Genomic DNA, 72089 nt, shown 5'->3' with positions numbered 1-72089 from the left:
TGGAGGGGAGGTTGAACAGTAGCCGGTGGAGTAGCGCGCGGTGGAGGCTGGATGAACAGGAGCCCATGGAGGCTGGAGGAGGTCGATGGTAGCCTGTGGAGGCTGGAGGAGGTCGACGGTGGAGATGAAAAGTATCCCGTGGAGACCCGTTTTGCGGTACGCCACACCCCTCCCGATGAACAGGACCCCCGTTTCGACCGTAGCGCTCCAACACAAGTATGTTTCGTCCGTTTTGCGGTACGCCACACCCCTCCCGATCAACAGGACCCCCGTTTCGAATGTAGGAGGTCCATTTCCTCCGTTTTGCGGTACGCCACACCCCTCCCGATTAACAGGACCCCCGTTTCGACCGTAGGAGGTCCGTTTCCTCCGTTTTGTGGTACGCCAGACCCGTCCCGATGAAGAGGATCCCGTTTCGAACGTGGCCAGTCGAACACAAGGCTGTTTCCTCCGTTGTACGGTACGCCAGGCCTCGTTTCCATCGCCTGTTCCGTCCAAGCCCTCCCGATGAACACGACCACGCATTCCGTTCCGACCCAGCCGGTTGGCTCCCATGCGTTCCGTTGCCTCCTGATGAACACGACGCATTCCGTTGCCTCCCCATGAACACGACGCATTCCGTTGCCTCCCCACGAACACGACGACGACGCTATTTCTCCATTCCGACCCAGCCATGTACATGAGCTCTGGCCGTACGTATGCACGAGTAGGTGTCCGAGACCCCACCCGTATGTACACATACGTGGCCGTATTTTCTTTCTTGCACCCTGGCCGTTGTACGTACATGTACATGCTACGTGCGCGCCTCTACTATGACACGTACGCACCTCTACTACGACACGTGCGCGCCTCTACATACACCAGTATATATGTACGTACACGTTCGCGACCAGAATGACAACGCTACGTACGCTTCAACCAGGTGGGTCCCGACTGTCAGGCACTTCCTTGCGTGCGAAGATGTAGCTGGTGGGTCCCAGCAGTTAGGGGGGCGAATCGTTTTTTTTTTGCCCAGACGCACTTCCTTGCGTGCGGAGATGTAGCTGGTGGGTCCCAGCAGTCAGGGGGGCGAATCGGTTTTTTGCCCGGATGCACTTCCTTGCGTGCGAAGATGTAGCTCGTAGGTCCCAGCAATCAGGGGCAAACGTTTTTTTCACGAAATACAGCGGCCCGTCCAGTGGGTCCCAGCTGTCAGGTGGAGGAATCATTATTTTCCGCGTAATAAGGAGGCACTTCCTTGCTGTGGCCGTGGACCCAGCTGTCAGCCTCTCCACGTACAGTCCACGTCCAATGGAAGTCGTTCCTTGACCACGTTGACCATGCCGCGCCGAGAGCACCAGGGCGGTGGACGACGGCGAGGCCTAGGAAGGGGACGACGGGGAGCCGGGGAAGACACGGCAGTGGAAGCCCGCACGGAGAGGAGTGCGAGGGTTCACTGGTTCGGCTGCGGTGTGAAGCTGCCGTCACCGCAGGGCCTGGCTAGCGGTGGGAATAGTAGGGGGCGGTGAGGCCTCCGCGGCAGCACAGCCAGCCACGGGAGGTAGGAGCATGCGGCATGATCGGCGCTGCTTTGGGCGGCTGGAGCAAGAAGACCAGAGGTTGAAGAAGCACTACGGCCGTTGGATGGACATCGTACGGTCACTGGAGCTAGAATCATTCATATTGACTAAAGTTGACAAAGGCCCCCATCCCAGTCAACTTAGTAGGCCCACAAGTTGGCCTCCCACCATGGTGCGTCCCAGCTAGCAGGGGGAGTATTCATTTTTTTTGTGCGTAATAAGGAGGCACTTCCGGTGGGTCCGAGCTGACAGTGGGGGGAACATTTTTTCGCGAAATACGCTAGCCCGTCCGTGGGTCCCAGCTGTCAGGGGGGAAATGATTTTGTCGTGAAATAAGGTGGCCCGTCCGGTGGGTCCCTGCTGTCAGGTGGAGGAATAATTATTTTGGGTGTAATAAGGAGGCACTTCCTTGCGGCCGCCTGGACCCAGCTGTCAGCCTCTCCACATACAGTACTCTTCTGATGGAAGTCGTTCGTTGACCACGCCGAGCCGAGAGCACCAGGGCGGCGGTCTGGACGACGGCGAGGCCTAGGAAGGGGACGATGCGGAGCCGGGGAAGACGCAGAAGTGGAAGCCCGCGCGGAGAGGAGTACGAGAGTTCACTGGTTCGGCTGCGGTGTGAGGCTGCCGTCGGCGCAGAATAACAGGGGGTGTGGGTGAGTAGAGGGATGGCCTGGCCAGCGGTGGGAGTAGTACGGGGCGATGAGGCCTCCACGGCATCACAGCCGGCCACGGGAGGCAGGAGCACATGACACGACCGGCGCTGCTTTGGGCGGCTGGAGCAAGAAGACCAGAGGTTGAAGAAGCACTACGGCCGTTGGATGGACATCGTACGATCACTGCATCTAGAATCGTTTATATTGACTAAGTTGACAAAGCCCTTGGTACGCGCCAACTTAGTAGGCCCATAGCTCGGATTTGGCAGAGAACATATAGCCCATTTGCGATTTGTAAGAATGTGCAACCCATTTTTTAATTCTAATGGAATTTACTACAGCCCATTTACAGTTTGTTAAAAGTACAGCCCAACTTCTAGCTAGGACAATGATTAATAATTTCAAACAACCGCTCAAAACAGAATTCAAAAAAAAATTCCCACATTTTGATGGGATCTGAAATATTTTTATCCGAAATTTCTAGACAGGTTAAATATAATTTCAAAATAAAGTTGTATTACGTTAAAATCCAAAGAAATATTGCGCGTAGCAAGTAATGAAATTAAAATTTTCAAATTCCAAAAATAATATATTTTTCAAACTAATTACGTGTTTGGTGCATAGTAACTGTCCAGTTATTATAATTACCTCCCATTTATTATTTCTTAAAGTCCATTTTCTTGTTAAGCCTAATGCATACCTCCTAGGAAAGTTTGCAGCCCAGCGGGGCGGAGAATAACAAGTTGACCCAGATATTGTGTACAACTGTCGGCCCAGTTGCATTGCTGATGTTGAAAAAAAAAGGCCTTTGTAGTACAGTACAACCTAACATGGTTACTCAGCCCACATTCAGCGACGCCGGAAAGGCCCAAACAAGACTTCTGTACAACTTTTTGAAGTCATTGAGCTCAATTAATAACTTAAGAAAAAGTTAGATTACAGTGGAACCTAATTAAAAGCTGTCACGAGCAAATAAATAATTCAACGGGTCCCACTTGTGCGTGTGCGCGTGTGTGTGCGTGTGTGTGAGAGAGAGAGAGAGAGACCCATCGCTCGATGCTCGTAAATACATCTTTCAGCCATATGCATTGCTGATGCTTAGTAAAAACTTATATAGTTGACACAATCATATAGAACATCATAGCACACTGAACTTGCATACAAAAATTTCACGCAGGCGGCACAATCAGGATGGAAGCAGTGGATCGCTACAGGAAGGGCTATGTTGAAACCAACGAAGTCGTACATAACGGTTCATCGTCTTTATCAATGATGGGGAAATATCTTGAATGTTGTGCAAAGAAAATAGACAGACAACACAATAAGTTCTGCTAGCACATTAAGTTGACGTACAGCCCTTTCTAAAAAAAGTTCAGGTACAAAATTAGAATAGGTCACAATCAAATGTACTGGCATATCAGTGCTTCACACCCATAGCTCGGATTTAACTAGTATCTGACAAGATTCAGTTGTTACCTCAAATTAGAGCACATCCAGGCAGCCAGCCCTGCCTCTTCTCCGAAAGATGTAGTGGCCTCTGCCGCGCGATGGAATAGGCCCTGTGCCATCCATCGTTCTGAGCAACACGGGGAAAGTCTGACGTTGACTCCTGTAATGGACGTCGTCGACGGACCCTGGCACCAGCGGCGGCGGCAGGACTTCGATTGATGGATTGACCACTTCTTTGACATGCACGAACACTCGATACAGGTACATCCCTAACGTGGTTCGCGGCGGCCTTGGTGGTGACGAGTAGTACAACCCCGGTTCCTACACCGGTATCTCAACACCAATCACCTTCGGTATGGTGGACGGCTTCTTCATCCATGCCATAACCGTCAGAGCCCAGCTGTCTGGAGGAACAAACATACTTACGAGCTCACCTGCAAGGTCGTTGATAAGCTCGTTCATGGACTCGCTATTCCAAGCACGTTGAGGCATGCCGTGGAAGGTAAGATTTGTTAAAAACTCAAACTCAGAGGGCACCGAGCCCCATCCTGGGTGCCACCGATCAAAGCTCACCAGCGCGCTCGCAGAACAAACGCCGGGAAGATTCGAACACACGACTGCAGTCGAAAGTTGTCCGGAACCTGACGAAGAAATCAGCCAGTGGCGGGCAGACTTCGACGAGCAAGTCACTTATTTGGATGCCGTGCGCAGTGCCAAGAGCTTTGACAAGGTCGTCCGGCGAGATGGGAGGCCGGTCGCCGTTGATGGTTACCATGAGCACTTTGCCGGCAAACTGGTCGTCAAGCGCCGCCATGCCACTGTTGAGCGACATCACGCAGCGACCGAAGGCAGGACGGACCTCAGGATCTCCGGCTCAGAGATCCGCGTTGACCGGCGACATGATAGTGCGCTTGAGTATAGGGAGTATAGGAGGGGGATTTGGGGCAACTGGAGTAGGAATCAAGATTCCAGAGGTGGGGAGGGGCGGGAGATTGGGGATGAAAAGGTAGCATGAATTTCGAGCACGCGCCAATATGCTCTCAGCGCGCAAGCGCACGAAAACACCGGTGATGCCCACATGTCGGCCTAAGAGTCCTTATTCTTTCTTTTTGGAGAGCCCGGCCTTTTTTCAGGATCTTTTGAGAGCCCGGCCTGAGAGTCATAATTGACCTGTTTGGCATTGCGTTACTACTTGGCCCATATTCAATGACACCTCACTGGTGCAAACAAGTGTACATCGTCGAAAAGACGCTGAGCTCAAATTATATAGCTTGAAAAAAGGAGATATACTCTGAACACTGGAGAATGGTGATGCCCTCATTTAGCCCACCAGTAGTTCGAGACAATAAACAGTTCGAAACAACGATATATACAACATTCAAACACTGACTAGTGACTACTACTGACATAAACAGCAAGACATGATAGTTCATAAGAAGTCTTTCTACACCACCAAAAACACACCCATCTGCAGCGCTCAGACTCTCGTGATCTAGACGAGAAGGACATTCTAAACAGAAGCAACTATTACATAGTAAGAGTGACATAGACGAGGATGACCAAATGACAAGGAATATGCATAACAAAAGAAAGAACTACCCATCCAGAACCAGCAGCAAAGACAACAAAGTCATTCGAAGAGATGATCCAACACCATCATAATTTGCAGCCCCGCTTCAGCGACCAGTGATCCGGAGACACCAGTACTCCACCCGTTCGATGCAACAGCCCAATTACCTATCAACCTGAAGGCTTGAACCACATCACTGCCTGTCGTAATTGAGACATCCAAGGATCAAAGTTAATCCGGATGCCTTTGTCATTCTCACCTTATTTTGGCTGCAGGCTATATCGTTGACAATCAGGGGAGTTTGCTCCCGAACTCCTAGGGCTCGCCATGTAGACATAGTTTTCCATAGCAAGCAGAGCCTCTCTGCCATCAAGGTCCTTGCCAACGGTGATCTCCTGGTTAATCGGATAATTGAGTCCGAGAAACAGAGAGTGTGAACCAAGGTTGTTTACCCGCCTCCAACTAAAAAATCCTAAAGGCCCCAACAAGCTGGTATCCTGCTCATAGACGTAACAACCACTGTCCGGATACTCACGTATTACACGGTGCTTGTATACAGTGGGGTTTTTGCAATATAACTTTTCCGGCTCATGTGTCCGAATGATCATCAGTCTTTTGTCGTCGTCTGATCGAGCGAGGAACCAGTTGTGCTTCCTTGATTTTGGCAAAGGTGGTGTGATTACAACGGGCAGTAACTATAGGGACACTGCATCATATCAAAAAGGATAGGCATTGTTAATGTAAGATCAACATTGTTCAGAGTATGAGTAGGATAATGCAAGAAATAGCATTGATATGTCCCTGTTGGAACTAGGAGGAAAATACAGGGAAATGTATACTGGGTTCGAAAATATAGAAGTGCCATGCATGGTTATACTCATGTTATCTCGCAATTGATTCTTCACAGGAAACTACCATGTCATGCATGTTATGTAATCATGTTCTGTCCTCACGAACAAATTCTTCAAGGTAACTAACAGACCATGCATTTGAAGGAAATATGCCCTAGAGGCAATAATAAAGTTATTATTTATTTCTTTATATCATGATAAATGTTTATTATTCATGCTAGAATTGTATTAACCGGAAACATAATACATGTGTGAATACATAGACAAACAGATTGTCACTAGTATGCCTCTACTTGACTAGCTCGTTGATCAAAGATGGTTATGTTTCCTAACCATAAACATGAGTTGTCATTTTATTAACGGGGTCACATCATTAGGAGAATGATGTGATTGACATGACCCATTCCGTTACCTTAGCACATGATCGTTTAGTATTCTGCTATTGCTTTCTTCATGACTTATACATGTTCCTATGACTATGAGATTATGCAACTCCCGTTTACCAGAGGAACACTTTGTGTGCTACCAAACATCACAACATAACTGGGCGATAATAAAGGTGCTCTACAGGTGTCTCCAAAGGTACTTGTTGGGTTGGCGTATTTCGAGATTAGGATTTGTCACTCCGGTTGTCAGAGAGGTATCTCTGGGCCCTCTCGGTAATGCACATCACTTAATCCTTGCAAGCATTGCAACTAATGAGTTAGTTGCGGGATGATGTATTACTGAACGAGTAAAGAGACTTGTCGGTAACGAGATTGAACTAGGTATTGAGATATCGACGATCGAATCTTGGGCAAGTAACATACCGATGACAAAGGGAACAACGTATGTTGTTATGCAGTTGGACCGATAAAGATCTTCGTAGAATATGTGGGACCCAATATGAGCATCCAGGTTCCGCTATTGGTTATTGACCGAAGACTTGTCTCGGTCATGTCTACATAGTTCTCGAACCCATAGGGTCCGCACGCTTAACGTTACGATGACGGTTATATTATGAGTTTATGTGTTTTGATGTACCGAAGGTTGTTCGGAGTCCCAGATGTGATCAAGGACATGATGAGGAGCCTCGAAATGGTTGAGACATGAAGATTGATATATTGGAAGCCTATGTTTGGATGTCAGAAGTGTTCCGGGTGAAATCAGGATTTACCGGAGTACCAGGAGGTTACCGGAACCCCCCGGGAGCTTAATGGGCCTATATGGGCCTTAGTGGAAATATAGGGAAGCAAGGAGAGTGTGGGGTGCCCCCCCCCAAGGCCCAAACCGAATTGGTTTAGGGCAAGGGGGGCCGGCCCCCTCTTTCCTTCTTCTCCCCTCTCTTTCCTTCTCCCGAATCCTATTCCAACTAGGAAAGGGGGGGAGTCCTACTCCCGGTGGGAGTAGGACTCCTCCAGCCGCGCCCTCTCCCTGGCCGGCCGCACCCCCCCTTGCTCCTTTATATACGGGGGCAGGGGGTGATACGTCTCCAACGTATCTATAATTTTTGATTGCTCCGTGCTATATTATCTACTGTTTTGGACTATATTGGGCTTTATTTTCCACTTTTATATTATTTTTGGGACTAACCTATTAACCGGAGGCCCAGCCCAGAATTGCTGTATTTTGCCTATTTCAGTGTTTCGGAGAAACAGAATATCAAACAGGGTCCAAACAGAATAAAATCTTTGGGAACGTGATTTTCTCACCGAACGTGATCCAGGAGACTTGGACCCTACTGCAAGGGATCAAAGAGGAGGTCGCCAGGGTGGGGGCGCCCCCCCTAGGGCGCGCACCCTGCCTCGTGGGCCCCTCGGTGCTCCACCGACATACTCCTTCCTCCTATATATACCTACGTACCCCCAAACGATCAGAAGAGGAGCCAAAAACCTAATTCCATCGTCGCAACTTTCTGTATCCACGAGATCCCATCTTTGGGCCTGTTCCGGAGCTCCTCTGGAAGAGGGCCGTCATGACGGAGGGCTTCTACATCATCATAGCCCCTCCGATGAAGTGTGAGTAGTTTACCTCAGACCTTCGGGTCCATAGTTAGTAGCTAGATGGCTTCTTCTCTCTATTTGAATTTCAATACAAAGTTCTCCCCCTCTCTTGTGGAGATCTATTCGATGTAATCTTCTTTTTGTGGTGTGTTTGTTGAGATTGATGAATTGTGGGTTTATGATCAGGTCTATCTATGAATAATATTTTAATCTTCTCTGAATTCTTTTATGCATGATTGGTTATCTTTGCAAGTCTCTTCGAATTATCCGTTTGATTTAGCCAACTAGATTGGTAGTTCTTGCCATGGGAGAAGTGCTTAGCTTTGGGTTCGATCTTGCGGTGTCCTTTCCCAGTGACAGAAGGGGTAGCAAGGCACGTATTGCATCATTGCCACGGAGGATAACAATATGGGTTTTATTTCATATTGCATGAATTTATCTCTCTACATCATGTCATCTTGCTTAAGGCGTTACTCTGTTTTTAACTTAATACTCTAGATGCATGCTGGATAGCGGTCGATGAGTGGAGTAATAGTAGTAGATGCAGAATCGTTTCGGTCTACTTGTCACGGACATGATGCCTATATACATGATCATGCCTAGATATTCTCATAACTATGCTCAATTCTGTCAATTGCTCAATAGTAATTTGTTCACCCACCTTAGAATACTTATGCTCTTGAGAGAAGCCATTAGTGAAACCTATGCCCCCCTGGTCTATTCTCATCATATCAATCTCCATCACTTTAATCTTGCTTTGCTTTTTTACTTTGCCTTTACTTTTTACTTTGCATCTTTATACCAAAAATATTATATCTATCAGATCTCACTCTCGTAAGTGATCGTGAAGGCATTGACAACCCCTAATCGCGTTGGTTGCGAGTAGCTATCGTTTTGTGCAGGTACGAGGGACTTGAGTGTGGCCTCCTACTGGATTGATACCTTGGTTCTCAAAAACTGAGGGAAATACTGATGCTACTCCGCTGCATCATCCCTTCCTCTTCGGAAAAAACCAACGCAAGCTCAAGACGTAGCAAGAAGGATTTCTGGCGCCGTTGCCGGGAAGTCTACGCAAAAAAGTCAATATACCAAGTACCCATCGCAATCCCTATCTCTCGCATTACAGTATTTGCCATTTGCCTCTTCTTTTCCTCTCCCCCACTTCACCCTTGCTGTTTTATTCGCCCTCTCTCTCTCTATCCTCCCTCTCTATTTGCCTCTTTTGCCCGTTCTTGTTTGCTCGTATGGTTGGAATAGTTCTTTATTTATTACTAAACAGAGAACCAAAGACCTATGGATCCTCATCCACTTGCTAATCTTTTTAAGAGATCCAATTATGATGAACCAATTGCTAGTGAGTTTTGTGCACTAGATTATCTTTATGAGGTTTTGCCTGAAATTCGTGAATCTAAAAAGTGTGATGAATTACTTTATGATGCAATTCACGATAGATCTTTGAATAAAAAGCATGATTGCAATGATTTTATTATAAATTCTATTTATGCAAATTGTGCTAATAATATGCAAAACCCTAAGCTTGGGGATGCTAGTTTTGCTATGTCCTCTACTTGTTGCAATGATCATGATTGGGGTGATTCTTCTTTTGATCTTGAAAATTTATTTACTCCCCATGATGATTATGAGATTGATAATAGTGTTTGCAATAATACTGAAAGTGGGTTTGGAAGAGTGTCAACTTTAGATCCCACATATTTGGATAATGTTCAATCTTATGAAGTTTTTGATAAAAGTGGGTTTGAAGAGGTCATGACTTTAGTTAATGTCAATCCCACTATTTTGGAAGAGTGTCAACTTTGCATGCATGTGGATCGTGTTGAAACTATTTTATGTGATAGATATTTTGTTGAATTTGCTTATGATCCTACATGTAATTATTACGAGAGAGGAAAATATGGTGGCAGAAATTTTCATGTTACTAAATTACCTCTCATTATGTTGAGATTGCTATTGTTTCTTTCCACTCCCTTGCATATGCTAGTTTTTTCTTGCGATGATAATTTGTTTGCCTATAAGATGCCTATGCATAGGAAGTATGTTAGACTTATATATGTTTGTCACGTGTTTTGTGATGCTCTCTTTGTGCTTCAATTCTTGTCTTTCATGTGAGCATCATTTAAATATTATGCCTAGCTATAAGGCTTTAAAGAAAAGCGCTTGTTGGGAGACAACCCAATATTTTTGCTTGCTTTTATTCAATAAATAAATTATCTAGCCTCTGTTTTGGTTGTGTTTTTTGTGTTTAATTAGTGTTTGTGCCAAGTAGAACCGTTGGGAAGACTTGGGGAAAGTCTTGTTGAACTTGCTGTAAAAAACAGAAACTTTAGCACTCACGAGAACTGCTGTCATTTTTATTTGAAGAGTGCTATTTAGTTAATTATTTTTTCAGATGATTAATATATAAATACCTCACGTCCTTAAATTTATTTTAGAATTTTTGGGGTTCCAGATCTTGCGCTAGCTACAGATTACTACAGACTGTTCTGTTTTTGACAGATTCTGTTTTTCGTGTGTTGTTTGCTTATTTTGATGAATCTATGGCTAGTAAAATAGTTTATAATCCATAGAGAAGTTGGAATACAGTAGGTTTAACACAAATATAAATGAATAATGAGTTCATTAAGTACCTTGAAGTGGTCTTTTGTTTTCTTTCGCTAATGGAGCTCACGAGTTTTCTATTTTGAGTTTTGTGTTGTGAAGTTTTCAAGTTTTGGGTGAATTCTTGTGATGGATTATGGAACAAGGAGTGGCAAGAGCCTAAGCTTGGGGATGCCCATTGCACCCCCAAGATAATACAAGGACACCAAAAAGTCAAAGCTTGGGGATGCCCCGGAAGGCATCCCCTCTTTCGTCCACTTCCATCGGTAATTTACTTGGAGCTATATTTTTATTCAGTAACATGATATGTGTTTTGCTTGGAGCGTCTTGTATTATTTGTGTCTTTGTTTGTTAGTATGCCACAATCATCCTTGCTGTACACACCTTTTGATAGATCCATACATGAATTAAAATTTGATAGAATACTCTATATGCTTCACTTATATCTTTTGAGCTAAGTAGTTTTGCTCTATATGCTTCACTTATCTCTTTTGAGCTAAGTAGTTTTGCTCTATGTGCTTCACATATATCTTTTGAGCATTATAATTTTGCTCTATGTGCTTCACTTAGATCTTTTAGAGCACGGTGGTGGATTTGTTTTAAAGAAACTATTGATCTCTAATGCTTCACTTAAATTATTTTGAGAGTCTCTTAATAGCATGGTAATTTGCTTAATAATAATATGCTTGGTATTCAAGATTTGTGAAACTTTCTTTTGAGTGTGTTGAATACTAAAAAAATTTGAAGCATGATAATTGTTTTGAGATATGGAGGTGATAATATTAAAGTCATGCTAGTTGAGTAGTTGTGAATTTAAAGAATACTTGTGTTGAAGTTTGTGATTCCCGTAGCATGCACGTATGGTGAACCGTTATGTGATGAAGTCAGAGCATTATTTATTTATTGATTGTATTCCTTATGAGTGGCGGTCGGGGACGAGCGATTGTCTTTTCCTACCAATCTATCCCCCTAGGAGCATGCGCGTAGTAATTTGCTTTGATAACTTCTAGATTTTTGCAATAAGTATATGAGTTCTTTATGACTAATGTTGAGTCCATGGATCATACACACTCTCACCCTTCCACCTTTGCTAGCCTCTCTAATACCGTGCATCTTTCACCGGTATCATACACCTACCATATACCTTCCTCAAAACAGCCACCATACCTACCTATCATGGCATTTCCATAGCCATTCCGAGATATATTGCCATGCAACTTTCCACCATGTAGTTCATCATGACACATTCATCATTGTCATATTGCTTAGCATTTTCATGTAGTTGACATAGTATTTGTGGCAAAGCCACCGTTCATAATTTTTCATACTTGTCACTCTTGATTCATTGCATATCCCGGTGCACCGCCGGAGGCATCCATATAGAGCCATACTTTGTTTTAGTATCGAGTTGTAATCATTGAGTTGTAAATAAATAGAAGTGTGATGATTATCATTTAATAGAGCATTGTCCCAAATAAAAAAAGGCCAAAGAAAAAAAGGCCCAAAAAAGGAAATAAATAAAAAGTGGCAATGCTACTATCCTTTTTCCACACTTGTGCTTCAAAGTAGCACCATGATATAGCGAGTCTCATATATTGTGCTTCAAAGTAGCACCATATTCTTCATATAGAGAGTCTCATATGTTGTCACTTTCATATACTAGTGGGAATTTTACATTATAGAACTTGGTTTGTATATTCCAATGATGGGCTTCCTAAAATTGCCCTAGGTCTTGGTGAGCAAGCAAGTTGGATGCACACCCACTAGTTTCTTTTGTTGAGCTTTCATACATTTATAGCTCTAGTGCATCCGTTGCATGGCAATCCCTACTCACTCACATTGATATCTATTGATGGGCATCTCCATAGCCCATTGATACGCCTAGTTGATGTGAGACTATCTTCTCCTTTTTGTCTTCTCCACAACCACCATTCTATTCCACCTATAGTGCTATGTCCATGGCTCACGCTCATGTATTGCGTGAAGATTGAGAAAGTTTTGAAAAAGTTAGAGTATGAAACAATTGCTTGGCTTGTCATCGGGGTTGTGCATGATTTAAATATTTTGTGTGGTGAAGATAGAGCATAGCCAGACTATATGATTTTGTAGGGATAACTTTCTTTGGCCATGTTATTTTGAGAAGACATAATTGCTTTGTTAATATGCTTGAAGTATTATTATTTTTATGTCAATATAAACTTTTTTCTTGAATCTGTCTAATGTGAATATTCATACCACAATTAAGAAGATTTGCATTGAAATTATGCCAAGTAGCACTCCGCATCAAAAATTCTCTTTTTATCATTTACCTACTCGAGGACGAGCAGGAATTATGCTTGGGGATGCCTGATACGTCTCCAACGTATCTATAATTTTTGATTGCTCCATGCTATATTATCTACTATTTTGGACTATATTGGGCTTTATTTTCCAATTTTATATTATTTTTGGGACTAACCTATTAACCGGAGGCCCAGCCCAGAATTGCTGTTTTTTTGCCTATTTCATTGTTTCGGAGAAACAGAATATCAAACGGAGTCCAAACGGAATAAAATCTTCGGGAACGTGATTTTGTCACCGAACGTGATCCAGGAGACTTGGACCCTACTGCAAGGGATCAAAGAGGAGGTCACGAGGGTGGGGGGCGCACCCCCCCTAGGGCGCGCCCCCCTGCCTCGTGGGCCCCTCGGTGCTCCACCGACATACTCCTTCCTCCTATATATACCTACGTACCCCCAAACGATCAGAAGAGGAACCAAAAACCTAATTCCACCGCCGCAACTTTCTGTATCCACGAGATCCCATCTTGGGGCCTCTTCCGGAGCTCCGCCGAAAGAGGGTCGTCATCACGGAGGGCTTCTACATCATCATAGCCCCTCCGATGAAGTGTGATTAGTTTACCTCAGACCTTCGGGTCCATAGTTAGTAGCTAGATGGCTTCTTCCCTCTCTTTGAATTTCAATACAAAGTTCTCCCCCTCTCTTGTGGAGATCTATTCGATGTAATCTTCTTTTTGCGGTGTGTTTGTTGAGATCGATGAATTGTGGGTTTATGATCAAGTCTATCTATGAATAATATTTGAATCTTCTCTTAATTCTTTTATGCATGATTGGTTATCTTTGCAAGTCTCTACGAATTATCCGTTTGGTTTGGCCAACTAGATTGGTAGTTCTTGGCATGGGAGAAGTGCTTAGCTTTGGGTTCGATCTTGCGGTGTCCTTTCCCAGTGACAGAAGGGGCAGCAAGGCACGTATTGCATCGTTGCCATCGAGGATAACAAGATGGGGTTTATTTCATATTGCATGAATTTATCTCTCTACATCATGTCATCTTGCTTAAGGCGTTACTCTGTTTTTAACTTAATACTCTAGATGCATGCTGGATAGTGGTCGATGAGTGGAGTAATAGTAGTAGATGCAGAATCGTTTCGGTCTACTTTTCACGGACGTGATACCTATATACATGATCATGCCTAGATATTCTCATAACTATGCTCAATTCTGTCAATTGCTCAAAAGTAATTTGTTCACCCACCGTAGAATACTTATGCTCTTGAGAGAAGCCATTAGTGAAACCTATGGCCCCCAGGTCTATTCTCATCATATCAATCTCCATCACTTTACTCTTGCTTTGCTTTTTTACTTTGCCTTTACTTCTTACTTTGCATCTTTATACCAAAAATACCAAAAATATTATATCTATCAGATCTCACTCTCGTAAGTGACCGTGAAGGGATTGAAAACCCCTAATCGCGTTGGTTGCGAGTAGCTATCGTTTTGTGCAGGTACGAGGGACTTGAGTGTGGCCTCCTACTGGATTGATACCTTGGTTCTCAAAAATTGAGGGAAATACTTACGCTAATCTGCTGCATCATCCCTTCCTCTTCGGGGAAAACCAACGCATGCTCAAGACGTAGCAGGGGGGCACCCCATAGACACAACAATTGATCTGTTTGATCTTTTAGCCGTGTGCGGTGCCCCCCTCCACCATAGTCCACCTCGATAATACTGTAGTGGTGCTTAGGCGAAGCCCTGCGTCGGTAGAACATCAACATCGTCACCACGCCGTCGTGCTGACAAAACTCTCCCTCAACACTCAGCTGGATCGGAGTTCGAGGGACGTCATCGGGCTGAACGTGTGCTGAACTCGGAGGTGCCATACGTTCGGTACTTGATCGGTCGGATCGTGAAGACGTATGACTACATCAACGGCGTTATGCTAACGCTTCCTCTTTCGGTCTATGAGGGTACATGAACAACACTCTCCCCTCTTGTTGCTATGCATCACCATGATCTTGCGTGTGCGTAGGAAATTTTTTGAAATTACTACGTTCCCCAACAGTGGTATCAGAGCCAGGTTTTATGCGTAGATGTCATATGCACGAGTAGAACACAAGTGAGTTGTGGGCGATATAAGTCATACTGCTTACCAGCATGTCGTACTTTGGTTCGGCGGTATTGTTGGATGAAGCGGCCCGGACCGACATTACGCGTACGCTTACGCGAGACTGGTTCTACCGACGTGCTTTGCACACAGGTGGCTGGCGGGTGTCAGTTTCTCCAACTTTAGTTGAACCAAGTGTGGCTATGCCCGGTCCTTGCGAAGGTTAAAACAGCACCAACTTGAAAAACTATCGTTGTGGTTTTGATGCGTAGGTAAAAACGGTTCTTGCTAAGCCCGTAGCAGCCACGTAAAACTTGCAACAACAAAGTAGAGGACGTCTAACTTGTTTTTGCAGGGCATGTTGTGATGTGATATGTTTAAGACATGATGCTAAATTTTATTGTATGAGATGATCATGTTTTGTAACCGGGTTATCGGCAACTGGCAGGAGCCATATGGTTGTCGCTTTATTGTATGCAATGCAATCGCCCTATAATGCTTTACTGTATCACTAAGTGGTAGCGATAGTCGTGGAAGCATAAGATTGGCGAGACGACAACGATGCTATGATGGAGATCAAGGTGTCGCGCCGGTGACGTTGGTGATCATGACGGTGCTTCGGAGATGGAGATCACAAGCACAAGATGATGATGGCCATATCATATCACTTATATTGATTGATTGCATGTGATGTTTATCTTTTATGCATCTTATCTTGCTTTGATTGACGGTAGCATTATAAGATGATCTCTCACTAAATTTCAAGATAAAAGTGTTCTCCCTGAGTATGCACCGTTGCCAAAGTTCGTCGTGCCTATACACCATGTGATGATCGGGTATGATAAGCTCTACGTCCATCTACAACGGGTGCAAGCCAGTTTTGCACATGCAGAATACTCAAGTTAAACTTGACGAGCCTAGCATATGCAGATATGGCCTCAGAACACTGAGACCGAAAGGTCGAGCGTGAATCATATAGTAGATATGATCAACATAGTGATGTGAACCATTGAAAACTACTCCATTTCACGTGATAATCGGTTATGGTTTAGTTGATTTGGATCACGCGATCACTTAGAAGATAAGAGGGATGTCTTTCTAAGTGGGTGTTCTTAAGTAATATGATTAATTAAACTTAAATTTATCATGAACTTAGTACCTGATAGTATCTTGCTTGTCTATGTTTGATTGTATATAGATGGCCCGTGCCGTTGTTACATTGAATTTTAATGTGTTCCTTGAGAAAGCAAAGTTGAAAGATGATGGTAGCAATTACACGGACTGGGTCCATAACTTGAGGATTATCCTCATTGCTGCTCAGAAGAATTACGTCCTGGAAGCACCACTGAGTGCCAGGCCTGCTACTGATGCAACTGCAGACGTTAAGAACGCCTGGCAGAGCAAAGCTGATGACCACTTGATAGTTCAGTGTGCCATACTTTATGGCTTAGAACCGGTACTTCAACGACGTTTTGAACGTCATGGAGCATATGAGATGTTCCAGGAGTTGAAGTTAATATTTCAAGCAAATGCCCGGATTGAGAGATATGAAGTCTCCAATAAGTTCTACAGCTGCAAGATGGAGGAGAATAGTTCTATCAGTGGGCATATACTCAGAATGTCTGGGTACCATAATCACTTGACTCAGCTGGGAGTTAATCTTCCGGTTGATAGTGTCATTGACAGAGTTCTTCAATCACTGCCACCAAGCTACAAAAGCTTCGTGATGAACTATAATATGCAAGGGATGAATAAGACAATTCCCGAGCTCTTCGCAATGCCAAAGGCTGCGGAGGTAGAAATCAAGAAGGAGCATCAAGTGTTGATGGTCAATAAGACCACCAGTTTCAAGAAAAGGGGTAAAGGGAAGAAGAAGGGGAACTTCAAGAAGAACAGCAAGCAAGTTGCTGCTCAGGAGAAGAAACCCAAGTTTGGACCTAAGCCTGAGACTGAGTGCTTCTACTGCAAGTAGACTGGTCACTGGAAGCGGAACTGCCCCAAGTATTTGGCGGATAAGAAGGATGGCAAGGTGAACAAAGGTATATGTGATATACATGTTATTGATGTGTACCTCACTAGAGCTCGCAGTAGCACCTGGGTATTTGATACTGGTTCTATTGCTAATATTTGCAACTCGAAACAGGGACTACGGATTAAGCGAACACTGGCAAAGGACGAGGTGACGATGCGCATGGGAAATGGTTCCAAAGTCGATGTGATCGCAGTCGGCATGCTACCTCTACATCTACCTTCGGGATTAGTATTAGACCTAAATAATTGTTATTTGGTGCCAGCATTGAGCATGAACATTATATCTGGATCTTGTTTGATGCGAGATGGTTATTCATTTAAATCAGAGAATAATGGTTGTTCTATTTATATGAGTAATATCTTTTATGGTCATGCACCCTTGAAGAGTGGTCTATTTTTGATGAATCTCGATAGTAGTGATACACATATTCATAATGTTGAAGCCAAAAGATGCAGAGTTGATAATGATAGTGCAACTTATTTGTGGCACTGCCATTTAGGTCATATTGGTATAAAGCGCATGAAGAAACTCCATACTGATGGACTTTTGGAACCACTTGATTATGAATCACTTGGTACTTGCGAACCGTGCCTCATGGGCAAGATGATTAAAACGCCGTTCTCCGGTACTATGGAGAGAGCAACAGGTTTGTTGGAAATCATACGTATAGATGTATGTGGTCCAATGAATGTTGAGGCTCGTGGCGGATATCATTATTTTCTCACCTTCACAGATGATTTAAGCAGATATGGGTATATCTACTTAATGAAGCATAAGTCTGAAACATTTGAAAAGTTCAAAGAATTTCAGAGTGAAGTTGAAAATCATCGTAACAAGAACATAAAGTTTCTACGATCTGATCGTGGAGGAGAATATTTGAGTTACGAGTTTGGTCTACATTTGAAACAATGCGGAATAGTTTCGCAACTCATGCCACCCAGAACACCACAGCGAATGGTGTGTCCGAACGTCGTAATCTTACTTTACTAGATATGGTGCGATCTATAATGTCTCTTAAAGATTTACCGCTATGATTTTGGGGTTATGCTTTAGAGACGGCCGCATTCACATTAAATAGGGCACCATCGAAATCCGTTGAGACGATGCCTTATGAACTGTGGTTTGGCAAGAAACCAAAGTTGTCGTTTCTGAAAGTTTGGGGCTGCGATGCTTATGTGAAAAAGCTTCAACCTGATAAGCTCGAACCCAAATCAGAGAAATGTGTCTTCATAGGATACCCAAAGGAGACTGTTGGGTATACCTTCTATCACAGATCTGAAGGCAAGACATTCATTGCTAAGAATGGATCCTTTCTAGAGAAGGAGTTTCTCTCGAAAGAAGTGAGTGGGAGGAAAGTGGAACTTGATGAGGTAACTATACCTGCTCCACTATTGGAAAGTAGTTCATCAGAGAAACCGATTTCTGTGACGCCTACACCAATTAGTGAGGAAGTTAATGATGATGATCATGGAACTTCAGATCAAGTTACTACTGAACCTCGTAGATCAACCAGAGTAAGATCCGCACCAGAGTGGTACGGTAATCCTGTTTTGGAATTCATGCTACTAGATCATGATGAACCTACAAACTATGAAGAAGCGATGGTGAGCCCAGATTCCGTAAAATGGCTTGAGGCCATGAAATCTGAGATGGGATCCATGTATGAGAACAAAGTATGGACTTTGGTTGACTTGCCCGATGATTGGCAAGAAATTGAGAATAAATGGATCTTCAAGAAGAAGACTGACGCTGGAGGTAATGTTACTATCTATAAAGCTCGACTTGTTGCAAAAGGTTTTCGACAAGTTCAAGGGATTGACTACGATGAGACCTTCTCACCGGTAGCAATGCTTAAGTCTGTCCAAATCATGTTAGCAATTGTCGCATTTTATGATTATGAAATTTGGCAAATGGATGTAAAAAAATGCATTCCTGAATGGATTTCTGGAAGAAGATTTGTATATGATGCAACCAGAAGGTTTTGTCGATCCAAAGGGAGCTAACAAAGTGTGCAAGCTCCAGCGATCCATTTATGGACTGCTGCAAGCCTCTCGGAGTTGGAATAAATGCTTTGATAGTGTGATCAAAGCATTTGGTTTTATACAGACTTTTGGAAAAGCCTGTATTTACAAGAAAGTGAGTGGGAGGTCTGTAGCATTTCTGATATTATATGTGGATGACATATTGCTAATTGGAAATGATATAGAATTTCTGGATAGCATAAAGGGATACTTGAATAAGAGTTTTTCAATGAAAGACCTCGGTGAAGCTGCTTACATATTAGGCATCAAGATCTATAGAGATAGATCAATACGCTTAATTGGACTTTCACAAAGCACATACCTTGACAAAGTTTTGAAGAATTTCAAAATGGATCAAGCAAAGAAAGGGTTCTTGCCTGTGTTATAAGGTGTGAAGTTGAGTAAGACTCAATGCCCGACCACTGCAGAAGATAGAGAGAAAATGAAAGATGTTCCCTATGCTTCAGCCATAGGCTCTATCATGTATGCAATGCTGTGTACCAGGCCTGATGTGTGCCTTACTATAAGTCTAGCAGGGAGGTACCAAAGTAATCTAGGAGTGGATCACTGGACAGCGGTCAAAAACATCCTGAAATACCCGAAAAGGACTAAGGATATGTTTCTCATTTATGGAGGTGACAAAGAGCTCATCGTAAATGGTTATGTTGATGCAAGCTTTGACACTGATCCGGACGATCCTAAATCGCAAACCGGATACGTGTTTACATTAAACGGTGGAGCTGTCAGTTGGTGCGGTTCTAAACAAAGCGTTGTGGCGGGATCTACATGTGAAGAAAAGTACATAGTTGCTTCGGAAGCAGCAAATGAAGGAGTTCATATCTGATCTAGGTGTCATACCTAGTGCATCGGGTCCAATGAAAATCTTTTGGGACAATACTGGTGCAATTGCCTTGGCGAAGGAATCCAGATTTCACAAAAGAACCAAACACATCAAGAGACGCTTCAATTCCATCCGGGATTTAGTCCAGGTGGGAGACATAGAAATTTGCAAGATACATACGGATCTGAATGTTGCAGACCCGTTGACTAAGCCTCTTCCACGAGCAAAACATGATCAGCACCAAGGCTCCATGGGTGTTAGAATCATTACTGTGTAATCTAGATTATTGACTCTAGTGCAAGTGGGAGACTGAAGGAAATATGCCCTAGAGGTAATAATAAAGTTATTATTTATTTCTTTATATCATGATGAATGTTTATTATTCATGCTAGAATTGTATTATCCGGAAACATAATACATGTGTGAATACATAGACAAACAGATTGTCACTAGTATGCCTCTACTTGACTAGCTCGTTGATCAAAGATGGTTATATTTCCTAACCATAGACATGAGTTGTCATTTGATTAATGGGGTCACATCATTAGGAGAATGATGTGATTGACATGACCCATTCCGTTAGCTTAGCACACGATCATTTAGTATTCTGTTATTGCTTTCCTCATGACTTATACATGTTCCTATGACTATGAGATTATGCAACTCCCGTTTACCGGAGGAACACTTTGTGTGCTACCAAACGTCACTACGTAACTGGGTGATTATAAAGGTGCTCTACAGGTGTCTCCAAAGGTACTTATTGGGTTGGCGTATTTTGAGATTAGGATTTGTCACTCTGATTGTCAGAGAGGTATCTCTGGGCCCTCTCGGTAATGCACATCACTTAAGCCTTGCATGCATTGCAACTAATGAGTTAGTTGCGGGATGATGTATTACGGAACGAGTAAAGAGACTTGCCGGTAACGAGATTGAACTAGGTGTTGAGATACCGACGATCGAATCTTGGGCAAGTAACATACCGATGACAAAGGGAACAACGTATGTTGTTATGCGGTTTGACCGATAAAGAACTTCATAGAATATGTGGGAGCCAATATGAGCATCCAGGTTCCGCTATTGGTTATTGACCGGAGACTTGTCTCTGTCATGTCTATATAGTTCTCGAACCCGTAGGGTCCACACGCTTAACATTGCGATGACGGTTATATTATGAGTTTATGTGTTTTGATGTACCGAAGGTTGTTCGGAGTCCCGGATGTGATCAAGGACATGACGAGGAGTCTCAAAATGGTTGAGAGATGAAGATTGATATATTGGAAGCCTATGTTTGGATGTCCGAAGTGTTCCGGGTGAAATCGGGATTTTACCGGAGTACCGGGAGGTTACGGGAACCCCCCAGGAGCTTAATGGGCCTATATGGGCCTTAGTGGAAATAGAGGGAAGCAAGGAGAGTGTGGGGCGCCCCCCCCCCAAGGCCCAACTAGGAAAGGGGGAGTCCTATTCTCGGTGGGAGTAGGACTCCTCCTGGCGCGCCCTCTCCCTGGCCGGCCGCACCCCCCCCCCTTGCTCCTTTATATACGGTGGCAGGGGGCACCCCATAGACACAACAATTGATCTGTTTGATCTTTTAGCCATGTGCGGTGCCCCCCTCCACCATAGTCCACCTCGATAATACTTTAGCGGTGCTTAGGCGAAGCCCTGCGTTGGTAGAACATCAACATCGTCACCACGCCGTCATGCTAACAAAACTCTCCCTCAACACTCGGCTGGATCGGAGTTTGAGGGACGTCTTCACGCTGAACGTGTGCTGAGCTCGGAGGTGACGTACGTTCGGTACTTGATCGGTCGGATCATGAAGATGTACGACTACATCAACCGCGTTATGCTAACGCTTCCGCTTTCGGTCTACGAGGGTACATGGACAACACTCTCCCCTCTCGTTGCTATGCATCACCATGATCTTGCGTGTGCGTAGGAATTTTTTTGAAATTACTACGTTCCCCAACAGCATTGTTATATACTCATGTTCTGTGGGCAAAAATTTTGTGAGGATATTATTGTAGCCATTGATTGCTGAAGGGTGAATATAGGTATGTACACATGGTAAGCATTGCAGGATTTCACTACTTCCAAATATAGAGTTCTCCATATGCACATTTACTTCCCTAATGTATGGTTAGATGAAACCAACAGTGTGGTGCATGTTTCTACATCATGAAAATGAGGAAACTAACATGGCCATTGATACACACTCATATTTAGTAATAGTATATAGATTACTGTAAAATAAGTATAATATCCATATATTCCTAACCGTTTTATTATTCGGGGTACAAATTGGTTGTAATGACATGGTCACAATCGTATGAATTAACTCATTCCAAATATAGCTGATTTACGGTGTATTTAATACATTGCCATAGTTCTACTCAAATTCTGCTCAAACAGTGATATGCCAATCATCACAAAAATTTCAAACTGTGTCATCGCGTCATCATTAACATGAGACGGAAACAACTTACACGCGTCGTCCCAGCAATACGTGGTGCCATCTGCTTTGTCGATCGCGTAGATGATGCCATTGTGTTCAATAGAATCACAGAAGTGTGTATCAGCTTTGACGATGATCCACTGCGAGCCGAGTTGTCTCCAGCTAAATAAGGCACCAGCGTAAAGATAGGCGAGTCCGCGGTCGAACAAGGCAATTAGCTTGAAGTCTGCGCAATTCGCATGTCGTGTGGGCACTTGGCAGATTACAATCTTTTGCAAAACAAGGTCCGTCCAACTGACGTAGTAATCTAGATGACTTGGACCGCGATGGTAATACTCTATATAATCCAACGGAGGAAGGATAATCTCATGGGAGGTCTGGAAGTTCACGAGCACCAACTTTTTACCGTCTTCTCTGAAGGAAGCCATCCAGTGGGAGTTCATGCCGACCCAGTACATACCTGCCAAGAAGTTTCGGGCGATGGTGATTGGATCGATGTCGAGGGAAATGATGTACGGCGACCCACTACATACCTACAAAGAAGTTTCGGCTAATGGAGATCGGATTGAAGTCGAGGGGCATCATGCACGCCTCCGTATCATGGTGAGCCAATCTCGCAAGACCAGATAGCAGCAAGCATGGTGTCTTGAAAAGCTTAGGCCTCGCTTCGACGATGGCTGTGTGCATGTCCCTCGAGCATGCAGCCAGCCGCAGGACGCTCAACATATCCATACACGAATAACAGAGGTCGAGGATGTCACTGGGGAGATTGCTCCAATCGCAGCTCATATGGATATTGTGCGGTTCGCGTTCGGCCATGGTGGAGTTTGGAAGGGGGCTTGATTTACGGGGGAGAAGGATGTTGGTGCTGGAGTGGCTAGCGAGGGAATAGTGGTACTGGGGGAGGCGAGTGAGGCGACGGTACATGAGGGCACAGTGAGATGGAGACGGAGACAGAGACGGAGAAGGTGATGGAGATGGAGTGGTGCTTTGGGAGCGGAGAGGGAGACGAGGCGAGGCGCCAATGTGCTGTACAGAGGCGGTGACAGACTGCACAGTGCCCAGGGTGAGGCTGACTTTGGTAACCCGAACACGCCGCCTGGACTAGTGTCAGGCGCAGGGTGTTGTCACTTCACTGTGAGGAGCGGATGAATAGTATTTTAACCATCAAGTGTACCATAGTTGTACTACTACTACTAGTAGGAACATGAGTACTCCAATATTGTATAGTGGAAATAGGTCTCCCGTGCTAGCATGCCTGTTCACTTCATCGTTCAGGTATCATCCATATTGCGAGCAGAACCAAATTCTCGTGCATGCCCAATCAACGCCCTGCCACGATGCATGCAGTGGTCGTTCTGGTGCATCAAGGACGGCATGCAAATCGTTCCACACTTGAGAAGAGGAAAAATGGAAAGGTAGAACGCGGCAGCAGAGGAAGAGAATGCTGGCTAACGAGGCTGGGAGGGGATCGAGCAGGAAGTTAATGCTCCACGCCTAAAGGTTTTGGGAAAACCTGATTTTCATAAGGTGACTTATACTCACCTAAACGGAGGGAGTATTCCTTAACCAGAGAATGTTGTGTCTCCCACTCACGCGCTAAAAAAACTACGACACATTTTTTTATAATTTTGCATAGGTCCCACCTATCAGGAAGGATGGGCACGTACACAAACAGGTACGACTCATCAGTCTACCCGCATAGCCTTTTCGTTTAGTCTACCTAGCCGTCTAATCAACTGCCTGCATGCCACTTCTCCCATTTACTTCTCCATCGGGAACCGATTCTCCTTGGCTTCTTCACCTCCCCTTCGTCTTCATTTGCATCCAAACCCCGTACATATGCAAGTCAATCTCCACTCGCACCGAGCTTAACCTATGAAACAGTGGGCAGGGGGAGAATTAGGAAATGGACACGGAAGTAGTCTTTAGAATGCATTTACTACGTGATCAAACTCATCTTACCTGCTCATCGGAGGTAATCCGAGTGCCCCTAAACGTCGGCATCTCAAGGGGCGTCAACTTGTAACTACGGCCACGCCGCGCTGGAGAGACCCCCAAGGAAACGTCCTCGTGTGTTCCATGGAACATCAAGATGCGTTTGTATGAGTAGTTTATCTTGTGAGAGAAAAGGATGAACGAGGGAAGGCCTCTAGAGATAGAGATGGACACTACTACTACCAATGTGCTGGCCCGTGCGTTGCAATGGAGCCAAAGTAGTAGAATAATACTTGTTCACGTGCTTGAAATACAAACACTCTAGTTTTGATATACATGTGTCAGCAGACATGACAGCTTGTCCATGGAAGATGAACCACGGCAACCATCATGTTTCTTGTTTCTACCACTGCCACACCCACACGCGATTCTCATGACGCCGCTCCAACCCACGGAACGACGTCCCCCAATGTCGACATGGATCCTCTGATGTGGCTATCACTGCCTTGCCCTGCCTTTCCTTCGCTGACAGGTGGGACCCACGCTTATGGGTCCCACATGTCAGTGACAGAATGGTAGGATTGTTCGCGTCAGGGGATCCTCATCCCCCCGATGTGCCCCTCATCCCTCTCGGCCCCACCGCTCCTCTGCCTTTGTGTGCATGACATGCGGGCCAGCTGAACTGCGGCGACCATCAACTTTCTACCACAGACACACCCGATTGGACGCGGTTTGCCTGCTCCGCTGCTGTGATTCAATCCGTACTCCCGCACCATCGAATTTTCATCCAGCGGCTGTGACACATTTCGTCCCGGGCATCAATCCTCAGCTGGAGTACTTATGTACTCCCTCCGGTCCTTTTTACTCTGCACATTGGATTTGCCAAAAGTCAAACTTTGCTAAGTTTGACCAAATTTATATTAGAAATTATTAGCATCTATAATATCTAATAAATATAATATGAAAATATATTCCAAGATGAATCTAATGATATTGGTGTTGTTATGTGAATGTCTATAATTTTTTATATAAACTTGGTCAAAGTTGGATGAGATTTACTTCGGACAAACCTAATATGCAGAGTAAAAAGGACCGGAGGGAGTACTACAGGTGGCAAAATCTGGTGGAATGTAAGGTTAGGCAAGTTTGATTAACTTAGGTGAGTGTTTGGTTCAAGCCACACCTTAGGCAAGCCACACTAAGGCCCCACATGACATACACACACAAAATGTGGCAAGATTCCCTTAGGCTTGCCAACTTGTTTCTCTCGTTTTGAAGAACGAATAACTTTGCCAAAGCTTAGTTGTGTCGTGCACGTACCTACTAGTAGTTGTATAGTGGTAGTACTAGTAATATAGTATTAGGAGTACAAACTTGGTACTTGTAGGAGTAGTACTAGTACGGAATGCTCCTGCTCTATCAACGAGCCCCGTCTGACACCAAATTTCTTGGCTTCCGTGCTACAGCTAGATCTTCCCCTCGTTTCTGTTTTCCAACCCAGCGGCGGGCGGGGTGTCAGTTTTCTCAACGGCAGTCCCACATGAAAGTGAAAATGCTAGGCAACACGCCTTCCCTAAGCTATGTGTCGTGTCGGACGGGCCGTGTTGTAATCTCGATTCCCGGGCGTGTGGGGGTGCGACGCGAACGCGGCAGGCCTTTTCCTTTTACCAGCAATGTGCCTGTGTGTTGCGACAAATCCAAAGTAGTAGAATAGTAGTATTCGTTCACAAACTTGAAAGAAATCACTATTGTTTTGAGATACTCCTAATATATTACTCCCTCCGTACCTAAATATTTGTCTTTTTTGAGATTTCAAATGGACTATCACATACGGATTATATAGACATATTCTAGTGTTTCTAGCAAGATGCCCGCGCGTTGCACGAAGTTGATGGAAAAGGTAAGCACAACTTATAAATTGACGGATGGAGTACTAGTTACAGTGATGCATATAATTAAGCAAAGGGATCGCACATGTCGGTATTGACTGGAACGAGAATGCAACAGCACAATAAGAATTAAGGCCACGATGATGCGATCGCAGTGGTGGTTACAGAAGGCAACAAGAAAGATGGATCCACGAACGTACGACCTCCTCCTCCTCAACTTAGTGCACCGGGCCACTGACCGGCGGCTAAGGAGTGGTGGCTTTTGTGGCGAGGTCGAGGTGCTTCTCAGCAAAGGCATCCCAGGCTTCCAGCCGATTGAGGAAGGCCAACGTCGTAGCATCCTCACTGGCCTTGTAGATACCTATGTACACGATTTCCTCTTACATGTGGATGTGTAGGTCGATGAATTCTTGCAGGGCGAGGCGCCTCGCGGCGAGCGCGACCTCCAGGTGGACATTCTTCGTGGCGTCAGCGGGTAGTCGCAGGGCCACCAGTGCTTGAAAGAGGTTTCGGCCATGGAGGCCGATTAGGGTGGCAGGCAATGAGGAGCCCGGGCGCGCGGGCTGGAGGAGTACGGCGATGTCGTCCGCGAGCTTCTTGAGGACGGTGAACTTGTTACTGGTGGCAACGATCATCTGGTCCAACTGAGAGTCATAGTTGGCGTCGAAGGCGGCCATCTACCAGCCGGTCTCCAACACCGTCTGGAGATGATCCTCGGCGCCATGGGTCGTGGACCATCTGGCCTAGCCGCTAGCCGCTCACGAGCATCACCGCCATGGGTCTGGAGTGAGCTCTTTTGCGCTTAGTGTAGGTGCTTAGGAAAATGCCTAGGTGCGTGCGATGTGGTAGATGCATTGGAATGGAGGGGCGCCTTTATATGAGGGCAATGAGGGCAAACTGCGTTGCATTCACATCATGTAGACTCTTTTCTCGGACCTCCTCCCATTACTTCCCTCATGCATTAATTGAAGGAGGATGCATTGGCCGTTCAACATATCAGGAACCGCTACTCCCTCCCTCGTCTGCATTAAAGTCGTATCGGGAACTGCGCCGCCCGCTGTCAAATCGAATACTCCCTCCGTCTAGGTGAGTATTAAGTCATCTTACGAAAACCAAATAGTAAACACATAGGTGTGGTGCATTAACTCTCACGTTGTTTCTTATTTTTTGACATAAATAGAGGAATCAACCAAGCAGTGATGTGAGGCTTGTATGCTTTTAATGACTTGAGACTATCAAACATGACATGTAGTGGTCAGTTCGTTGCACAAGAACAAATACAACCCACGTCAGCACACACGCATCTTTATATAGCATCACATCCAATGGCTATAAAAGATGAATGAGACCAAATTATATCTCATCTAGATGAGTTCTAGCAAAACTATATTAATAATACTTAGTACTCCTACGCCATGTATCATATATTAGTATCATGTAGTACTTTATTTATTTAAGAGGTATCCAGATGGCACTGCACCGCCAAGAAAAGAGGGTAACATCAAAATTATGGACTACTTTTTTGAGTATGTTGGTAAGGTCCGATCATAGTCACTTGTTGAAATCTCTAAAAAGACAAATACTCCCTCCGTCCGGAAATACTTGTCATCAAAATGGATAAAAGGAAATGTATCTAGACGTATTTTAGTTTTAGATACATCTCTTTTTATCCATTTTGATCACAAGTATTTTCGGACGGAGGGAGTAGAAAACAGAGTTGGTGATGATGGTGTGCGTGTCATCCTGCAACATAGGCCATCGGATTTATATCTAACGGATAGGAAAGAAACTATGGCAATTTTTCAAAAATATACCCACACGTCTCTCCATGTTCGAAAATAAGGCCTTCCCTCGTTCAACCTTTTCTCTCACAAGATAAACTACTCATACAAATGCATCTTGATGTTCCGTGTAATGCATGGGCAGCTAGCTAATTTCTTTTAAAATAGTTGCTGCGATAATTGGGTTGAAGTGATATATTTTATGTCTGCCCCGAATGATTTCAGATTCACTAGTAGTAACAAAGAAAAGGTTGCCTTGTTAATTAACAGAAAACAGGGTGAAAACTATCACATGAGTCCGGTAAAAACAAGGCACACTGGGTTCAGCGTCATCGTCACTACAGCTATGCGCGCGCGAGAAGTCTACATATAGAGGGGGCTACTGAGCGAGGCACCGAGACACAATGTTTGAGAGAGAAACCAATTGACAGATTATGATCAGATTGAGTTGTCACCCTTCTGCTGTCATTGTTGGGGGGAGGGAGAGAAAGACGTATCGAGAGTGTGCGCGGTAGGCACCGAGGCACAACTAGCGTGTGTGTGTGTGTGTGTTTGAAAGAGGAGTAGATAGATTATTATCAAGATCGATGTGCCACCCTACTCCTTCAGTGCCGGGTAGTGTGTGTGTGTGTGTATGTTTGAGAGAGAAGCCACTCGGTAGATTAGTATCAAGATCGAGGTGTCACCCTACTCCTTCGGTGTTGGGAAGTGTGGGTGTGGGTGTGGGGGGGCAGTGACACTCACATATCTCTACTCTTATAAAAAACAGAGTTGGTGATGATGGTGTTCCCGCCATCCTGCAATATAGGCCATTTGATTTATATCCGACGGACAGGAAGGAAACTATGGCAATTTTGCAAAAAGATACCCACACCCCTCTCCGCATTTGCAAATAAGGCATTCCCCCGTTCATCATTTTCTCCCACAAGATAAACTTCTCATACAAATGCATCTTGATGTTCCATGCAACGCATGGGCATCTTGCTAGTAGGGAGAAGGAGTTTGTGTGACACATATCTACCTATATTAAGGGATAGGTAGATAGCATATGTGTGAGAGACATTATTATACTTTGAGACAATAGTGGCTGTGGGTGGGCGGAATTAAAGGGGTGGGCGTGTTAGACATAGAGAGCGTGTGTGTTTCTGTGTGAGAGACTTGTAGGACGGGGTAGAAAGACGAATTTAACCCTGGCGGAGGGAGAGAAATACATGAAGTGTGCGTGTGTGATTCTGATGCCCACAGGGAAATGAGATATGTATTCGTGTGAGAGAGATTGCACAATTCATTCACATATCACTATCTAGCGATCGTGGGCGTGCATCGCTTGAACATAAGTCAATATCTACTTCGTATCATGGCCCAAGGTACAATATTGATTCAACGCTATAAAGATTGGACACTCACATATCACATTTTTTCTATTTAAATAAACCTTTTCAGTTGTGCATGCCAAAGTTACAGTGATGTTTCTTCAAACAACCAATGTAGCTATCATGTACATGCACCATTGTTACTCTTGCATTCAAATTCATTAGTCTTGGATGATTTAAGTTTCTATTTTGAAGTAATATATGTAATATTCATATATGAATTCAACGGGTACGCAATTTATCAAATGGAGGCTATGTAATCATATGAGGTAACACTTTTAAGTAGCAGACTACAATATCCATTTCTTTTTGTGCGCCTCTACACTAACACGTTAATGCATTATGTTTAAAGTAAATAACCAATGGCACTAAATTATCTATTTACACGAGAAATACATAGGCTAAGCGTTTGACCCTTTTTTCTGAACGCGCCACTACACCCGTATGATTGGCTGCGCCCGTGTGAATGTCCAAGTTATCTGCACATCATCCCGAGGTATTGTCTTTTTTTCTCGGGTGGACTTCACACTAGTTATTAACTGCTGACACGTGCCCCGTGTACACAGTCTAGCATGACCTTCCCGCTAGCACGGTCCAAAATTAGTTGAAACTGGATACGAACGATCCCACGGGCGGCAAAATCTCCCACCTCCTTCTAAAATTTCCGCCACCTTAGTATTTAGCATGCGAAATCCCCCTTTTGTCCTTGGTGCACGGAGACCAACAGTTACAATACCGCCCTCATCTACATGATAGGTCGGGGCTGCTTTGATAACTTCTGGTTCCCCCACTACACGACACCCCCATTTCCTCTCCCCCTCCTGCAAAAATGACTAACTCCATAGCACCAGAGCATCTTACATCACGCCGTCCGTACTTCATCGCCCTTTCTCCCCTCCCCTCTCGAAACCCTAGACTGCCCATCCATCGGCGTACCATAGCCCATTCACTGCCAGCGGTGTCCACCTCGCCGGATCTGCTTCTCCGGCCGCATCTACCCCTCCCACCTCCCCTAGAAACAAGTAGACTGCTCATCCACCACTGTACCACAGCCCATTCAATGTCGGCCTTGTCCACGGCGCCGGATCTGCTTCGCCGGTACTCTCATCAACCGCCGCGCATCTGCAGCGGCTCATTCGTACTCCCCACCGGACGCTTCATCCATACCCCCCGGAGCCGCTCCACCAATGCCCCCGTCGATGGCCTCTGATCCTCTTCGCCGACACCTTCCTCAACCCTACCGGAGCCGCTTCGCCGACACCTTCCTCAATCCTACCGGAGCCGCTTCGCCGACACCATCGTCAACCCTACCGGAGTAGCTTCACCTATACCATTCTCAACCCTACCAGGGCCGCTTTGCCAACTCACAAGTCCACGACCTCAGATCCGCTTCCTCGCACCCTCATCCAACCTACCGGAGCAGCTTCTGACGCCCCGTCCACAGCCGCAGATCCGCATCATCGACACCACCCTTAACCCAACCACCGGAGCAGCTTCTGACGCCCCGTCCACGGCCGTAGATCCGCATCGTCGATACCATCCTTAACCCAACCACCGGAGCAGCTTCTGACGCCCCGTCCACGGCTGCAGATCCGCGTCGTCGACACCATCCTTAACCCAACCATCGGAGCAGCTTCACCTACGCCCTCGTCCACGGCCATAGATCCACTTCGCTCACACAGTAGTCCACCCTACCGGAGCCGCTCCACAAACACCCTACTCGACGGTTCTAGATCTCCTTACCGGACCCTGATAGACAGCGCAGCGTCATCACCCTTGACGTTTCTAACCTAATTCCCACCGTCTGGAGAGATGCCAAGCACCCACCACGGCCTAGGTACTTGTCACCTTTAAACCCGTCCAGCATCACCTGCCCGATGTACTTCAAATATACTAACCGGTCGCTGTTACATGTTATGCAGCTGGCAAAAACTACAAGGATGATGTTTCTTCTGGATCTAATAGCTTGGCCAACCAAGATCCTGGATTGAGGCATTGCTATAATCTTGTAAGCGCGTCTCTCTCTCTCTTGTATTGTTCTGTGCCTGCCAGCGTGCTTTGCTAGGATTTTCGACTAGTAATCCCTATGTGCAGACAATGATTTCTACTACTGGCTGCTAAATTAGATATGTAGATGTCATACATGATACTACCTCGTACCTCCATTCCTAACTATAAGTCTTTCTAGAGATTCCACTATAGGCTACATACGGAGAAAAATGAGTGAATCTACACTCGAAAATGCATCTATATACATATGTATGTGGTCCATACTGGAATCTCTACAAAGACATATATTTAGGAATAGGGGCAGTACATTACACAAAATCGTAGGTGGCATGTAGGAATTCCAGTGCACTACATTAGGCTCCCTTAGAGTGCCTGCTAGTCCAGCATACAGAGTCATGGCTAGTTTATGGTATGCACACAATCGTTAATTAGTGGTTTAAATATGCGCAAGGGATATGCAATGTTGTATCATGTAGAGATGTCTGAAATTAGCTGTGTCAACTTGCAGATAGGGTTACACAATGAAAAAGTACAAGATGTATGTGGCAATTTCATGGAACATCGCAAAAAAAGGAGAGGCAGCGGTGAGCCTATACAGTGTGCTATGGTACGTCACTCCTTCATTGCAATCATCGTGACATGTTATTTGTATGCCAGTTCTATTAGCCAAGTTTCTTAGGGATAGTTATTATGAGTTATCCTAAGAAAATAAGCACCTGTGAATATAAGCTCCATGTAATAAGCCAACCAGTTCTTTTCATTGCGTTTTCAGCTTATCTTTGGTATGATCAGTGGAAAGTCTAGATTGCATTATATTTTTTTCATTTTGCTGCCCATATGGAAATTAATTTGACTTGCAAACATCACAAATTGAACCCAGTGCAGTAATTAATATGATAGGAAAACAGACCATCACTATTTGCTCAAAATGCAAATACAAAGATACCGTCTACTTGGCACAATCTACTTTGGTCAATGTTTTCCATAGAGATCCCATTGCCTAATTTAAACGAAGAACGCATGACCCACATTTAAATGAAGAACAATTATTTATTGAAATTCGATGGTCCAAGTGGCTGGTTATTATCGTATAGCAGCACCACCTGAAAGCATCATATAGCAGCAGTAGCAGCTCATAGAAACTCATCATACAGCAGTAGCAGTCTGCAATTCATCATATACCAGCAGCAGCTCATAGCAATTCATCATCATACATGGCATAACCTAGCCTGCAATTCAATTGTGCGTGCAATGATGAATCACTCATGCCTGCTATCTGTACATTTAGATATCATCATACATGGCATAACCTAATACATGTGCATTCCATTGTAGAATCTGGAATATGCAATGTTTATGTTAGTTCATACGTTGCACATGATGTTTAAATGCCCCTTAAATCTGGTCAGTGGTCAGTCAAGTGATGGTCTTTAAGCCTCCTTCTTTGCTTCTTTTCTTGATATGTAAGATTTGCTCACACATCTGTTCAATTGCTTGTTTGCATCAGCCAGCCATACTAGGACTGTTTATTTTGATTACTTGATATTCTTGACCTAACACTCTAACAGAGCTTGTCAATGATTTAAACACTAAGGGCTGCTGTAGTGGGGCCTTGTCTAACTCATAGGTGACACAAAGGTTTGGCTATACACTACAGTAGGCTCTCTAAGAGTACCTGGAGATCCAGTTCGAAGGTATGCCTAGTTTTTACATAGTCCAGACATAGTAACCATGAAGGTTTGCGGCATGGCCCTTACCGAATGATTATGGATTGGAATTGGAATGTGCTGATGTTCTCGAGCATCAACTAGAGGTGGCAAGACAACGTGTACATGATTGTCAACGTATAATCAACAAGTTGAGACTGGACATGCAGGTATTAGATGCGGGAGTCAAAAAAATGGAACAAGACACTGAGGTAACCATGAAGGAATTGGAGATTTTGCAGACTGAAATTTGTGCTATCTGAATCCGGCCAATCCTATTTTCTGAAGAGATTATAGTTCAAATGGAGTTAAGTTGATGCACGTCCATGATGTATGAGCTGTATTTGCCCAGTGTATGTAATTTGCTATTTGTGTATGCTTTATTATCACCTGTGCCGAACCATAATGCCCCGTGGGTATAATCGGCTGTAATTTCTTTATTGCATAGTGTATGATTATTCTACCTTTCTATGCCTTGATCTCTTTGTTGTATAGTGTATGCTTTTTAGAGGTGATAGTATTGAGTAGGATAATTCTTTGAATATGTTATATCGTTCAAACGGGGGCCAACTCGCCCGACCATGGCCCTTCACGGGCCGTCGGATCCATGGGCCTTCTACATCTCGTAGGATCCATGGGCCTTCTACGTCTCGTAGGATCCACGGGCTGCCGACTCATTTATGGGTCTTGTACGGGCCTTTAATGAGCCGTAGACGGGCCTTTAATGGAAATCGTACGTTTTATGGGCTGACCTTAATGGGCCGTTAATAGGCCGTATTTGGTGATGCTAGGAAAATGGCCCAACAGACTAACGGTCCACAAACGGGCCGACTGTAACGACGGGCTGAATTTGGCCCACAAGCAGAAAATGACAGTAATGGGTCGTAAGTAACCGAATGCTGCAAATGAGCCCAAGAATAAATGGGCCCTCAGAAGGCTGAAAGTTAACTTGGGCTGCAAAGGGCCCAACGGAATAACGGGCCGTTAATGGGTATAAAGTGATACACTGTTCATTACGGGCCAGTTTCACCACGGGCCGTTAATGGGTGTAAAGTAATACACTGTTCATTACGGGCCAGTTTCAGCACGGGCCGCTAATGGGCCAAGAGTTACAAAGGGCCTCATATGGGCCGAAAGACGTCATGGGCTATACATGGGCCAGAAGTGAAAACGGGCTAGAATCATATTGGATGGCCCAAATGACGCTACTGGGCCTAATTCGGATAGGGCGTAACGGGCCTTGGGTTAGCGGGTTGTAAATGGGCTATATGCGAACAGGCCGTTAACAGGCTTTCCATGGGCCAGCCCACCAACTTTTGACCAAGTCAAACGGGCCGGCCTTTTCACAGGAATGGGCCACTGTTGGGTCGTGCCACGTGTCGACGTATCATAGGCGCCTTCTGTCCAGTGAGCGGATGACATCTGTCCCAATGATGAGCCGACACGTGTTTCCTCTAGCCAATGATGATTTTACACGTGGAAAATCCCCATTGGTCGGGGCTGTTAACGGGTTATCGGATCCAAAACCCGACCCGATAGCTTAACGGCGTTCCGTTACGGTGGATGCCACGTGTCGGTCACCCTTGACGAAAGCACTTCTGTGACGCGTGATTTATCGTCATGGAAGTGGACACTTCCATGATGATAATTTTGGTAATGTCATGGAACACTTCTACGACAGCACAGGTATGACTATCTTGATTCTGTCATAAATTTGTCATGGATGTACATGCATGACAAAAAACACGACCTACTGTGACAAACACGTATCATCACGGAAGTGTATTTTTTTGTAGTGATAGTTATTAGCTAGATGGCTTCTTCTCTCTTTTTGGATCTCACTACAATGTTCTCCCCCTTTCTTGTGCAGATCTATTCGATGTAATCTTGTTTTTGCGGTGTGTTTGTTGAGACCGATGAATTGTGGGTTTATGATCAAGATTATCTATGAACAATATTCGAATCTTCTCTGAATTCTTTTATGTATGATTGGTTATCTTTGCAAGTCTCTTCGAATTATCAGTTTGGTTTGGCCTACTAGATTGATCTTTCTTGCAATGGGAGAAGTGCTTAGCTTTGGGTTCAATCTTGCGGTGTCCTTTCCCAGTGAAATTAGGGGCGTCAAGGCACGCATTGTATTGTTGCCATCGAGGATAACAAGATGGGTTTTTTATCATATTGCATGAATTTATCCCTCTACATCATGTCATCTTACTTAAGGCGTTACTCTGTTTTCATGAACTTAATACTCTAGATGCATGCTGGATAGCGGTCGATGAGTGGAGTAATAGTAGTAGATGCATGCAGGAGTCGGTCTACTTGTCTCGGACATGATGCCTATATACATGATCATACCTAGATATTCTCATAACTATGCTCAATTTTGTCAATTGCTCAACAGTAATTCGTTCACCCACCATAAAATACTTATGCTCTTGAGAGATGCCACTAGTGAAACCTATGGTCCCCGGGTCTATCTTCATCATATTAATCTTCCAATACTTAGTTATTTCCTTTGCTTTTTTACTTTGCTTTTATTTTACTTTGCATCTTTATCATAAAAATACCAAAAATATTATCTTATCATATCTATCAGATCTCACTCTCGTAAATGACCGTGAAGGGATTGACAGCCTCTTATCGCGTTGGTTGCGAGGAGTTATTTGTTTTGTGCAGGTACGAGGGACTTGCGTGCAGCCTCCTACTGGATTGATACCTTGGTTCTCAAAAACTGAGGGAAATACTTACGCTACATTGCTGCATCATCCTTTCCTCTTCAAGGAAATCCAACGCAGTGCTCAAGAGGTAGCACCATCACAATAATCATCATAAGTAGCAACTTTGTTCTCATCATAATCAATTGAAACCTCTTCCAAGATAGTGGAATCATTACTAAATAAAGTCATGACCTCTACAAATCCACTTTCATCAATATCACCATCATAGATAGGAGGCATGCTATCATCATAATAAGTTTTCTCATCAAAACTTGGGAGACTAAAAATATCATCTTCATCAAACATTGCATCCCCAAGCTTGGGATAAACATTAATTGCAGCAAATACATTCTCAAACATGTCATTCTCATCAAACATAGCATCCCCAAGCTTGGGCCTTTTCATATCATAAGCATAATCACTCTCATCATTAATAGTATGGATAGCACCAATAGTATAACAATTATCATCATCACAATGAGAAATAGGAGCAACATCATTTGGGAGGGATACCTTTTTACCTTTGCTTCTCCGTCTTTTCTTTTTCTTCTTCACATCATGTGTGGGTTTAATCGTCTTTTCGGAGATCCTTATGTAACACCCACGATGCGGCTATATCTCCCACGTGTCAAAGCACGACTTAGAGGCATAACCGCATAGTAGGCATGTCGCAAGAGGGGTAATCTTTACACATCCCATGTACTGAATAAGAATGGGATAAAGAGTTGGCTTACAATCGCCACTTCACACAATACATAAATATATAGCATACATCATCCAGAATACAATCAAGGTCCGACTACGGAACCATCATAAAAGAAAGACACCCCAAATGCTAGATCCCTGATCGTCCCAACTGGGCTCCACTACTGATCAAAAGGAAACGAGACACCACAACGAAAAGGTCTTCATCGAGCTCCCACTTGAGCTAGGTTGCGCCACCTGCACTGGTATCATCGGCACCTGCAACTGTTTGGAAGTATCTATGAGTCACGGGGACTCAGCAATCTCACACCCTCGCGATCAAGACTATTTAAGCTTAAAGGCAGGAAAGGGGTAGTGAGGTGGAGCTGCAACAAGCACTAAGCATATATGGTGGCTAACATATGCAAAATAAGAGCGAGAAGAGAAGCAAATCACGGTCGTGAACTAGAAGTGATCAAGAAGTGATCCTGAAACTACTTACGCACAAACATAACTCCAAAACCGTGTTCACTTCCCGGACTCCGCCGAAAAGAGACCATCATGGGTACACACGCGGTTGATTCATTTTAAATAAGTTAAGTGTCAAGTTATCTACAACCAGATATTAACAAATTCCCATCTGCCCATAACCGCGGGCATGGATTTCGAAAGTTCAAAGCCCTGCAGGGGTGTCCCAACTTAGCCCATCACAAGCTCTCATGGTCAACGAAGGATATTCCTTCTCCCGGGAAGACCCGATCAGTCTCGGAATCCCGGTTACAAGACATTTCGACAATGGTAAAACAAGACTAGCACAGCCGCCTGATGTGCCGACATCCTGATAGGAGCTTCACATATCTCGTTCTCAGGGCAACACCGGATTGTCCAAGATTCCGGTAGGCTAGCCCAGAGTTGCCCCTGGTGGCCACCGGTGGCTGACAGGTTCGGACCAACACTTAGACAAGCACTGGCCCGGGGGGGTTAAAATAAACATGACCCTTGAGTCTGCAGAACCCAAGGGAAAAATGCTAGGTGGCAAATGGTAAAACCAAGGTTGGGCCTTGCTGGAGGAGTTTTATTCAAAGCGAACTATCAAGGGGTTCCCATAACACCCAACCGCGTAAGGAACGCAAAATCAAGGAACATAACACCGGTATGACGGAAAATAGGGCGGCAAGAGTGGAACAAAACAGCAGGCATAAGGCCGAGCCTTCCACCCTTTACCAAGTATATAGATGCACTAAAGTAAACAAGATATAATAATGATATCCCAACAATATCCATGTTCCAACATGGAACAAACGTCATCTTCACCTGCAACTAGCAACACTATAAGAGGGGCTGAGCAAAAGCGGTAACATAGCCAAACAACGGTTTGCTAGGAAAGGTGGGTTAGAGGCTTGACATGGCAAAATGGGAGGCATGATAAAGCAAGTGGTAGGTATCGCGGCATAGCAATAGAGAGAGCAACTAGCAAGCAAAGATAGAAGTGATTTCGAGGGTATGGTCATCTTGCCTGAAATCCCGCAAGGAAGAAGAACGAGTCCATGAGGAAGACAAACGGACGTAGTCAAACGGATCCTCACAAACGCGACGTTATCGGAACTAACCCGAATAAGCAACACCGGAAAGGAGCAAACAACATGGTAAACAACCATCACATAAACATGGCATGATGTACAACCAAGCATGATGCATGTCCGTTTTAAATATGCATGGCATGGCAAAGTGCACAAACAAAACTACAAGTTAAGTGGAGCCCAATATGCAACGAGTTGCATATTGATGGAACACCACATCAATTATTTAGTTCACTCCCGGTTAGGTACTCAACAATATTAAATGTTGGTTAACATGGCAAGAGGTGAAGCATAACAAAACTATACTATCTAAATAATTTAAATAGGTCCGGATATAACAAACAACAAATCCGGTAAATCACCATATGCATTTAGCAAATTAATGCAAACAACAATTTAAACCATTCTTGATGTTGTTACATGATGCGGATGCCATGTTCAAGTTTATGCAATTTTATGAAAATGTTGACATGAGCATATTATGAAGCATTTGTCAAAGTGGCGGAAACGAAAGGGGTTCCACGGCAATGAATCCGAAAATGATGCCACAACAACATCTCGGTTCCGATAACTCATGTAGATTCCGGTGCAAAAAGAAAAGTGATGGGAGCGTGTCATGCAAGGATGGTGGGGTGATTCCGGATATCGGGTTCCCACGGGTGGACGGCATGGCAACGAGGAGGACCATGCAAACGACAATTTCAGACACGGTGCAAACGTGGGGTTCGTCTCATTCAACCCACAAGCATTCGGTCCACGGCGGTCGTCTCGATGGTTATACCTTTCTAAGCGTGCATTATCGGAACAGATCAAGTTCGTAGAGGGAGGTAGGCGTTCTTGCGACGACGGTAGAAGTAGTGGTACACGTTCGTAGTCACACAAGTTTCCGTAGATGTACAGGGTCACAGCGAGGAACTCGACGTATCGTTGAACTTGGCATCCGAGGAATCCCTCGTAGCCGTACATAAGTCATAGTCGAACTTGACGGTTCCGTTACACGGTTCTTTGGAGACGATAATGGTGTACGGCTCTTTTGGCCCTGATAGTCGTACACACATCCAAAAAGGAACTTGATGTTCCGATGCGGTGTAGGGGTACATGCTGATGGTCGTCGTGGTACTGGGCATTTTGTTCAGCACTCGTTCGAGCATCCGTGTGATCTTGTCGGTGGTGTACTTGGCGATTTACAAGGCGGCCTTGACGCATCTGTTCATAGAGGTACTTGGCGGTTTCGTTCAGTCGGTCTTGCCGGTCTCTATAACGTAGTTGTACAATAGCATCATCGAACATGTCGAACCCAAACTCTTGGAGGACCGTCGTGGTACTTGGTGTCTCGTGTAACTGGCGTCCTTTCAACCTTGAGAGAGAAGAAACAGCATGTCCACAGTGCCCGATGGGGAGGGTCCTGCAGCAACAGGAGGTCGATGGCGGAGCAGCAGCAAGACGAAGTGGAGCCGGCATCGGTCTTGGCGTGGAGCAAGGGAAGCAGAGCTTCTGGAGGCCGGAGAGGCCATGAACGTCGGGCTTGCGATGACACATGGAGGAGGTGAGACCTGTGTGGCGCGTGGAGAGGGTCGTGGTCGGGCTCGACCACGTCAGTGAGGCCATGGCGGAGGGAGCGGGAGGCGCTGGACGCGGCCACACATGCGCCCAGCGAGGCATGCGGGAGGCAGGAGGCGAGGCAAGGCGAAGCAAAGGTCGTGGAGGCCGGAGGAGCTGTCCTGGGGCGGCGGAGTCTGACGAGGATGAGGTCTGGAGCAGGGCGGCGACTCCGATGACTGGCCGGTGAGGCCATGGCCTTGGGAGCAGAGGAGACACGCGGGAGGAAGGGGAAAGGAGCGGACACGAGGAACGCAGCGGCGCTACTGGATGGAGCTTGGGGGCGGCGAGGATGGAGGCAGTGGCAGCAGGGCGCGGGTGCGTGGCCATGGGGATCGGGATCCCCCTCCTGGTCGCGCTGGGAGGTGAGGGAGGAAGCGAGAGGAGGGAGGAAGTGAGAGGAGGAGGGAGGTTGGCGGCGCTGGTGGGAGAAGGAGGCGGGGCAATGAGGGGACCGAGCGTAGGCCTCTCCTGCGGCTAGGGTTAGAAGGGAATGGGCCTTGGAGGCTGGCCCAGTGGAGAGGGAGGCGCCTAGGCGCAGATGGGCCTGCATGGATGGCCTCTCTTCTCCCCCACAACCTCTCTTCTCAAAACAGAGGAGGGAAAAAAAGAAAGGAAGCAAAAGAGAGAAAAGAAAGGGGTTAGAAGAAGGATTTGGGCACGCGGATTATTTTCCCGAAGTCGCAAGAATGCGTTGGTTCCAAGAAAATAGAAATGGCCAAGATCGAACTATAAGAATTCAAACTCATTTGAATTTAATTCAAATGGGTTTGAACTAGGACGAGGTTTTAGGAGTATCCAAAAATGTTGAGAATTTTGATAGAGCTCCGGAAAGTGACGAAAGAATTTAGGGCAAAGATTGGAGACGAGGAATTTAGTAAGAAAAGCATGGAATATTTTGCAAGTGTGTTGTGGTAAATTCCAAAGGATGGAATATTTATTATAACCCCCTAATATTGGGAGGATATGTTATAAAGAGAAGTCACCCTTCCCTCGGTTTAAATGGACCGAAGATCCATGCAATTTATTTAAGTGAGTTTTAGTTGGCTTTGAGAAAATGATGGCATGATGATATGATGCAATGCACATGATGCAATGATGAATGCAACAAGCAAAAACAAATCACACAACGAATCTCGAAAACCCTGGAAGGCATCTGAAGCTCCGGTCTTGGGGCGTCACACCTTATTAATGAGATTGGTTGAATAGGAGGCTCCTCCTCGTTACCTGATTCATCATAAGAAATAATAGAAGAATATTGGGAAGTCTCTTCCCTTTCATTAGTATTCTCTTCATCTTCTATTTGTTTTCTTATCTTTATGTAATCGGCAATATAAGTATTTTCAATGCAATTCACCGCACAATACATAAAAATTTCTTCTAGATCAAAATCAAGAAATCTATCAAGATTAAATTTTGGAATACCCTCAGTTATATGTTTCATTTCTTCATACCCCAAAAGTAGACTAAGCTCTTTATGATGCTCAAGGGTAATCAAGTTATCACAATTTTTGGACACGATTTGATCATGAAACAAATAGCATTGGAGCTTTAAATGACCATGTTCATTGCAAAGTTCACAAGGATGGCGATAAATATTGAGTCTTTCAGCACAATCATCTAGCCTTTCTTGCAACCATTTAGTTTCCAAATACTTATGCCTCTTGCAAAATCTATCTTCCCTATTTGGTGTGTGTCGGTGTCAAAACCGGCGGTTCTCGGGTAGGGGGTCCCGAACTGTGCGTCTAAGGCTGATGGTAACAGGAGGCGGGGGACACAATGTTTACCCAGGTTCGGGCCCTCATGATGGAGGTAATACCCTACTTCCTGCTTGATTGATCTTGATGATATGAGTATTACAAGGATTGATCTACCACGAGATCGTAGAGCCTAAACCCTAGAAGCTAGCCTATGATTATGATTGTTGTTGTCCTACGGACTAAACCCTCTGGTTTATATAGAAACCGGAGGCGGCTAGGGTTACACAGAGTCGGTTACAAGGGAGGTGATCTACATATCCGAATTGCCAAGGTTGCCTTCCATGCAAAGGAGAGTCCCACCCGGACACGGGACGAAGTCTTCAATCTTGTATCCTCATAGTCCAACAGTCCGGCCAAAGTATATAGTCCGTCCGTCCGAGGACCCCCTAATCCAGGACTCCCTCAGTAGCCCCTGAACCAGGCTTCAATGACGACGAGTATGGCGTGCAGATTGTCTTCGGCATTGCAAGGCGGGTTCCTCCTCCGAATACTCCATAGAAGATTTTGAACACAAGGATCATGTCCGGCTCTGCAAAACAAATTCCACATACCACCGTAGAGAGTATATTATTACAAAAATTAATCTGCTGACAACTTTTCATAACGTGACGCCCTGCCGTGGCCCGGTCATTACGAACCGTTTTCCCTGCCTGCCACTTCACGTGTTGCGAGGCGGTTTTATTGGCACGTCTTGTCAAAGCAGAGATCGTGTTCCCCTTATCACGGGATTCTCATCAATACGGATATGGGTTACCCAACCGCGCCATCAATCGCGGCACTTGGGGAATAAGCGATTTTATGGGGCAAGTAGGGACGTGCACAGTTTCTACTGCCTTTATAAAGGGACAAGGACTCCTCTTTTTCACCCATGGCTTCTTCTTTCCCTGCCCATCCATTCTCGCGCACCCGAGCTCCAGCGCCCAAGTTCTCATTTTCTCCGCAAAGCCATTCCAAACATGTCTGGAGTAGGAGGCAAGTGGATGATCACCTCCATTACGGAGGAGAACACTACGAAGCTCCGGGAAGACGGATACCTGGCCGCAGACATCGCGCACCGGCTCCCAGACGCAGGGCAGATCATCCCTACTCCAGAACCCTATGAGAGGGTTGTATTCCTCACCCACTTCGTCCGCGGGCTGGGATTTCCCCTCCACCCATATGTCCGCGGGCTCATGTTCTACTATGGGCTGGACATCCATGATCTGGCCCCCAATTTCATCCTCAACATCTCGGCGTTTATCGTCGTGTGCGAGGCCTTCCTCCACATCAAGCCCCACTTCGTCCTGTGGCTGAAGACCTTCAACGTGAAACCGAAGGTGGCGGTCGGCCAGCAAGCGGAGTGCGGAGGCGCCATGGTGGGCAAAATACCCAACGTCTCCTGGCTAGAAGGCTCCTATGTGGAGACCGTGAAGGGGTGGCAATCGGGGTGGTTCTACATCACCGAGCCGCACGACACCAACTGGGCGGCGGCCCCCGAATTTCGATCCGGCATCCCCACGCGGCTCACCTCCTGGAAAGAGAAGGGTCTATCCTGGGGTTCATCGGTGGAGCTGACTGGACTCCAGAACTGTGTTAAAAATATGATAAGCAAGAAAATCAAGCTTGTCAACGTGGTCCAGGTCATGCTCTTCCACCGGATCCTTCTGTGTCAAAGACGGGCATTCAATATGTGGGAGTTCGACCCGGCCAAGCACCAGATGTTGCGAGAGCTTTTCGACATGACGCACCAAGACATCTGGAGGGTGTTGTTCAAGGCCGCCGAGGTACCTCCTCCCCTTATCGAGGATCGCGGACTCAACGCAAAGCGCCCTGCCAATCTGGTAAGCTCTTTATATCTCATAAGATGTTCCTTTACCCAGTATAATCATGTAAGGGATCTAAGCCTCCACGCCATTTTAATAGGACTGGGTAGCGACAGCGGCGCAGATCGATTGTCCGGCCCCACTGCCCGAAGATCCAGCAAGGGCTCTCTTAACGGAGATGATGGTCCCGACGCCCTATGAGGCGCCGGAGAAGAAGGCCAAGAAGAAGGCCGCGGGGACCAGAAAAGGTCTCCGGCGCAAGGTTGTATCAGACTCATCGTTCGAAAACACCGAGGCGTACTCCTCCCACAAGAATGAGGAGGAGGAAGAGGAAAGTTCTCCCCCCCACAACCGAGGGAGACAAGAAAAGGAAGGCCTCCCCATCTGGGGAGGCCGAAGGGTCCAAGAAGGGAAGGACCCTCCTTCCGGACCACTCCACAACAGCCGCTTACAGCGACGAGGAGTGGTTGCCCAGGGACAAGCCCATGGCGAAGTCGTAAGTATCCAGATACTATAATAGTTCCGGTATGTTTTGTTTTATTACTTCTTATCATGTCAAACATGATCATGCAGTCCATCCAAAGCCTGTATCGACGTATCCTCTTCGGATGAGTCTTTGGGCCAGTCGGCGATGAACATCGATTCACTTCCGACAGCCACCTCCCCCCGGCCCACGGACGACATCGAGGTGTTGTCTCAAAGGTCACCGACTGGGCGCATGGGGGGCAAGACTCCCGTGGGCTCTAATGACGGGGGCCGCAGCAAGTTTGGCCCCCAGCCGGATACTGCGCCAGAACCTCCTGTGGTTCCGGATTTTGTCAGGTGACCCCTCGCTAAGGGGGGTGAGCCGTCTGTGCCGATGGCCATTGTCCATCCAGAGGCATCAAACAACTTGCTGGAAGGGCTTCATGGCGCTTCCATTGATGAAGAGCACCGCACTATCATGAGTGCGGTGGTCGAGAAGGTTCGGTCCGCCAAAAGCGGACTGACCGAAGCCTGTGCCAGCCTCCTAACAGGCTTTGAGGTAAGTAATCAAATTATGAGAAAATATCACAGCATAGACAGTAGCCCCTGATGCTTTGTTTGGTGTTCGCAAAGAAAGGCCAAACAGAGGATCAAATAATAATCACAGGAGTCTAATCAGAATATGTCTATGTGAATAAGCAGGCTTCGCTGCTGGCCGCTGCTGCTCGTACTGCGGAGGTCTCCGGACTGAAGTGGGACCTTGAGCGGTCCGAGGAAGAGCTCGGCCTTACCAAGAGGCAGCTCGAAGAGAACAAATTTAAGTGATAACCCGTCTGTATATTGATAAAGAAAAAAAGAAAGTGGTTACTAGATCATGGGATCATCATGAATTTTGCTAGGGGCCACGACCGAAGTGGCGGCCCTGAAGAAGGCGTTGTCCGAGGCCAAAGACAGAGCGGCCCAGGAGTGCATCGAGTGCGAGAAGCAAGAGGCCCGAGTCGGCGAGGTTCAGCAAGAGCTCTAGGATTTCGTCGAAAAATACAAGTCCTTGGAGCATGACTCTAAGAATCAGGGGTCCGAGCTTCCGAAGGCCCTCGAGAACGCACAAAATGTCAAGGCCAAAGCTCAAAAGGCCCTCCAGGAGATTCAGGCGGTCAAGAAGAAAGCAGCGGGTAAGGCATTCATTATGCAAAGCAAGCATGTGAAGGAAACTTTCCTTTTACTTACCCGAATTCGGAGCTCTCCAGGAGCGTTCGCACATCTACCCAGCAGCGTATCGGATGCCGCGGAGTTCTACTGGGCCGAGGAAGGGAGCTCGATGGAAAAGTTGTTATGGTCTCAATATACTGGGACCGAACATCCGATGCCCTTGAGCGACCAGCTGAAGCAACTGGTCGAGCTTCACAAGGCGGCCGAACTGGCCATGAAGGGTCTCATAGTCCGGATGTGGCCTGGCGAGCCCCTGCCTGGTAGCTACTTCGGCCTGGTAAAGAGGCTTGTGAATGCCTGCCCACAGCTTGAAGTCATAAAGCGGTCCGTCTGCATTGAAGGTGTGCGCGGGGCCTTTGCCCGTGCGAAAGTGCACTGGGCGAAGATGGACGCCGAAAAGCTGGTGAAGGAGGGGCCACCGAAGGGCAAGGAGCATCGCCACCCCGAAAAGTATTATGACAGTGTCCTGAAGGGTTCCCGCCTTGTGGCAGAGGAATGTGCTAAGGATGTAATATTTGAATGAATGTACTCATGTGATCCTGTAATATGAAAACGAGTTCATGTGCGCTATATAACGCTTGTCGATTTAAAATATTACCTTATGTGCGGCCGTTTATAAAATCTGAGAGTTGGCCAGTCGTCGACTTATGCCCCCATGTAACTAGTACTGAGGTGTTCAGGATAAATCTTAAACACTCTTTATCCAAAAAAAATTGGTCCTTTAAGGAGGTGTTTAGCGCAGCGAACAAGGCAATCGGACTATACAGCTTTATCACTCTCACTTAGCCATAGAAGTATACAATTTTAAATTTTGGCGAAGCCCCTAGTATTCAGAAGTCCGAACTTGGGGCGCTATATACGCCTAAACCGGCCAAGGCCGATTCCTCGCCCAAAGCGGAAAAAATATTTAAGGATTTGAGACCTCTCGAACAGCGACCGGCTCTCGCCGCATCATGACAGTCAGTTTTCGAATTTCTCTACTGAGGTGTTCTTCCGGAAGAACCGGGACAAAATCGCAGTAGTTCTCCCGGTGCTACCTTAGCCGATATAGCGGAACATAAGGTACCAAAACATGGGAGTCGGGCAAACCCAACTATTGACCCAAGACATGATTCGGAGCTGATGCAGATAATGCTATAAGTTCAGGGTGCCGCACTATCGAAAGTGTTCGGACTTTTCTTGTCGTGTTATGGGGTACACGGAAGCCCCTGGCGCACTGGACGTACCAGAATGTATGACTGCAATTTGTCGTAAATGAGTAGACAGGGAAAAAGCAATAATAAGCTAACGCTACGCATTGTTATTTAAATGATACGTCAAAGCGTATGTATACAAGTAGTGCAATAAGCAAAAATAGGACTATTTGACATGTCCTATCCAAGGGCAGGCTGCGTGTGGGTATGTAAAACAGGTATAGCGATCGTTATCATAGACCACCTGGGGATTCCCTTGTACGTCAAAGCTTCTTGCTTCCTTGGTGTTTATTTCCCATGATGGGTCCGATAATTAGGGTATCGCAGAGGGCCTTCAGAGAATAGGGTCCTGAAAGGAAGAAAATGGTGAAGATATACGGGTCCTGAGGCGGTTGAGCCACATTGTGGGCTATGCCATAGCCGTGCCTCCGCCTATGCCCATGGTATCTTGAGTGCGTAATTATGGACGCGCGGCGCAAATTTTGCCGCTTGACTGGGACTGGGACGGAGGCCGGATTGCTAGACGAGCTCAAAACATGCCGGGCGATCCTGTTGCAGGGTACTCCAGACTCGCTTGAAGGTGTCCGGGGGCTTTACCGCCGAATTGGCAGTTTGCCTCAGAAGGCTGCTTTGTACTTCTGCTACGAGGGACGCAGTGTGCTCCTCCTTACGAAGCGAGCATTCTGTGTTTCCATTAACTGTTATAACCCCGCGAGGTCCTGGCATTTTGAGCTTGAGGTATGCATAATGTGGTACCGCATTGAATCTGGCGAATGCGGTTCGTCCGAGCAGTGCGTGATAGCCACTGCGGAAGGGGACGATATCGAAGATCAACTCCTCGCTTCAGAAGTTGTCCGGGGATCCGAAGACCACTTCCAGTGTGATTGAGCCCGTGCAACAGGCCTCTACACCTGGTATGACACCTTTAAAGGTGGTTTTTGTGGGTTTGATCCTCGAGGGGTCGATACCCATTTTGCGCACTGTATCCTGATAGAGCAGGTTCAGGCTGCTGCCACCGTCCATAAGGACTCGAGTGAGGTGAAATCTGTCGATGATGGGGTCAAGGACCAATGCGGCAGAACCTCCATGAAGGATACTGGTAGGGTGGTCCCTGCGATCGAAAGTGATCAGACAAGAAGACCATGGGTTGAACTTTGGGGCGATTGGCTCCATCGCATAGACGTCCCTTAGTGCACACTTTCGTTCCCGCTTGGGAATATGGGTTGCGTATATCATGTTCACTGTTTTCACTTGGGGAGGAAAGTTCTTCTGTCCTCCTGTGTTCGGCGGCCAGGGCTCCTCCTTGTCGTTGCTATGCAGCCCCTTGTTTTCGGCATTCAACTTGCCGGCCTGTTTGAACACCCAGCATTCTGTGTTGGTATGGTTGGCTGGTTTATCGGGGGTGCCGTGAATTTGGCATGAGTGATTGAGTATGTGGTCCAAACTGGACGGGCCCGGATTGCTTCTTTTGAACGGCTTTTTCCGCTGACCGGATTTAGAGCCACTGAATCCGGCATTGAATGTCGTGTCTTCGGCGTTGTCACCGTTGTTGCGGCGTTTGTGTCTATTGCGACGTGGCTTGCCGTTGCTATCTCTGGCATCTGAATTGCCAGGATTTCTTGATGTGTTGTTGCTGCGAGCCAGCCAGCTGTCCTCGCCCTCACAAAAGCGGATCATGAGTGTCGTGAGTGCTGCCATGGATTTCGGCTTCTCTTGGCCGAGGTGTCAGGCGAGCCACTCGTCACGGATGTTATGCTTAAATGCCGCTAAGGCCTCGGCATCCGGACAGTCGACAATTTGGTTCTTTTTAGTTGGGAACCGACTCCAGAATTTCCTGGCTGACTCCTCGGGCTGTTGGGTTATGTGACTCAAGTCATCATCATCCGGTGGTCGCACATAAGTGCCCTGGAAGTTGTCAAGGAATGCATATTCCAAGTTCTCTCAACTGCCAATGGAGTTTGCCGGCAGGGTATTCATCCAATGTCGAGCCGGTCCTTTGAGTTTTAGTGGGAGGTACTTGATGGCATGTAGATCGTCACCGCGGGCCATGTGGATGTGGAGGAGGAAATCTTCAATCCATACCGCGGGGTCTGTTGTACCATCATATGATTCAATGTTTATGGGTTTAAACCCTTCTGAGAATTCATGATCCATTACTTCATCAGTGAAGCATAGCACTTTGCGGCGCCTCTGTGCCGGGCTATATCACGACGCAGTTCATACGAGTCTTGTCTGTTGTATTCGGCCCGGCCGGATTTGCTTTTAGTATATCCAGCGTGACGGTCGACGTCACGCATTGGGGCGTGCCCCTGTGATCTGTAGATCGATCTTGTATGTCCTGCTTTGTTTTCCAATATGTCTCACAGGTCCTGCGTGTAGCCCCGGGCCTTGGTGTTTTTGTTTGACTGGCGACGGGGTGCGGGCTGGACTTGGGGCTGATATGCCGCTTTGTCTCGGCCACGAGGTGGCCGGTCAGCCGCATCATACGCTGGTAGTGTAGGTTTTAATGCTTCCTCCTCGAGTTGGGGTAGCAACCTGCGCTTTGGGTAGCTTTTGGTTGGGCACTCGGGTTCGTATTCCTCGGCTGCCAGGACCTCGGTCCATCTATCCGCTAGCAGATCTTGATCAGCTTGAAGCTGTTGCTACTTTTTCTTCAGGCTTTTCGTTGTGGCTATAAGACGACACTTGAAGCGCTCCTGCTCGACAGGATCCTCAGGCACGATGAATTCTTCATCGCCGAGGCTCACCTCGTCTTCGGAGAGGGGCATGCAATTTTCATCCCCTGATTCTCCGTCCATCGCCTGTTCCTTAGGGCTCGCTTTCCCATCCTCCCGCTCGAAGCCTGGCTGGAAGGGATTGTCTTCGTCTTCGGCACTGTCCGCAGCGTTATTGTCTCTTGTGCCGGTATTGGTGCTTTTGCTATGGCAGGGCTTAGAGCGGCATCGATGACGCTGGTGCTTAGATTGCTTCTCGAGTGGGTTATCCTCCGTTGCCTTATTGCCATTGCTTTCTTTGGGGGTGTCCACCATGTATATATCATATGATGAGGTGGTTGTCCAGCGCCCTGTGGGTGGTGGTTCCTGTTCTTCTCCTGCATCGTCATCCATACCATCGATGTCTTCGGAGCCAAAATCAAGCATGTCGGTTAAGTCGTCGACAATGGCTATTAAGTGGGTGGTGGGTGGGGAATGAATTTTGTTGTCCACTTCCCACTCAAGCCGGACATAGTTTGGCCAAGGATCTCCTGACAAGGAGAGAGACCTCAATGAATTTAGCACGTCGCCCAAGGGCGAGTGCTGAAAGATATCCGCGGAGGTAAACTCCATGATCGGTGCCCAGTCAGATTTGATAGGCACGGATGCAAGCGGTTCGGAGCATGTGGCCAGGGACGAATTCAAGGGTCCGGTAACATAGGTCTCATAGAAGGTGAATTCAGTATTCGGCTCTATCGCCACTGAGTGTGCAGCCTCTGTGGTGGGGTCTATCCACCCATCCTCGGACGGCACGATCTGCTCCGGATTGAGGGCCGGAGTAGCCATAGGTGTGATCTCCCGAACACCGTCCGACGACAGAGCTAAGTCATGCTCGTCGTGACTGTGTGGCGCACCTGACATGGGCTCGAATCCATCGAAAATCAAGTCTCCGCGGATGTCGGTAGTATAGTTCAAGCTTCCAGACCTGACCTGATGGCCAGGGGCGCCCCTCTCGATCTGCTCCAGATGGCCAAGCGAGTTGGCCCGCGGTACGAAGCCACCGAATACGAAGATTTGTTCGGGGAGAAAAACCTCACCCTGGATCGCATCATTACCGATGATCGAAGGAGCCATCAAGCCTTTATCGCGATGGCACAGTGGAACTCTCAATGAAAGCACCAATGTAGGTGTCAAAACCAGCGGATCTCGAGTAGGTGGTCCCGAACTGTGCGTCTAAGGTTGATGGTAACAGGAGGCAGGGGACACAATGTTTACCCAGGTTCGGGCCCTCACGATGGAGGTAATACCCTACTTCCTTCTTGATTGATCTTGATGATATGAGTATTACAAGGGTTGATCTACCACGAGATCATAGAGGCTAAACCCTAGAAGCTAGCCTATGATTATGATTGTTGTTGTCCTAGGGACTAAACCCTCCGGTTTATATAGACACCGGAGGAGGCTAGGGTTACACAGAGTCGGTTACAAGGGAGGAGATATACATATCCGAATTGCCAAGCTTGCCTTCCACGCAAACGAGAGTCCCACCCGGACACGGGACGAAGTCTTCAATCTTGTATCCTCATAGTCCAACAGTCTGGCCATCCGAGGACCCCCTAATCCATGACTCCCTCAGTGTGTGCTTGCAAGCTCTATGTATTCCATAAAAGTTGACATGCTTATAAGAGACATTTTCATGACTAGTGCAATCATCATTAGTACCATGGATATTCAAAGAATTCATACTAACAACATTGCAATCATGCTCATCATTCAAATATTTAGTGGCAAACATTCTAATGCATTCTTCTTCTAACACTTAGGCACAATTATCGGGATCCTTATTTTCATGAAAGATATTAAAAAGATGAAGCATATGAGGTACCCTCAATTCCATTTTTTAATTTTCTTTTATAAACTAAACTAGTGATAAAACAAGAGACTAAAAGATTCGATTGCAAGATCTAAAGATATACCTTCAAGCGCTAACCTCCCCAGCAATGGCGCCAGAAAAGAGCTTGATGTCTACTACACAACCTTCTTCTTGTAGACGTTGTTGGGCCTCCAAGTGCAGAGGTTTGTAGGACAGTAGCAAATTTCCCTCAAGTGGATGACCTAAGGTTTATCAATCTGTGGGAGGCATAGGATGAATATGGTCTCTCTCAAACAACCCTGCAACCAAATAACAAAGAGTCTCTTGTGTCCCCAACACACCCAATACAATGGTAAATTGTATAGGTGCACTAGTTCGGCGAAGAGATGGTGATACAAGTGCAATATGGATAGTAGATAATGGTTTTTGTAATCTGAAAATTTAAAAACAGCAAGGTAGCAAGTGGTAAAAGTGAGCACAAACGGTATTGCAATGCTAGGAAACAAGGCCTAGGTGAAAGTGCGTTATATCGACTAGAGGGGGGGTGAATAGGCGATTTTTATGGAAGTCTTCAAAACTTGGGAGTTATGAAGACAAACAGTGAAGATTATGCCTATTACTATGCAGCGGAAGTTAGATTACACTAGGCCAGCCATGGTCATGTATTCAATAGAGTGAGAGCACAGTGACAAATAGCTTCAGTGTAATAAGGATCAAGTAGGAAGAAGTTATGAAGCCAAACAGATCATGCATTCACGTTGTGAAGACAAATGATAAAGCAAGCATACAATGACTTCACAATGAGTAACAGCAAGAGAAGGAAGTGAAGATGAAACCAGTGACTCGTTGAAGACAATGATATGTTGGACCAGTTCCAGTTGCTGTGACAACTGTACGTCTGGTTGGAGCGGCTAGGTATTTAAACCTTAGGACACACAGTCCCGGACACCCAGTCCTGAACACACAGTTCAGGACACCAAGTCCTCACCGTATTCTCCTTGAGCTAAGGTCACTTAGTCCTCGCCCAATCACTCTGGTAAGTCTTCAAGGTAGACTACCAAACCTTCACAGACTTCGTTCACTGGCAATCCACAATGTCTCTTGGATGCTCTGAACGCGACGCCTAACCGTCTGGAGGATTCACAGTCCTCAAGTGTAATAAGTCTTCAGATCACACAGACAAGAAGACTTAAGTGATGCCCAATTTACTCTGGCTCTGGGTGGTTAGGGTTTTTCTCCTCACTAGGAATTTTCTCTCAAAGGCTTCGAGGTGGGTTGCTCTCAAACGACAAAAGCCGTGCACTGAAATCTGAGCAGCCAACCGTTTATGGTTGTGGGGGTGGGCTATTTATAGCCACTTGGCAACCCGACCTGATTTGTCTGAAATGACCCTGGGTCACTAAGGAACTGACACGTGTCTCAACGGTCAGATTTCGAACTCTTGTGGCAACTTTACTTGGGCTACAAGTAAAGCTGACTTGTCCGGCTCTGGACAAGATTTGCTCTCATTGTCTTCACTCGAAGGCATAGGTTTTTGATTTAGGCATCACTTCAATCATTCTAACTGGTTCTCCTGGACCCCACTTAACAGTACGGTGGTTCCTATGACTCAACACAAAATAGAAAGAATCACGAAAGATCTAAGTCTTCGAGCTCCATAGGCTTCATAACGTGTCTTCTTTTGTCATAGTCTTCAATGTGAATTTCTTCATATACCACCTTTGTCTTCAATGTCTTCATACATTTTTAGGGGTCATCTCTGGTAGTAAAACCGAATCAATGAGGGACTTCTACCTGTGTTTTCCTGCAATTCTCACAAACACATTAGTCCCTCAACTAGGTTTGTCGTCAATACTCCAAAACCAACTAGGGGTGGCACTAGATGCACTTACACTAGGGTTCATACTTTCACTAGTGCAAGCTCTCTCAACAATAATAACATAATTGGATCATATAACTATCCCTCAACATGCAACAAAGAGTCACTCCAATGTCACTAATAGCGGAGAACAAACGAAGATATTATGGTAGGGTACGAAACCAACTCAAAGTTATCCTTTCTGATCAATCTATTCAACAGTCCGTAGTAAATAACACGAAGCTATTCTTTCCATTCAATCTATCATAGAGTTCGTACTAGAATAACACCTTAAGACACAAATCAACCAAAACCCTAATGTCACCTAGATACTCCAGTGTCACCTCAAGTATCCGTGGGTATGATTATATGATATGCATCACATAATCTCAGATTCATCTATTCAACCAACACAAAGAACTTCAAAGAGTGCCCCAAAGTTTCTACCGGAGATTCAAGTAGAAAACGTGTGGAGACCCCTATGCATAAGTTCACGAGGTCACGGAACTCGCAAGTTGATCACCAAAACATACATCAAGTGGATCACGTGATATCCCATTGTCACCACAGATAAGCACATGCAAGACATACATCAAGTGTTCTCAAATCCTTAAAGACTCAATCTGATAAGATAACTTCAAAGGGAAACTCAATTCATCACAAGAGAGTAGAGGGGGAGAAACATCACAAGATCCAAATATAACAGCAAAGCTCGCAATACATCAAGATTCTGCCGACTCAAGAACACGAGAGAGAGAGAGATCAAACACATAGCTACTAGTACATACCCTCAGGCCCGAGGGAGAACTACTCACTCCTCGTCATGGAGAGCGCCGGGATGATGAAGATGGCCACCGGAGAGGGATTCCCCCCTCTACCAGGGTGCCGGAATGGGTCTAGATTGGTTTTCGGTGGCTATGGAGGCTTCTAGCAGCGGAACTCCCGATCTAGGTTTCTTTCTGGAAGTTTTAGTATATATAAGAGGTTTTGGCGTCAAGAACAATTCAGGGGGGTCTCCGAGCTGTCCAAGAGGCAAGGAGGCACGCCCAGGGGGTGGGCGCTCCCCCACCCTCGTGGGCAGCCCGGGACTCTTCTGGTCCATCTCCGATGCTCTGTGGGCTTCTTCTGGTCCAAAAATAAGCTCCGTCAAGTTTCAGGTCAATTGGACTCCGTTTGGTTTTCCTTTTCTGTGATACTCAAAAACAAGGAAAAAACAGAAACTGGCACTGGGCTCTAGGTTAATAGGTTAGTCCCAAAAATCATATAAAATAGCATATAAATGCATATAAAACATCCAAGGTTGATAATATAATAGCATGTAACAATCAAAAATTATAGATACGTTGGAGACGTATCAAAGATTGATCCTATGGACCTTCAAATTGAGGAGCGCTCAGAAACTTTGGGCATCTTGCACCAACACCTGCATATTTGTTCTTGCACCAACACCTACATATTTGTTAATGAGCATGCTAGATGGAAACATTCCTTCCATGACAAATTTGCATCTTATGCATGGATTTACTTACATTATGATTGCTTTGTTGCATCTGATATTTCCATGTCATCCATGATACTATATGAGCTTGCGCATTTTCTTAGCAATTTTGTTGTAAACTTTCTTGATGGCCTCTTGATACATTATAATCACATTTCCATCATCAATTGCATGATCGCGTAGTCGCATTGAGCATAAATTACCATGTTCATGCTTTTGATAAATCAACCCATTATGACATCATTTTGCACAATGGTTGCATTGATCACATTCACAACCCCTTCGTGTGCACGACAAATGAATTTGCTCCCATGAATGCTTTACATATCATTCTACATCATTTTGCTAAGCATCATCTGCCTTGTCACAAACAGTTCCATCAGACGAACTTGTGGCACCCGGATAATCAAGCTATAGTAATCCCCTGCTAATGATGCCATGTCATCATTTTTATTGTTGCTAGGTCCCATGTTGATTCAAACCAATTCAAAGTTCAATTTAAATTAAAGCCAAAATTTAAAGTGTTCATAATGTCAAAACTAAAATGTGCAAATTGTGACAAATAATTCATAGGTAATATTGGTGAAGAAACTAAGTCTTTATAAAATGTTTAAGTGCTCACAATTAGTTAAGATAGTGGCTTAAACAATCATCTAAATTCCTTTTATAATTTCTAAAATGTTAAACTATTTTATTTGTGAGTGAAACTTTTTGTGGCGGAGGGTTAAACTAAAACTCTAATTTAGGTGTTGGTCTCATATTGTTATTAAGCAAAGATGATGTGAAAATTAAATAAAATAAATAAATAGAAAAGTTAAAAGAAAAATAAAACCATACAACAAAAGAAAACAAAACAACCGGCCTTCCCCTGGGCTTTGGCCCACTAAGCCATCAGACTGTCCCACCCTCGCCAAACTCTCCCCTCTCCCCTGTTCACGCTACCATGGACGTCGGCGATGGCTGCCACGACACAGGGCGATGCCGTGGCGCCCATTCACCGCGCCCCTTCCTATATCTATCTGACGCCTGTTGCACAATAAGCTAGTTCTTGCTAGCAGTTTAGCGTCAGAGTAGTTCTTTTCTTCAGTTAAATTCAGTTAGCTTGTTTCGTCAGGTTAGTTAGATGCCAGCTCCCACGTGATGCGGTCTGTGTGATCCGTGGAGAGCTTGTAGGGCGCAGTGGACCAAGTGCTCGATCGTGGGATGGCACGATTCAGTAGGAGCGCTGGAACTGCAGAACGATCGTTTTCTGTTAAGGAATAAAAGGAGAAGGAAGCAGAAAAACAACATGCATTACGCTGTGCAAAAGCCTCGTGTGTTGAACTGATCAGTGAATACAGCGAGAGAGAGAGGCGACAAGTGGCATCAGAGCCATGTCGAGGACGCCAGCGGCCGCGACGAGGACGCCCGCTAGCGGTGCAGGCCGATCGCAGACACCACCATGCATACGCGCGCCGTCACAGGATCGCGGACGGACTCGCCGCCACGGCGATGTAGAAGTCCAGCAGTCGGTTCAGCCGGCGCCCGCGACGGGCGCGCTCCCGATGCTGACGCGCACCAACTACGCCGAGTGGGCTCTGCTCATGAAGGTCTACCTTCAGGCCCACGGCTGGTGGGGGCGGTCTCTCATGGCGACGTCTCCTACTTCCATGAGCGCAACGTGATGATTACCATCCTGCGCAGCCTCCCTTCGGACGTGCTTCTCGCCGTGGGAGAGAAGGAGACCGCCAAGGAGGCGTGGGACGCCATCGCCACGCAGCGCCTTGGAGCCACGCGCGTACGCGAGGCCAACGCGCAGAAACTGCAGCGTGATTTCGAGGGGATCACCTTCCACGACGGGGAGACCATCGATGACTTCTCGCTCCGTCTCTCCGGCATCGTCGCCGGCCTGCATGCTCCTGGCGACACGGTGGAAGAATCAAAGGTAGTCACCAAGTTCCTGCGTGTTGTCCCGCCCCAGTTCACGCAGGTGGCAATCGCGATTGAGACGCTGCTGAACATAAGCACGCGCTCCCTGGACGAGGTCATCGGCAGACTGCGAGTCATTCAGGACCGACTCGACGATGCGCACAGTGGCAACAGCAGCCAGGGGGACGGCTGCTCCTCACTTGGGAGGAGTGGCAAGCCCGCCAACAGCAACCCCGCGCTCCGGGGCCTCCCTCGGGCGGCAGCAACAACCGCCGAAGAGGCGGAGGCGGTGGCCGCGGAAGCGGACGCGACGGCAGACGCGGTGGTGACTACCCCGACAAGACTGGTGGGGACAAGGAAAAATGCAGGTACTGTGGCATAAAAGGGCACTGGGCCCGAGAATGCAAGAAGAAGAAAAGGAAGGAGGATGCTCTCCTAGCCCAGGCGAATGAGGAGGGCGATCCCGAGCTGCTGCTTGCCGAGGTCGTCGAGCTCACACGCCCCGTGCAATCATTGGAGATGGTTGCAGATCTGTAACACCCCGGATGTAATTTACCATGTATCCCAACTCTTTCCGCTTCCGGCGCTAAGTTATTTTATTTTTCCTCGGGTTCGGGTTTTTTTCTCCGTGGGTTGTTGCCTGTGTCGTGCATCTCATATCATGTCATCATGTGCATTGCATTTGCATACGCGTTCGTATCATGCATCCGAGCATTTTCCCCATTGTTCGTTTTGCATTCCGGCGCTCCTATCTCCTCCAGTGGTCCTTTCTACCTATTTTCGTGTGGGGGGGTTAAACATTTCCGGATTGGACCAAGACTTGCCATGCGGCCTTGGTTTACTACCGGTAGACTGCCTGTCAAGTTTCGTGTCATTTGGACTTCGTTTGATACTCCAACGGTTAACCGAGGGACCGAGAAGTCCTATGTGTATTGCACTCCAACACCCTTCCAATTTGGCCCAAAACCCACCAAAACCCTCTCCATCATCTAGAGCATTCGATCACGACCGCGTGGCCGCAAACCGCACCTCATTTGGACTCTCCTAGCTCCTCCTATGTATAAATAGGCATCTCCCCCGAAAATCCTGGATCCAATCCAACCCCAAACCCTAGCCCCGCTCCATCCGCGCGCCGGACACGTCCGGTCCGCGCCGGACGTCTCGCGCCGCCGCCCCGCAGCCACTAGCGAGCCGCCACGTGGCACTCGTCCCGCCGCCGCCGCCAAGGCCTGCCGGGCCCAAGGCCGGCCCTCTTCGCCCCCGCGTCCGGGCCCCGCCTCTTCTTCCCGAGCGTCGCCTGCACCTGAAAGGACCTCGCCGCTCCGCCGTCGTCGTTCCATGCGCCGGCCGCCTCCGCCTCGCACCTCGCCGGCCGGAGCCGAGCTCCGCCGCGGCCGGCCCGCGCCTCCTCCGACCTCCGCCGCGCTCCTCCACCGCCCCTCCGCTCGGATCCGGTCACCGCGCCTTCCCTCGTCAAGTCCGGTGACACTCCGGCGAACAGGACTTCCCTGGCGAACCTCGTCGACCGTGAAGCTACAGTGATCCAGATCTGGATCTGGAATTCGAAGGGTTGACTTTCCCCGAAACCCTAATTTATTTGCGTTTTTCATCATGCCGTAACTCCGCATCCGTAGCTCCGTTTTGCGTGTGTAGCATATCAAAATGTTCGTCTCAGAGAGTACATCATTTCATCTCATTGCATCATTTGCATTTGAGCTCATCTTGATGCCCGAAATGCTGTTGGAAGAGAGCTATATGAGATATTTGTCAGATCTGCTGCATCAGTTAGCTATTTGTCATTTTTGCCATGATTAATGTGTGCATGATATGCTCGTGAGTTCTACATGAGTTTTGTGATATGCCATGCCATCTTTACAGAGGTGCTTACCATATATTTTTGTGATATGTGTGGTGACCAGCACAAGCTTGCAAAGTAGTGCATTCGTTAATGCTGATTTCAGGGACTTAGAATTTCACTAAGTCCTTGATCTGATTTTATCAATATGCCATATGTTCATGTTTTTTCCTAGTGATCCGCGCCTCTTTTGAGGATGATCAGTAATGATGTTTTGTTAACATTGTGGTGCTCTATCCATCCATGTCTTTGTTTGCAATTATGGAGCACCCTAGCTTGAGTCAATCGAGCTCTACTTTTGCTATTTCGTGATTCCTAGCAGATTGTTGACTTGTTAGCGATTTTGCCGAGGATGTTGCTAGTGATCCGTGCATGCTATGTTGTTGTTCTTGCCGTGTCTAGATTCTATGATATGTATTCTTTATGGGTGTATGATTAGTTTGTCATGCCATGCTTTGTAGTGAGTGCATCGAGCTCGTGAACATGACTACTCGTTAACAGATTTGCATGCTCCAGTTTTTCACTAAGTCTGTAATCTGATTATGTTTCTGCCATGTTCACATGCTTGCATTTGTATTTTCTGATCCCCTTTGACTCTAGGTCACTAAGGGACTTTTGTTAAGTGCTTTGAGTAGCTTCATGCCATGCCTTGCTTTGCCATGTTAAGTTCCTGTAGCATATAGTTTTCATACTCCAAAGTGTGCTACCTGATGTTAAATTCCAGACTTGTGTTAATTTTACTATGAAACCTGTTTATCGTTTGCATTTTTGCCATGCTTGTTTGAACCTGTTAATGGATGAATTGGCTGTAGCTCAGTGTTCATTTTTTTGTCAAGCATCATGAGTGGATCCCTGCCATGTATTTTGTTGTCATGTTTGAGTGCTATAGCATTATTATCTTGATGCATTTAGATGGCTACTTGCTGATTATCGCAGACCGGTGCCATATTTGTTTTGCTTGCCATTTCCAAACCATGCATCCGATTCCGGTGATCTTTATCGTTTTCAACCGAAATCACCTCACCTTTCTAGTGGCACTCTTGGATTTCCAAGTTGAGGCCAGGTTCAATCATTCCTTGTCAAATCTTGCATATGCATCACATATCGCATCCCGCATAGCATACCATGTTTGCATCATGTTTGTTTGAGCTTTGCACGTGGTTGATTGTGTTCCTTTTGCTTGTTTGTCTTGTTTGAGTAGAGCCGGAAGACGAGTTCGCTAACGAGGAGCCCGTTGAGTTTGCTTACGAGGATCAAGTCAACTCTAACAACTTTGCAGGCAAGATGATCATACCCTCGAAATCACTTCTATCTTTGCTTGCTAGATGCTCGCTCTTTTGCTATGCCTATGCTACGATGCCTACCACTTTCTTATCATGCCTCCCAAATTGCCATGTCAAACCTCTAACCCACCATGTCCTAGCAAACCGTTGATTGGCTATGTTTCCGCTTTGCTCAGCCCCTCTTATAGCGTTGCTAGTTGCAGGTGAAGATTGGAGATCGTTCCTTGTTGGAACATTGTTTAGTGTTGGGATATCACCATATTATCTTGTTATCTTAATGCACCTATATACTTGGTAAAGGGTGGAAGGCTCGGCCTTTTGCCTAGTGTTTTGTTCCACTCTTGTCGCCCTAGTTTCCGTCATATCAGTGTTATGTTCCTGGATTTTGCGTTCCTTACGCGGTTGGGTGATAATGGGAACCCCTCGACAGTTCGCCTTGAATAAAACTCCTCCAGCAATGCCCAACCTTCGTTTTACCATTTGCCACCTAGCCTCTTTTTCCCTTGGGTTTCCGGAGCCTGAGGGTCATCTTTATTTAAACCCCCTGGGCCAGTGCTCCTCTGAGTGTTGGTCCGACCGAGCAGACTGCGGGGCCACCTCGGGGAAACTTGAGGGTTGGTTTTACTCGTAGGATGTCTCATCTGAGTGTGCCCTGTGAACGAGATATGTGCAGCTCCTATCGGGATTTGTCGGCACATTCGGGCGGTGTTGCTGGACTTGTTTTACCATTGTCGAAGTTGTCTTGTAGAACCGGGATACCGAGTCTGATCGGAATGTCTCGGGAGAAGGAATATCCTTCGTTGACCGTGAGAGCTTGTGATGGGATAAGTTGGGACTCCCCTGCAGGGATTTGAACTTTTGAAAGTCGTGCCCGCGGTTATGGGCAGATGGGAATTTGGTAATGTCCGATTGTAGATAACATGAACCTTAACTCAATTAAAATGAATCAATCACGTGTGTTGCCGTGATGGTCTCTTCTCGGCAGAGTCCGGGAAGTGAACATGGTGTTGGAGTAATGTTTGCCGTAGGGTGTTCTATAGTTCTTCGTTCGTGCTTTGCCTTCTCTTCTCCCCCTCTTTTGCGAACAGGTTAGCCACCATATATGCTAGTCACTTGCTGCAGCTCCACATATTACCTTGCCTTACCTATAAGCTTAAATAGTCTTGATCGCGAGGGTGCGAGATTGATGAGTCCCCGTGACTCACAGATTATTTCCAAACCAGATGCAGGGACCGATGATTCCGTTCCAGATGACGTGCTTGAGCTCAAGTGGGAGTTCGACGAAGACTCACGCCGTTACTATGTGTCTTTCCCTGATGATCAGTAGTGGTGCCCAGTTGGGGCTATCGGGGACCATGTCGCAATGTTGGGGATGATCTTTTATTTTGGAACCATAGTCGGACCATGAGTGTATTGGATGATTGTAATGTTATTCATGTATTTGTGTGACATGGCGAGTGTAAGCCAACTATGTACCTTTTTCCCCTATTATCTATTTACATGGGTTGTTGTGAAGATTACCTTACTTGCGACATTGCTTTCAATGCGGTTATGCCTCTAAGTCGTGCTTCGACACGTAGGAGATATAGCCACATCGAGGGCGTTACAAGATCGCCCCGATGCGCCACGCGCCACAGTCTTCCTCAACGAAGAACACGCGCATGTCACTCCAGCTGTCGAGGACACCGCCGTCGACGCGATGTGGTACATGGACACCAGAGCGTCCAATCACATGACCGGCGATCGCACGGCCTTCACCGACTTGTACATGGCCATCACTGGAACCATGCGGTTCGGAGACGGGTCGGCGGTGCAGATCGAGGGGCGCGGCACAGTCGCTTTCACCGTCGATGGGGGAGCGCAGTGCGCGCTCCTAGAGGTGTACTACATCCCCAGGCTCAAGAGCAGGATCGTGAGCATTGGACAGCTCAACGAGAACAACTGCGACATCAACATGCGCCATGGCATCCTCACCATACACGACCGACGCGGCGCTCTCATCCTCAAGGTAAAGCGATCTCAAAATCGTATGTACAAGTTTCTCTTACGGCATGTTCGTCCAGCTTGTCTTGCCGCATGCATGGACAACGTGTCATGGCGCTGGCACGATCGCTTTGGACACCTGCACATCGACGCACCGCAGAGGATGGCGCGGGCAGACCTGGTGCGTGGACTGCCTGGCATTGAGCATACAGGTGAGCTCTGATACGTCTCCAACGTATCTATAATTTTTGATTACTCCATGCTATATTATCCACTATTTTGGACATTATTGGGCTTTATTATCCACTTTTATATTATTTTTGGGACTAACCTATTAACCGGAGGCCCATCCTAGAGTTGTTGTTTTTTTGCCTGTTTTAGGGTTTTGAAGAAAAGGAATATCAAACAGAGTCCAAACGGAATGAAACCTTCGAGAATGTGATTTTCTCATTGAATACAACTCGGGAGACTTGGACCCTACGTCAAGCCATGTAACAGGAGGCCACGAGGTAGGGGGCGTGCCTCCCCCCCCAGGCGCGCCCTCCACCCTCATGGGCCCCCTGTTGCTCCACCGACGTACTTCTTCCTCCTATATATACCCACGTACCCCCAAACGATCAGATACGGAGCCAAAACCCTAATTCCACCGCCGTAACTTTATGTATCCACGAGATCTCATCTTGGGGCCTGTTACGGAGCTCCGCCGGAGGGGAATCGATCACGGAGGGCTTCTACATCAACACCATAGCCCTTCCGATGAAGTGTGAGTAGTTTACCTCAGACCTATGGGTCCATAGTTAGTAGCTAGATGGCTTCTTCTCTCTTTTTGGATGTCAATACAATGTTCTCCCCCTCTCTTGTGGAGATCTATTCGATGTAATCTTCTTTTTGCGGTGTGTTTGTTGAGATCGATGAATTGTGGGTTTATGATCAAGTCTATCTATGAATAATATTTGAATCTTCTCTGAATTCTTTTATGTATGATTGGTTATCTTTGCAAGTCTCTTCGAATTATCAGTTTGGTTTGGCCTACTAGATTGACCTTTCTTGCAATGGGAGAAGTGCTTAGCTTTGGGTTCAATCTTGCGGTGTCCTATACCAGTGACAGTAAGGGCAGCAAGGCATGTATTGTATTGTTGCCATCGAGGATAACAAGATGGGGTTTTCTTCATATTGCATGAGTCTATCCCTCTACATCTTGTCATCTTGCTTAAGGCGCTACTCTGTTTTTAACTTAATACTCTAGACGCATGCTGGATAGCGGTCGATGAGTGGAGTAATAGTAGTAGATGCAGGCAGGAGTCGGTCTACTTGTCTTGGATGTGATGCATATATACATGATCATACCTAGATATTATCATAACTATGATCAATTATGTCAATTGCTCAACAGTAATTTGTTCACCCACCGTAGAATACTTATGCTCTTGAGAGAAGCCACTAGTGAAACCTATGGCCCCCGGGTCTATCGTTATCATATCAATCTCCTGCTACTTAGTTATTTACTTTGCCTTTATTTTACTTTGCATCTTTATCATAAAAATACCAAAAATATTATCTTATCATATCTATCAGATCTCACTCTCGTAAGTGGCCCTATAGGGATTGACAACCCCTATTTGTGTTGGTTGCGGGGATTTGTTTGTTTTGTGTAGGTGCGAGGGACTCGCGCGTAGCCTCCTACTGGATTGATACCTTGGTTCTCAAAAACTAAGGGAAATACTTACGCTACTTTGCTGCATCATCCCTTCCTCTTCGGGGAAAACCAACACAGTGCTAAAAGAGGTAGCAAGAAGGATTTCTGGCGCCGTTGCCGGGGAGGTCTACGCAAAAGTCAACATACCAAGTACCCATCACATACCCTTATCTCCCGCATTACATTATTTGCCATTTGCCTCTCGTTTTCCTCTCCCCCACTTCACCCTTGCCGTTTTATTGCCCTCTCTCTCTATCCTCCCTCTCTTCCTCTATTTGCCTCTTTTTGTCCGCTTGCTTTTTGTTTGCTTGTGTGTTAGTTTGCTTGCTTATCATTATGGCTAGTTATTTACCTTCTACCTCTATGTCTGAAATTGGGGATACTATTGTCGATAATAATTTTGATGCTCCTACTAAAGAACCCACTATCTCACATATAAAAAGATTTCGTGTTGGTAGTGGTAATATTATTGGAAAAGGAGTTATTCAAGATTTCTTTACTTGTCCCGGTGCTTTACCCTCTATGGGTAGTTCTATCCTTCATAGAACTAGTAGTCTTGCGGACGCTATTCCCATGCTTATAGTTGAACTTGAAAGGCAATTCATGCACATGCATCCTTCCATACAAAGGATTTTCCTAGAATTTTCTAATATTGAGCATTCTTCTGTTAAGCGTGCCATTACTATCTTTTTGGCTCATGAGTTTTGATTCATAATAAAAGAGGCCAAAGAAATGTTTGCGCATTATAGGGTGGACGCTTGCCGTCCTCCCATAGAGTCCATCCTCTTTGATCAAGAAGAAATAATGCGTTTTCAATCTCTAGACTATGTTGCTTTTAATGAAAATCTTAGAAAAAGGGTGCCTACCAATGTTTTAGTTGATAGAATTTCTGAACTTAATGATGATTTGGCTATTCGAAATAATGAATTGGGATATTCTCTTGAATATAGGCTCACAAAGTTCTGTCAAAAGAATGCTTATAATGATGAATTGGTTGTGCAATATGAAGGACCGAAGGAGGAACCTATACCTCCCAAGGTTGATCTTGGAGACTTTTGTCCCAATAAATTTAGCCCTTTTATTACTTTTGATTGCCTCAAAGAAAACTTTCTGCTGAACGTAGAGAATATGAAATGAGTTTTAATAATCTATCTTACTATTATGGCAATACCTAGATCTATTCTTGCTTGTTATGCCTAGCTAGCGGCGTTAAACGATAGCGCTTGTTGGGAGGCAACCCAATTTTATTTTTATTCCTTGCTTTTTGCTCCTGTTTAGTAATAAATAACTCATCTAGCCTCTGTTTTGGTTGTGTTTTTTTGTGTTTAATTAGTGTTTGTGCCAAGTAGAACCGTTGGGAAGACTTGGGGAAAGTCTTGTTGAACTTGCTGTAAAAAAACAGAAACTTTAGCGCTCACGAGAACTGCTGTAATTTTTATTTGGAAAGTTCTATTTAGTTAATTCTTTTTTCATATGATTAATAGATAAATTCCTCACGTCCAGCAATTTATTTTAGAATTTTTGGGGTTCCAGATCTTGCGCTAGCTACAGATTACTACAGACTGTTCTATTTTTGACAGATTCTGTTTTTCGTGTGTTGTTTGCTTATTTTGATGAATCTATGGCTAGTAAAATAGTTTATAAACCATAGAGAAGTTGGAATACAGTAGATATAACACCCATATAAATAAATAATTAGTTCATTACAGTTCCTTGAAGTGGTCTTTTGTTTTCTTTCGCTAACGGAGCTCACGAGATTTTCTACTTTAAGTTTTGTGTTGTGGAGTTTTCAAGTTTTGGGTAAAGATTTGATGGATTATGGAACAAGGAGTGGCAAGAGCCTAAGCTTGGGGGTGCCCATGGCACCCCCAAGATAATCTAAAGACACCTAAAAGCCAAAGCTTGGGGATGCCCCGGAAGGCATCCCCTCTTTCGTCTACTTCTATCGGTAACTTTACTTGGAGCTATATTTTTATTTACCACATGATATGTGTTTTGCTTGGAGCGTCTTGTATGATTTGAGTCTTTGATTGTTAGTTTACCACAATCATCCTTGCTGTACACACCTTTTGAGAGAGCCATACATGATTCGGAATTTGTTAGAATACTCTATGTGCTTCGCTTATATCTTTTGAGTTATATAATTTTGCTCTAGTACTTCACTTATATCATTTAGAGAACGGTGGTGGATTTGTTTTATAGAAACTATTGTTCTCTCATGCTTCACTTAGATTATTTTGAGAGTCTTAAATAGCATGGTAATTTTCTTAAAATCCTAATATGCTTGGTATGCAAGATCAATAATAAAACTCTCTTATGAGTGTGTTGAATACTATGATAAGTTTGATACTTGATAATTGTTTTGAGATATGGAGACGGTGATATTAAAGTCATGCTAGTTGAGTAGTTGTGAATTTGAGAAATACTTGTGTTGAAGCTTGTGATTCCCGTAGCATGCACATATGGTGAACCGTTATGTGATGAAGTCGGAGCATGATTTATTTATTGATTGTCTTCCTTATGAGTGGCGGTCGGGGACGAGCGATGGTATTTTCCTACCAATCTATCCCCCTAGGAGCATGCGCGTAATACTTTGCTTTGATAACTTGTAGATTTTTGCAATAAGTATATGAGTTCTTTATGACTAATTTTGGGTCCATGGAATATACGCACTCTCACCCTTCCACCTTTGCTAGCCTCTCTAATACCGCGCACCATTCGTCGGTATCATACACCCACCATATACCTTCCTCAAAACAGCCACCATACCTACCTATTATGACATTTCCATAGCCATTCTGATATATATTGCCATGCAACTTTACACCGTTCCATTTATTATGACACACTCCATCATTGTCATATTGCTTAGCTTGATCATGTAGTTGACATAGTATCTTTGGAAAAGCCACCGTTCATAATTCTTTCATACTTGTCACTCATGCATCATTGCATATCCCGGTACACCACCGGAGGCATTCACATAGAGTCATATTTTGTTCTAAGTATCGAGTTGTAATTGTGGAGTTGTAAGAAAAATAAAAGTGTGATGATCATCATTATTAGAGCATTGTCCCAGTGAGAAAAGGATGATGGAGACTACGATTCCCCCAAAAGTCAGGATGAGACTCCGGATGAAAAATAAATAAAAGAGGCCAAAGAAGCCCAAATAAAAAAAGAGAAAGAAAAGAGGCCATAAAAAGGGGGAATGGCCCAAATAAAAAAATGAGAGAAAAAGAGAGAAGGGACAATGTTACTATACTTTTACCACACTTGTGCTTCAAAGTAGCACCATGATCTTCATAGTAGAGAGTCTCTCATGTTATCACTTTCATATACTAGTGGGAATCTTTCATTATAGAACTTGGCTTGTATATTCCAATGATGGGCTTCCTCAAATTGCCCTAGGTCTTCATGAGCAAGCAAGTTGGATGCACACCCACTTAGTTTCTTTTTGAGCTTTCATATACTTATAGCTCTAGTCCATCCGTTGCATGGCAAACCCTACTCACTCACATTGATATCTATTGATGTGCATCTCCATAGCCCGTTGATACGCCTAGTTGATGTGAGACTATCTTCTCCTTTTTGTCTTCTCCACAACCACCACTCTATTCCACCCATAGTGCTATATCCATGGCTCACGCTCATGTATTGCTTGAAGATTGAAAAAGTTTTGAGAATGTCAAAAGTATGAAACAATTGCTTGGCTTGTCATCGGGGTTGTGCATGATTTAAATATTTTGTGTGGTGAAGATAGAGCATAGCCAGACTATATGATTTTGTAGGGATAACTTTCTTTAGCCATGTTATTTTGAGAAGACGTAATTGCTTTGTTAGTATTCTTGAAGTATTATTATTTTTATGTCAATATGAACTTTTGTCTTGAATCTTTCGGATCTGAATATTCATACCACAATTAAGAAGAATTACATTAAAATTATGCCAAGTAGCACTCCACATCAAAAATTCTGTTTTTATCATTTACCTACTCGAGGACGAGCATGAATTAAGCTTGGGGATGCTTGATACATCTCCAACGTATCTATAATTTTTGATTGCTCCATGCTTTATTATCTACTGTTTTGGACATTATTGGGCTTTATTATCCACTTTTATATTATTTTTGGGACTAACCTATTAACTGGAGGCCCAGCCCAGAATTGCTGTTTTTTGCTTGTTTTAGGGTTTCGAAGAAAAGGAATATCAAACGGAGTCCAAACGGAATGAAACCTTCGGGAACGTGATTTTCTCATCGAATACAACTCAGGAGACTTGGACCCTACGTCAAGCCACATAACAGGAGGCCACGAGGTAGGGGGCACGCCTACCCCCCCCCCCCCCCCCCCCCCGCCGCCCCAGGCGCGCCCTCCACCCTCGTGGGCCCCCTGTTGCTCCACCGACGTACTTCTTCCTCCTATATATACCCACGTACCCCCAAACGGTCAGATACGGAGCCAAAACCCTAATTCCACCGCCGTAACTTTCTGTATCCACGAGATCCCATCTTGGGGCCCGTTCCGGAGCTCCGCCTGAGGGGGCATCGATCACGGAGGTCTTCTACATCAACACCATAGACCTTCCGATGAAGTGTGAGTAGTTTACCTCAGACCTACGGGTCCATAGTTAGTAGCTAGATGGCTTCTTCTCTCTTTTTGGATCTCAATACAATGTTCTCCCCCTCTCTTGTGGAGAACTATTCGATGTAATCTTCTTTTTGCGATGTGTTTGTTGAGACTGATGAATTGTGAGTTTATGATCAAGTCTATCTATGAATAATATTTGAATCTTCTCTGAATTCTTTTATGTATGATTGGTTATCTTTGCAAGTCTCTTCGAATTATCAGTTTGGTTTGGCCTACTAGATTGATCTTTCTTGCAATGGGAGAAGTGCTTAGCTTTGGGTTCAATCTTGCGGTGTCCTTTCCCGGTGACAGTAAGGGCAGCTAGGCACGAATTGTATTGTTGCCATCGAGGATAACAAGATGGGGTTTTCTTCATATTGCATGAGTCTATCCCTCTACATCATGTCATCTTGCTTAAGGCGTTACTCTGTTTTTAACTTAATACTCTAGATGCATGCTGGATAGCGGTCGATGAGTGGAGTAATAGTAGTAGATGCAGGCAGGAGTCGGTCTACTTGTCTCGGGCGTGATGCCTATATACATGATCATACCTAGATATTCTCATAACTATGCTCAATCCTGTCAATTGCTCAATAGTAATTTGTTCACCCACCGTAGAATACTTATGCTCTCGAGAGAAGCCACTAGTGAAACCTATGGCCCCCGGGTCTATCTTTATCATATCAATCTCCTACTAATTAGTTATTTACTTTGCCTTTATTTTACTTTGCATCTTTATCATAAAAATACCAAAAATCTTATCTTATCATATCTATCAGATCTCACTCTCGTAAGTGGCCCTATAGGGATTGATAACCCCTGTTTGCGTTGGTTGCGAGGATTTATTTGTTTTGTGCAGGTGCGAGGGACTCGCGTGTAGCCTCCTACTGGATTGATACCTTAGTTCTCAAAAACTGAGGGAAATACTTACGCTACTTTGCTGCATCATCCCTTCCTCTTCGGGGAAAACCAACGATGTGCTAAAAGAGGTAGCAAGCTCTGCTAGGCATGCCTCGCCGGCAAGCAGCGCCGGACGCCGTTTCCGCAGACAGCCAAGTACAGAGTGGACACGTCGCTCGATCTTGTTCACACAGATCTACGCGGGGCGATCACGCCGGCGACGCCAGGCGGACGGTGATACTTCCTCCTCCTTGTGGACGACCACAGCTACTACATGTGGCTCACTTTGCTGTCAAGCAAGGATGAGGCCACCGCGGCGATCAAGAACTTCCAGGCGCATGCGGAGGTGGAAGCGCGGCGCAAGCTTGGGACGTTGCGCATGGACCACGGCGGGGAGTTCACATCTGCGGCGCTGGCGAGGCACTTCATGTCCACTGGTGTCCAGTGCCACCTGACAGCGCCGTACTCGCCGCAGCAGAACGGCGTGGTGGAGAGGCGCAACCAGATGGTGGTGGGCATGGCAAGAAGCATGATGAAGGCCAAGGGAATGCCACATCACTTCTGGGGAGAGGCGGTGACCACGGCCGTGTATCTCCTGAACCGTGCGTTCACTCGGAGTGTGGACGGCGCGACTCTGTATGAGGCCTGGCACGGCAAGAAACTGGAGGTGAGTCACCTACGCGTGTTTGGGTGTGTGGCTCATGTCAAGAGCATGCAGCCAAACCTCAAGAAGCTAGACTACCGGAGCATGCCCATGGTGCTCATCGGATACGAGCCTGGCACCAAGGCGTACAGGGTCTACGACCCAGTGAGTGGGCGCGTGCACGTATCGCACGGACGGCCAAGTACAGAGCGGAGACGTCGCTCGATCTCGTTCATGCAGATCTATGCGGGGCGATCACGCCGGAGACGCCAGGCGGACGGCGAGACTTCCTCCTCCTTGTGGACGACCACAGCCGCTACATGTGGCTCACTTTGCTGTCAAGCAAGGATGAGGCCGCCACGGCGATCAAGAACTTCCAGACGCGTGCAGAGGCGGAAGCGCGGTGCAAGCTTGGGACACTGCGCACGGACCGCGGCGGGGAGTTCACATCCGCGGCGCTGGCGAGGCACTTCGCGTCCACTGTGTCCAGCGCCACCTGACAGTGTCGTACTCGCCACAGCAGAACGGTGTGGTGGAGAGGCGCAACCAGACGGTGGTGGGCATGGCAAGAAGCATGATGAAGGCCAAGGGAATGTCAGATCACTTCTGGGGAGAAGCGGTGACCACGGTCGTGTATCTTCCGAACCGCGGGTTCACTCGGAAATGTGGACGGTGCGACTCCGTACGAGGCTTGGCACGGCAAGAAACAAGAGGTGAGTCACCTACGCGTGCTTAGGTGTGTGGCTCATGTCAAGAGCGCGCGACCAAACCTCAAGAAGCTAGACGACCGGAGCATGCCCATGGTGCTCATCGGATACGAGCCTGGCACCAAGGCGTACAGGGTCTACGACCCGGCGAGCCGGCGCGTGCACGTATCGCATGGACGGCCAAGTACAGAGCGGAGACGCCGCTCGATCTTGTTCACGCAGATCTATGCGGGGCGATCACGCTGGCGACGCCAGGCGAACGGCGATACTTCCTCCTCCTTGTGGATGACCACAACTGCTACATGTGGCTCACTTTGCTGTCAAGCAAGGATGAGGCCGCCGCGGCGATCAAGAACTTCGAGGCACGTGCGGAGGCGGAAGCACGGCGCAAGCTTGGGACGCTACGCATGGACCGCAGCGGGGAGTTCACATCCGCGGCGTTGGTGAGGCACTTCGCGTCCACTGGTGTCCAGCGCCACCTGACAGCGTCGTACTCGCTGCAGCAGAACGGCGTGGTGGAGAGGCGCAACCAGATGGTGGTGGGATGGAAAGAAGCATGATGAAGGCCAAGGGAATGCCAGATCACTTCTAGGGAGAAGCGGTGACCATGACCGTGTATCTCCTGAACCTCCATTCACTCGGAGTGTGGACGGCGCGACTCCGTACGAGGCCTGGCACGGCAAGAAACCGAAGATGAGTCACCTACGCGTGTTTGGGCGTGTCGGTCATGTCAAGAGCGCGCGGCCAAACCTGAAGAAGCTGGACGACCGGAGCACGCCCATGGTGCTTATCGGATACGAGCCTAACACCAAGGCGTACAGGGTCTACGACCCGGCCAGCCGACACGTGCACGTATCGCGTGATGTCGTGTTCGACGAGAACGCGAGCTGGGACTGGAGCAGCGAGACGGCGAGCACGGGCGGCACATTCGTCGCCGACTTCGCATCATACGGCGACCCAAGGGAGAACAGCGCTGCACCAACTGTCTCACCATCATCGCCAACATATGGAACAACCACAATGACGTCCGTGCTAGCCACGCCGACGCCCACCTCCGTCGCAGCTACAATAGACACACCAGCGTCGAGGAGTGCACCACCTGCCGCCCCAGCGTGGCAGGACGTGCAGTACGCGACTCCGCCACCTTTCGACGCGGACATGTTCGACGACGCCGACAACCCAGACGTCGTACATCGCTTCCGCCGCGTGGACGACGTGCTCGGAGAGGGCACGGCCGGCGCTGGGAGAACTGAGCAGCTGCTCTTGCTACCCGAAGGTGAACCCGTGACGTTCGCGGAGGCCGAACCACATGCAGCATGGCGAGCTGCGATGAAGGAAGAAATGAGCTGCATAGAGTCTAACAGGACATGGTCCCTCTGTGATCTGCCCGCAGGCCACCGCCCCATCGGACTGAAATGGGTCTTCAAGGAGAAGCGCAACGCCGCGGGCGAGGTGATCAAGCACAAGGCTCGCCTCGTGGCAAAGGGCTTTGTGCAGCACGATGATACGTCTCCAACGTATCTATAATTTTTGATTGCTCCATGCTATATTATCTACTGTTTTGGACTATATTGGGCTTTATTTTCCACTTTTATATTATTTTTGGGACTAACCTATTAACCGAAGGCCCAGCCCAGAATTAATGTTTTTGCCTATTTCAGTGTTTCGGAGAAACAGAATATCAAACGGAGTCCAAACGGAATAAAATCTTCGGGAACGTGATTTTCTCACCGAACGTGATCCAGGAGACTTGGACCCTACTACAAGGGATTAAAGAGGAGGTCACGAGGGTGGAGGGCACCCCCCCTGGGGCGCGCCCCTTCCTCGTGGGCCCCTCGGTGCTCCACCGACGTACTCCTTCCCCCTATATATACCTACGTACCCCCAAACGATCACAAGAGGAGCCAAAAACCTAATTCCACCGCCGCAACTTTCTGTATCCACGAGATCCCATCTTGGGGCCTGTTCCGGAGCTCCGCCGGAAGAGGGCGTCATCACGGAGGGCTTCTACATCATCATAGCCCCTCCGATGAAGTGTGAGTAGTTTACCTCAGACCTTCGGGTCCATAGTTAGTAGCTAGATGGCTTCTTCTCTCTCTTTGAATCTCAATACAAAGTTCTCCCCCTCTCTTGTGGAGATCTATTCGATGTAATCTTCTTTTTGCGGTGTGTTTGTTGAGATCGATGAATTGTGGGTTTATGATCAAGTCTATCTATGAATAATATTTGAATCTTCTATGAATTCTTTTATGCATGATTGGTTATCTTTGCAAGTCTCTTCGAATTATCCGTTTGGTTTGACCAACTAGATTGGTAGTTCTTGCCATGGGAGAAGTGCTTAGCTTTGGGTTTGATCTTGCGGTGTCCTTTCCCAGTGACAGAAGGGGCAGCAAGGCACGTATTGCATCGTTGCCATCAAGGATAACAAGATGGGGTTTATTTCATATTG

General features: G+C 46.2%; 1 protein-coding gene and 1 pseudogene across 1 annotated transcript; both read left to right on the top strand.

The window, feature by feature from the left end:
* Positions 1-16264: 16264 nt before the first annotated feature.
* On the top strand, positions 16265-55454 carry LOC147990505 (uncharacterized; annotated as a pseudogene).
* A 5331-nt stretch (positions 55455-60785) lies between these two features.
* On the top strand, positions 60786-61292 carry LOC147990504 (uncharacterized). Its single transcript, XM_087538259.1, has one exon. It carries the CDS (start codon positions 60786-60788, stop codon positions 61290-61292), a length of 507 nt encoding a protein of 168 aa, XP_087394385.1.
* Positions 61293-72089: the final 10797 nt, after the last annotated feature.

Source organism: Triticum urartu, chromosome 1A, assembly GCF_056163025.1.
Source record: "Triticum urartu cultivar PI428250 chromosome 1A, HENAU_Tu73, whole genome shotgun sequence".
Classification (NCBI taxonomy): Eukaryota; Viridiplantae; Streptophyta; class Magnoliopsida; order Poales; family Poaceae; genus Triticum; species Triticum urartu.
Note: the sequence above shows the minus strand (reverse complement) of the source record. Positions and strands in the feature narration are given on the sequence as shown.

Bases quoted from the DNA above. Each gene is read 5' to 3' on its own strand.
- LOC147990504 (XM_087538259.1), top strand. From the start codon at position 60,786: ATGTGGTACATGGACACCAGAGCGTCCAATCACATGACCGGCGATCGC.